Here is a 60,948-nt window from a genome sequence, read left to right on the forward strand (position 1 = left end):
TGGTGATGTCTTTTTTGATTTGTGCATAAATTGGATTTAAGTGAGGTCAAGTTGTCTTTGGAATCACTCTTTCTTTCAGAGTCATCATTGTCCAGTGGCTGGATAGAGTCAAGATGACTAGTAATGGCTTGAGAAATAGTGGATATCTTAATGTATTTGACGTTTAATTTAACTGCTCTACAATACTTGCTTTACTTGTCTTCGTGGCCATTGGAACAAATTGTTCTCATTTGCCCATTCTACCAAGCGAAATCTTTACATGTGTGGGGTATTCACTCCCTAACTCGCTATAGATTTTGAGATCCCTTGCTTACCCTCAACCTGAAACGATTTACCAAGTTGTGGCCACTGTGCATGCTACAGCTTCTTGGAGACACAGGTGAGAGTTAGGTAGAGCAGGTAAACACCAAAGGTGGAAAACAATCCTATAAAGAGCTCAGCAGCCTCATCCCATCGGTACTAGTCTTCCCTGAACACATCCTACATCCCAAAGGAGAATAAGAAAGACATAAAGGAGGAATATCAAGAAAAAGCAATGTCATGGAAATCCAGAGAGGAGAGTGAATCCAGAAGGAGAGGGTTAATAGTGTCAAATGCTGCAAAGAGGTAAAGAAGGACAACCAAAAGGCCATTAGATTTAATAATTTTGGAGAGAGTAGTTTCAGTTGAGTGATAAGATCAGAAACCAGATTGAAGAAAGTTTACAAAAGAATAAGGCAAGGAAGTAGAAGGAGTGAATTGCAGTTAGCTTTTTAAATAATTTGGCTAAGAAAAGGAGAAGGAAAATGGCACAATAGATTGTATGGATTGAGACTTTTTGTTTGTTTTTTAGGATGGAAAAGACTTGGACATGTGTTTAGATGATGAAAGAAACTAGTAGATATGCAGAAATGAATGAGGGCAATCTGCTGTAGATAGTAGCAGAAGATGACTGGCCTTAGTTAGGTTGGCCCACAATGTAATAGAGTGACTGGGTTTTCAATGCTCACTTTCCCATTCACAATAATATTTGTATGATCTTGGGTAAGTCACTTAATATGTGCCTCTGCTTCCTCATATGTAAAATGAAAAGTTTATACTAGAAGACATCCAAGGTCTATTTCAACTCTAAATCTAAGAGTCTGTGATTCTTTTTCATTAGAAACTGGTTTAAAGTAGAAGAGTTGGAGGGGTGCGGTTATGGCAAGGGTTTATGAGGTAATGAAGAGGGAAGAAGAAACACAAAGCAAATGGCATTGATTTTTTTTTTCCCTTAGTAAAATAAGAAGCACAGATTTTATCTAAGAGGATTGGAGATGGGATGCTGAGGGAGGTAAAGGAGAATAGAGATTTGAAAAGGCCATTGTGGAAAGTGATAAAGAGAAACCATCAGGGAGTAACAAAAGGATTGCCTTACTACAGTGAGGGCCCAGTTGAATCATATCAATTTAGATTGGATACAATCATTTTGAGGCCAGCTACATTCATTAACAGGTGAATTGGAAGAACAATAGGATGATAAGAGTAATTTAGGGCAAGGGTTTAGCAAAGATATTCCAGAGTATAGGATGAGTTTGAATGGTTCATTAAGGGGTTATGATTGTGGAGAGAGGAGAATATAGTCAGAGCAGACTTCATGGTTCAGAAAACTACAGAGTAAGGGAAGGACTACAAATCACAGTGACGATGAACAAATTTAAGAGAAATAAGGCATAAAGAAAGATGTAATGATAAGAGATTGTGATCAGATAAAGGAATTTCCAGGGTTCTTGCTCATGGAATCAGGATGCTTGCAGGTGGCAAAATTAATAGATTGACCATCTCTATATGTAGTTGAGGTGGAGTGGAAGAATAAGTAGGTCACAGGAAGTTAGCAGATTGAAGAACTGTGGGGTTAGGGTATTTTAGAGGATACTTGTATGATTGAAGAAGTCCCCCCAATAGAAGAGAAGAAGATTGTGTCAGACACCGAACTCCTTGGAAAAAAAAATGGAGACTATCCTGGGGCAAGGAAGGAAGGAAGAGGATGTCAATAGATAATAGCCACCAGGATCTAATTAGGTTAACAAATTCTGATAGAATTTTGTATAAGATAAAATAGATTTAAGTGAGGAAGAAAAAGAAGAAAGGGAAGATGAAAAGGATTAATGTCAGTGAGACTGGCAGACAGGTGAAAATGTCATTTTCTCCACTAACCTATCTTATCTATTCAAAGCATTGGCTATATGAACATTTTGACCTCAGAAATCCTTTAAACTGTTGGCTAATAAGAGCTGGAGTTAGTATCTGAGGGAGGTGGGAGGGTGGGGCAGTACCCATGTAGATGAAATCAGAGACCCTTGCAAAAGCAACTTGTATAACCACACTGAAGAATATTTCATTTATGTAAGTTTTGATTTAGTTGGCAGTGTACTTTGGCTCTTTGTTTCAACACAGATGCTTAGAGTACTTTAGCTCCAAAACATTTAAATGGACTTTAAATTGGGTGGCACACATTCCTGAATCAAACAATTTAACATTTGATTATGTAGTCTTATGCTGTGTAAGTTTTGTTGCCACTATCAAATTTTAAACTCATTAAGAGCAAAGAGTGTCCATTTTATTTTCCACATCCCCTTAAGAATAGGGCTGAGATCATAAGCAGCATGGTATATTTAAATAAGGAATTCTGACTTGGCTACTAATTATATATATTCTCTCTGGGTCTGATTCTTCATCTTAAAAAGGGGATAGAATACCTGCTCTGCAGTTGTGTAAGGATCAGATTAGATGAGAGGCATCTGAGCATTTTATGGGCAACCTGATGCAATAGATAAGAGTGCTAGGTCTTTTGTTAGGAAGACTCCTCTTCCTGAGTTCAAATTTGACCTCAGACACTTAATAGCTGTTTGACTCTGGTCATTCATTTAACCTCAGTTTCCTCATTTGTAAAATGGACCAAAGAAGAAAACAGCAAAATTCTCCAGTATCTTTGCCAAGAAAATCCCATATGGGGTCACGAAGAATAAGACATAACTAAAAAAATGTAAACGATAACCTTAAAGTGCTTTTCAAAGGAGAAAAATGCTATACAAATATAAAACATTATTCAAGAAAGTGCTCAAGAAATCCTGATTAAAAGCACAAATCAAACACAATTGTATAATGAATAGGATATAGGAACCAACCCTATTTATTTCCCTTTGCCACATTTGTGCCTACAGAAGCTTGATAATTCTCACTTATAGCATCAGACTATGTTCCTATCTCCCAGGATTTTCTCTATAATGTCCCAGAAACATCCTTATCCTGGAATTTCAGCCTATGCCAGGACTTTTAGGAATTCTCACATTGAAAGTACCTTTTGCCCCTGAAGCATGTTTCTTCAAATTGTCTAGTTCTTCCAAAACCTCATTTTTTTTTCTTTAGAAAAAAAGCCCTATCACCTGCCCAACTTCAATCCATTCTTTGGCAAACACATGGTAGCTTTGAAAAGAGGCATTTAATAGAAAGAAGAATTAGAGAGGGTAAGTAAAAAGAAGGAGGTCATGGTGATCCCACATGGGAAGATGAACTGTTTATTTTCAAATAGTATAACATGTAGAATCATAAATTCCTTGTACTTATCTACAAGTCTGGTGCTTAGAGCTATTATATGTTGCCAAAAGTTATCAAACTTCCAGCAGTATTCTTCTTCAAATGGGGAGCTTTCTCTCTCTCCAACACACTAATTCTGCTAATTAGGAAAAGGAGAAAAGGTTTAATTATACTTTTTTTAAAAAGCCTGACCCTTTGCATCATCATTTCTGCTAAGAAAGAGGATGCAAGGCATTTGGCAAGATTACAGAATTTAATTCTGAAATTCTAAAGATATTCCCTTCCCAGTAGAATAGTGTGAGTTGTTAAAAATCAAAATTGTTTAGTTGGGCAGGACAGGGTAGTTCTACAATTAGTTGTCTTTTTACAATAACACACATAAGTAGACAATTCAGAAAATACTCTCTAATGATAATGGATATGTGGCATTACATTAGATAGGAAGCTCTTTGAGGGCAGGGACTATTTTTTGCCTCTTTTTGTATTCCCATCACATAATAAATGCCTGGCACATAAGTATTTAATAAATGTTTACTCATTGACATGGCATATCATTTTAAAAGATTTCAAGACATGGTCATTAGGAACAAAGGCTTGAAAAGCAACCAAGCAGCTTTTCAAAATGTTATGCCACAGTTTTCTTTAACTGTCCTGACTCAGTTTCCCTATACAAGTTTCCCTTGTCCCAGTTTCCTTAACTGTTCTGTCTCAATCTCTTATAAATTAGCAAGATAAAAGAGTAGATTCTCTTTTATGGATTTACAATATTCCTTAAAATATTCCAAGATAACCCACGATATCTTTATTTCTTTGTCTCCGGATTTTTTAGGGTTTTATGGCTTCCCCTCCCTGATAAAAACTTTCCCTCCCTTCCTCTTCTTTGTCTCCAAAAAGGTATTTAAGAAGTTGGAATTCTTCCATTCATTGCTGGAGTATGGCGGCTGGTAGTTGTATGCTGTACTCCTCCAGAGCTGGGACCAACATCAATTCCTTGGTCCCAGTATATCTTTATCTCTGTCTGACTGGATAATTCCAAATGAGAGTGTTGTCCAGTCAATCTTACTCTCCCATTAATAAAATATTAAAACTCTCTAATCTCTCTCCTGCCTCAGTTTCTCCGGCATTACAAAAATAGACATATGTTTTTTTCACAGGGAGCTGTTACTTGATTAACATGATTAACATGACCAGGTCCTTTTGATGTGTTTAAGTTTCAGCACATTAAATGATGAGATTGATATTCAGGCACCAAATGATGAGATTTAGGAGAGCAACTGGCACAAATGTTGGGATTTGGCACTAAATGTCAGAGTTCACGGGAAAAAATATTACAATGGCCTTTCTCTTTGGCAAAGGTGGGTTTATTTATGACAAGAGGTTACAGACAAAATGAAGAGGTAAAATAAGTACTAGGAGTTAAAATATAAAATAGATTTGGGAGAGCATACAGATAGCAAGGAAAGGAGTTTTAACAATTAAAAAGGGAAAAAAACAAGTTACCTAGTGCAACTCATAACAGGAAAAAGGTGGAAGTATGTCCTTGACTGGCAAACTAAATCCCAAAAGGGATTTAGCACCCTAAAAGAGTTAGTTAGCTATAAGAAGAAGAAAAACAGCATGAAGCATGATGGGAGGATAAGAGGAAAGACTCAGTGGTAGGCTAACCAGAAGAGATTCAGCAAAGATGGCATGGGCCATGGACACATTTATAGGGGAATTTTAACCTTGGTGGTTTTACAAAACTCGACTTTTTGATTAGATATTGTAAAGTGGGGTACCTATGACCTCCACAAGGGGTAGGCTGTAAGGTTGAGCTGATCCCCATCAGGGTCCTTTCTTTCTTGCCTAAAGAAGCAATCTTATCAGTACTTCAGGCTTTCTCTGCCAATGCCATCTAATGACCCAATACCTCATCTCTTTCAATAACTAGAAATTACATCTTTTAGGCTACAAGGGTCTAATTTTGCATAGACTTCAATAATAACTTAACCATAAAAGTTTCCTATAATTTAAAATTCAGAAGAAGTTTAATGTAGTCAGTGGACAAAGGGCTGGGCTTGGGGGTAGGAAAATATAGATTCAAATTCAACCTCTGGGTACTCCTGAGCAAGTTGTTTAATTCTTATGTATGAGGTGATTTCACAAGATCTTTATCAAGCCTTATGATTCTAAATATCACATCAAATACCTTTGGTTTTCATAACACAGAAACCCCTGTTAAATTCTGGGCAATTAATTCTTACTAACTTCACGTAGGTTATTGGTTCATTTCTTTCCCCTAGACAAACAAGTCCAAAAGTTGTAGATAGACAGGTCTGGAAAGGCCTAGGGAATCCAACTAAGAGAGGGAGAAAGTGTTTGAGGAAAGTTTGTTTTTCTGAAATTTTGAAGTTCAGAGCCAAACATAAACTTGTCTTCAATGGGGTCTAAGGGCATGATTTCCCTGTTTTGAGCACCCAGGATAAGGAACTATCTCTGTAATTTAGGTGAGAAAGTTGCTTGGGCACTTCGGAACCTATAACCAGAATCACATTGTCAAAAGACATTAGAGGCAGAACTTCAACCCATGACATCTTTACTCCAAGGTTAAGTCTCTACCATGCTCTCTTTCAGTAAAGAGTTAACTATAGAGGTTTTTAATTTAAATAATGTCATGTATGTTGTATATAAGAAAGAAAAACAACTAGCAAATTAATTGTTCTTCCTATTCATATTTAACATATCTTAATCATTTGTTTTCCTTAAAACTGTTTACCCTGGATTAAGTCCATTAGTGGTAGTAAATAGAAGCAAATAAGAATTTATTTTATAGTTTTTATTTTGTGAGAAAGACTCAGGTTTAGTCAATATTTTCATGATTTGATAAATGGAAATAAAGCAAATAAATTATTGCTTATCACAATAGAAAAACAATTCAGGTAATTGAACTTTTTTTTTTTTGATGCAGACATATACCTGATGTATGAGATATACTACTGGAGTAGCAGAAAAATTAAACCTGTTTGTCACAGATAAATTCTTGATGAACATTTAATATAGCACCAGAGCAATTTGTATTCAGATAAGTAATTAAATTGTAAAGCCATCCCCAAAGAGGGGAGGGAAGGCACTACCATATGAAATATAAATTGATATAAAGCAAAAGAAAAAAATCAATATCATCACCTCAGAAAAGGACCTTTATGAACAATCATGGACTTTCAAAGCTTCACATTTTCAGGACTTCTCCAACCAGGCAATTAGACCTCAAATCTGTTGCCTCCCTATCTGAGAATAAATTTTTCCAGGCAAGCTACCCTAGGCTTTGTTCTATTCCAAACTTCCAGGGTTCCACTTGTAATGCTGGAGAAACTGAGACAGGAGAGAGATTAGAGAGATTTTAATATTTTATTAATGGGAGAGTAAGATTGACTGGACAGGACTCTCGTCTCAGATTATCCAGTCAGACAGAGATAAGTATACTGGGACCAAGGAATCCATATTGGTCCCAGGGCTGGAGGACCCAAAGAATCCAGCGTCCAGCATACAGCTGCCAGCCGCCATTCTCCAGCAATGAATGAAGGAACAACAACTTCTTAAATACCTTTTTGGAGACAAAGAAGAGAAAGGGAGGGAAAGTTTTTTTATCAGGGAGGGGAAGCCATAAAACCTAAAAATTCCAGAGACAAAGAAGTAAAGATATCATGGGTTGGTCTTGGAATATTCTAAAGGAATATTGTAAATCCATAAAAGAGTCAGGAGATCTACTCTTTTATCTTGCTAATTTATAACCCAAGAGCGAACAATCCTTAGTTTTACTGGGTCAGAGACAGAACAGTTAAGGTAACTGAAACAGGGAAACTGAGTCAGGACAGTTAAAGAAAACTGTGGCATAACACACTAAACTTCCATGATATCTTTACCCTCTCCTGTTTTCTGTTTCTCAGCTCCCCTTTGCAAGTTGTCTTCAGCTTTTAGAATATAAACTCCAGGAGGGCAGGGGCTGTCTTACTTGCTTTTATTTGTATTCAGTGCAGGAACATTAGAAACAAAGTTTCCAGTGATGGGGATGCGATTCATTTGTTCTGATTTTATGTGAAAAAAAAAAAAAACTGCAGGAAATGATTCTTCTAATTTGGAGTCAGAAAACATATTGCTGTGGGGCAAACTCATCCCCAAAGAAACATGTGCTGAGAAGGCATGAAAGAAAGGGTTACTTCAAACAGTCACAATCTATAACACTAGCTACAATGCTTTAAAATCATGTAGCCTTAATTATTTGAAATTCTGAGCTAATGACTAGAACAGAAGCAGTTTCCTTACAGACCATTTTTAAAACTACCAAACAGACTGGTCTAATTAATCATGCCCTTGATATTTATTTTGAAACAAACTGCATGTTTATTTATTGGTCTCAGCAAGACAAGAGACACCAACTTCTATGGAATTCTGCAGAATTCTTGCAATACAATTCACATCCACAACTTTTGAACTCAATTTTTTTTTCTTACTTTCCTCTTCCCCCATTTACCTTGAGAATTTTGAACTTTTTTTTTAATGACATCCTGTTAGGAACAACAACATGCAGGGAATATGTACTTGATGCTGGGAGAGAGGAGGTGAAAATGTAATAATAATAAAAAATTCCCAAACACAGAAGAAAACGAAGAACGTCAATTAAATGTCTAATGGACACGGCAACATGAGAAAGCACTGCGCGTAAAGGGCCCAAATTCTCTCTGACAGATGGCACACAGTGCATGCTGCTAGTGGGTTAATGCTCAGGGGCTTGTTTCCTCTCAAATACTGAAACAATAAAAATGCTTATTGATTTTAAAGAGCCAGTAATTAAGTATGACATCCGGACTGATAGAGGCTTACCAAAGCAGAACAGCCAAAATCTGCAGGGTCCTAAAATGCAAAGATATTTAACTGATTCAAATGTCATTTATAGGGAGTAGTACAAGCAGAGAGTATTCCAACTCCAAAGAGTTGGCTTGAAGCTTTAGCTAGTAATAGCTCTGTGTGTCATCTACAGAGCAAAAACCTGTGATCTTGGAGACAAACAATTGAAATCTTCTTTATGTTCACTTGCCTTGGGCAAGCAAGAAGAAATATCTGTCAAGATCCAGGTCTCCCTGTTAAGGCCAGAGTTGAGAAATGCACTCCAAATGCCTTCAAGTCAACATTAGCTATGACAGAAGCAAGACTATTATTTAACAGCAGTTTCAAATGTCAAAAACAAACTGTACCTGGCATTTTGACAAGAGACTCTCGAAAGAGAACCACTTTTTCAGCACTTGTATAACGTGGGAGAGAACTATACAATTAATATCCCTGAGGTCTCATAATAGGCTTCCCAGACCACAAGATAGTTTTCTTCAAAAACACATATAACACAGAGGCTACTAGAGAGGATGAGTAATTTAATTCAACTACTATGTTGTTTTGAGAGAGCGCCATACTAGGCACTAAGGGAGGTACAAAGATGAATAAGACTTGGGCCCATTCTTCATGATGTTCCCAATCTAGTTGGGGGAGGGGGGGGTAAAGATGCATTTTTATGTTTCACTATACTGCAAAGTAGAAAATAATTTAATTTTATTCACCAACATTATGTGACTATCACTTAAAGTAGGGGGCAGAGGAAATGTTCAATATCTGGTCCTCAGCCCTCTTGTCCTTTCCTGTCCTTGCTCCTTTGCTATGTCATCTATTTTTAAGTCCAGATCTTTCTATGCAGCTTGTTTCGAAAGAAAACTGGACTTGGAATCATTAGGAACTTAGTTTCAAGTCCTGGCTCTCTTTTTTAGTAATATAACCTTGGTAAAGTCAATTGACAATTCTGAGTTTTAGGTTCTTCATCCAAAAACAAAAAACAAAAAACAGGAATGATGATTCAGATTTGCATTTGTCTACCTGGCAATGAGGCTGTGAGGAAAGTTGGTCAGCTGGTCAACAAGTATTTGTTAAGTGTTTACTATGTTCCCTGCACTGTATCAAGTGCTGACGATATAAAGAAAGGTTAAAAAAAAAAAAAAAAAAAAAAAAAGGTCTTGCTCTCAAGAATCACACATTCTAATAGAAGAAACAACATACAAGTAAGTAAATAGAAAACACATGTGGTAAAATTGGAAGGTAATCTCAGAGAGGGATGAACTAGCAGTGGGAAAAACAGGGAAAGCCTCCTGCTAAAGACAGAATGGGAAGCTTGAGGGAAGAAAAAGCTTTTTAAATTTAAGATAACATATAAATGTTACCTTCTGTTTTTATGCAAATGATTCCCAAATATGTATTTCCTGGTCTGTGATTTTATGACCAGTCTGTCCCTATCCCCTTATTTCTACATGCCTACTAGATATCTCTATCTGAAGGTCCTCCAGAATCTCAAATTCAACATGCTTAAAACTCTCTCCTCCTGCAGGCTATATTTCTCCTTATGGTCACCCTCACCCTCTTCTTCATCCATAAATCTTGTAATCTTAAAGTTATCTTTGACATTTTTTCTTTCTCACTTCTCACATAAAAATACTTGCGAAACTACTATTGTTTTAACCTCTAAAGTTGCTTTCAAATCTAACCCATCCTCTCAACAGACCCAACTTCCCTAATCTCACCCTTACCAAATCTATTACCTTGACCTTATAATTACCTTATAATAATTCTTCTATTCCTGTCTGTTATCTCTCCAATTCATCCTCCTGATTACTGTTTAAGTAACACCCTGATGAATTTCAGTAGAAATTAAATAAATAAATATTCTGTGGGGATTGCTTAACAAATAAAGAATAAACTCCTGATGATACCATTCAAGACCCTTCCAATGCAGTTCCAACTGCTATTATGTTGTGCTATAACTATTAATATAATGCTTTATTCCAAAGCTTTGTAAAAAAAAAAAAAAAAAGGCGGGGGGAGGAGATGTGGTAGTAAATAACAACTTATTGGGAAAAAATACACATATTTAAGTTTGATCTTTATGGTTATTTTCCCAACATTTTCTTAAGTTTGGACAATCAACAAAACAATAAAGCAAGTCCTGATTTGTGACTTTAACCAATTCTTGAGATATAAAAAAGCAATGCAAAATGCTCACACTGAAAATTAACAATTAGCTCTCATAAGCTATTATTGGTATTATTATCATTACATACAATGAGGGACAATGAGGATTTGAAGATACTACTGAAGTTACAAACTTGGATTGGTAGAAGGATAGAGATACTCTATAGAGAACTAGGAAAGTCCAGAAAAAGGGTAGATTTGGAGGGAAAGATGAGTTCTTTTTTTAGATATATTGACTTTGACTTTTCTATACAATACCTAGCTTAAGATACCTGGGGATAGATAGTGATACCAACTAGAGAGAGACAAGAGCTAGATATTTAGGGCTGGAAATCATCTACATAATAACTACCTTAAGAAGACAAGAAGTAGATGAAGAATCAGCTATGGCAGCAGTGAAGGAGGCTAGAGAGGAAGAAGAATATAAATATAATAATATATTACAATACACATAAAAGAGGAAAGGAGGTTTAAAATGATAAATAAGTGAAGAGAAAATGAGATTGACATGGAATGGCGAATGAGTATTGGACTTAAAACCAGAAAAATCTCAATTTGGATCCTTACTTAGATACTCACTGCTGTTTAACTTTAGGCAAATTATTTAAAATCTTTGTGTCTTTTTTTCCTCATATATAAAATGAGATTAGACTAGATGGCTCTAAGGCCCTTTCCAGCTCTCAATCTATGATACTACATGGATTTTGTGAGGAAAATTTGCCCCCAAAGATGAATAATCCCACACAAAACTTTTTTTTTCTTTGATTCCCTATACATGCTGACTGCTCCAGCTATAGGAGTATTTACTACCTAAGTCTGTTGTCTTGGTGCATTTATTCAAGTTGTTCCTTATGTAATGTGATTTTGCTTTCTGAGGCAGATTCCAAAGCCAGAAGACCAAGGACTCATTTGAACAGAAGCCTCAAGGTTAGGGGACCTCAAAATCACATTACATCATTCCCTTTACCAGGAAAATCCTTCATCTGAACCCTTTACTTTCTTCAAGATCTTGTCCAAGTGGCCCACATTCTGTTCAGTCTTCCACAACACCCCAACCTACAATATCCTCTCCTTCCAAACTCTTATAGCACTTATTGTTTGCACAACTCATTTGGAACTTATATATTGCCTTATACTGTGATCTTTTTATAGATACAGCATGTCAATTCAACAAACTTTTGTTCAGCATCTACTCGGAACAGAATAATGTGATAGCCCCCTTTCCAGAAAATAACCTCTACCAAGGCAGATAACATGTCTAGGTACTACTTATACTCCCTATAGCACAGAAAAAGTTCTGCTCTCCTCTCTTCCTACCTTAGCTGCCTACTCATTTTGAAACTTTCCTCAATGATACCACTACACACCTCTCAGATTGGCTAAGATGACAGGAAAAGATTATGATGAACGTTGGAGGGGATATGGGAAAACTGGGACATTGATGCATTGTTGGTGGAATTGTGAATAGATCCAATCATTCTGGAAAGCAATTTGGAACTATGCTCAAAAAGTTATCAAACTGTACATACCCTTTGATCCAACAGTATTACTACTGGGCTTATATCCGAAAGAGATTTTAAAGAAGGGAAAGGGACCAGTATGTGCCAAAATGTTTGTGGCAGCCCTCTTTGTAGTGGCCAAAAACTGGAAATTGAAGGGATGCCCATTAATTGAAGAATGGTTGAGTAAATTGTGGTATATGAATGTTATGGAATATTATTTTCTATAAAAAATGACCAGCAGGATGAATACAGAGAGGTTTGGGGAGATTTACATGAACTGATGCTAAGGAAAATGAGCAGAATCAGGCGATCATTATACACAGCAACAAGACTATAAGATGATCAATTCTGATGGACATGGCTCTCTTCAACAATGAGAGGATCCAAATAAATTCCACTTGCTCTGGAATGAATAGAACCAGATACACCCAGAGAAGGAACACTGGGAAATGAGTGTGGACCACAACTTAACATTTCCGTTCTTTTTTGGAAAGAAGTCTAAATGGCAAACAGAGGAATTTATATTTGACCCTAGGAATAAGGAACTTTTTTAATGGAGAGGAAGAAGCGGAAGGGTCAGAACTGTGTTTTAGGAATTGCCAAATTCTGAAATAAATCAAAGCTATAAGTTGAGGAATAAAATGTCCTTAATTGAGATAACAAAATGCTGACCTGCCATCTCACCCCCTCTCCCAGGGATGTCCAGTGTATTTCCCAACCAAAGAAATCCATGAAAAACTTTTTATACTTTTAGGAGAAAGTGAGGTAAAAGGTGAGGTAGCAAGTTCTGGTCATGAGATCTCAGTGGCCTTGGTAACTGGAACAAGGAAAGACATTTCATGCTGGTTGTTTTCCCCTTCATGCCATGAATCCCAATAGAAAATGAAAAGAATATCAGGAACTGAAATCCAGCTGAGTTGGGATCCCCACAGGGGATGGATGGTGGGGGAGGGATGGGAAGGTTGAGGGGCAGGGAGAAATATAGTGGGTATTCAACTTAAGAGTAACTATCATAAGAGCAGGAATGTAAGGATATTACTGAAATTCTGATTTAACAAGGATAATTTTAGGGAGTAGCAGTACATATTACATTTGGTATTAACAATTTTCTGTCATAATACTCAAATTCTTTTACTCTGAAATTCTTCATTCTAACCATAATTCTATCCTGTGTATCTTTCCCATTCCCTTACTTTGGCCTTGAGTTCAGGACCTCAGGTGAATAATCCTCACCTATTATTCTCCAAGTTCATCTCCACTTTTCAGATTTCTTTACACAGTTCTGAAATCATTGTCAACTATTTCAGCCATTCATTCATCTTTGAATCCCTTCCCCTTAACATTTCATCATTTCTACTGGGCCAGTTTTGAAACTGGGGTGATTCTCATTATTTTTTGCAATCCTATTGAAGAAAGTCACAAAATGTATTGAGTAAGTCTGTTATAATTTCATTTTAACCTCAGGTTTAGTTGCTGCTTTTATTCATCTCTTTTAAATTCTATATCACATACCATGCTTCTTTCTGTTTCCTATAATCGCTTGTGGTTAGAGTTCTAAGCTTGGGAGTTAGAAGACCTGAATTCAAATTCTGCCTCAAACACTTACAAGCTATCATGATCAAGTCACTTAATCTCTCTCATCTTCAGTTACTTTATGTGTAAAACAAAAGGTTTGAACTAAATGCCTCTAAGATCCTTTCCAGCTATAAATCTATGATTCTATGAGCTTATGTTCTTTCCTCTTCCTCCTCCAAGTGTAGCATACATATACTCTTAAATGAACTTACTTACTACTTTCTTTCGTCACCTCAAAAATGTCTGTCTTCATCTATAGTTTTACCCAAGTGGCCTGCTCACCAAGATTTTTTTCTCTACCTGTGTACCTTTGATCATTGACACTGGCTTACAATCATCAATTTTCATATTTTCTTTCTAAAGGTTCAGATATGACTTCCTCCAAAAATGTTATCTAGCATTGAGAGGATGTCAAAAATATGCTGATATGTGTTCACAAACCCTAACAAAACAACCAGTACAAATTTCATGGTGATGTCAAGGGGAAAAGCAGAATGAAATGATGCATGTAATAAAATACTATTTTATACAGCAATTTTAAAATAATATTCCCTTAGTCATTCAAAAAATTATAATTAAAATTGTTTAGAGTAACTCTGCCAAGTTTCATTCCATTTAATTTCTATCATCTGCTGTCTCTCATGGAGCAAAGTCACAGTTGCTTCAACTATGAAAGCTTATTTTACCCCAAAATATAATTTTTTTTAAAAATTCAATGGATATTCTGCTCTTTTCAGTTCTTGTTAGAATAATTATATTGTTTCATATTCTTCAAGAGATTAAATATAATTCAGGCTAAGAACAAAAACATATCTTCAAATCCAATATGATTAACACACTACTATTTCCATAGTTTTCAGGTCATTTGTATCTGTCAGTTCATTTGTGAAATTAATCCAAACATGAAATTTCCACATCAAATTATCCTGAAATATAAAACAGAATCTTTAAAGTTGTAATATTTAGATCTGAAGAGAGATTATTTAGTCTAAGCTTTTCATTTTACAAATAAGGAAACTGAGGCCCTGAAAGGTTATATACTTTTCCTAAGGTAAGACGGGTACTAAGTGTCAGAACCAGGATTTGAATCCAAGTGTTTGGCTTTCAAATACAACCTGCTTTCTTCACTGTACTACACTGCCTCTGACAACTTGACTCTATGCCATGCCCTTATACCGCTATGGGATGATACTAAAAACCTCCCTTTTAGTTGAACTAAAAAAATAATAAAAATATTATTTTTTCAACCTATAACTATTTCCAAATTTTTCCCTTTAGGAAATGTACAAGTCAAAGAAAAAACAAAACAAAACTAACACTTTGGGAAAATGGAATGAATGGTAACCAAACTTTAAAAAAATACTACTTTTCTATTATAGATTATTATTTTTTCCCATTCTGGTATGTTTCAGATATTGATCACAGAGAGATCCCTTTAATTATTCCACTTAAAAGAGATGGTCAAGGAAGTAACTGATTAGTTACTGTTAATATGAACTAATATTGTTATATATTACTAAGAACAAAGAATGATAGTTGGTTCTATTTGAAGGAATAAATGTTAACATTCTCTCAAACATTCTCTCCCTAGTCTCTCTCTCTCTATATATGTGTGTGTATGGTATACACATAAATACTTGTACATACATATATGTACATGTACACACATATGTATGCACATACCCCTTAAATTGTCATGGATTAGGGAGATGTCTGAGGCCATATGAGAACTTTGTGAGTTTGAACCATTTTTTTCCCCCAAGATAGAGATATTTGGATTTAGAATACTAAATTTGTTTTAATTATTTCTGGTGGATGTTTCTAAAATACAAAATTATGTATTAATACTTTTTCAACAGCCTAAACAGCTTCAGTTAGTAAACCCAATCCCCAAAACTCAGTTCAATAAACTGAAGCAATGTAAAATATTTTAAAACCATTTTTGAGATGCTAACTTGTGTTTTTCTAGGAACTATCTAACATTCTTTGGATCTCAAGTGTTTAATTCTCTTTTTTGAAAGTCACACCCTTTTCAAAAAGGATTTAAAGGTTTCTTGATATCTTCTTTGTCTCATTTGTTCTAGATTTCTGTATAGCCTTTTGTCACTACTGACCATCTCTTTATCTTCTCCATTGGCTTCCTCATGGTTCTCTTCTAATTTCTCAGGACTACTTTTTCTCTTTCTTTGGTTTCTCTTTGTTCTATCACAAATATAAAGGTGTAGAGGGCTGAAACTCCAAAAAGGTATGCTTGAATCAGACAAGAGAGCACTTAAGACTAATTACCTATTCGATGTGAGACAATGACTCTATTAGCATATATTTGGATAAATGGCTCTTCTCACAGTTGGTGCTTGCTGAATGTTTGTTGTTAATCATAGGCAAGGATTGGAGTGTGGAGGGAGAGAGGCCAGAGGCGCTTGGCAGCAGGATGAAGAGGAGAGAAGATGGTGACTCTGGATTCCAGAATCCAGGATTTTGCTTGGCTGCCTCCTTTACTTCTCCCCCTGAAGACCAAGGACTTTAATTTATCCTGACTCTGGCTAACCCCAAGACCTTCCAGGGAGCTAGTCTGTACTTTACATAAAGGCATATCCTACAGCTATCTTTGCCCCTCTTCTATGTTCTTTGGTGCAAATCTATTCCCACTAATTTAACAATTATCTTTATACCAAAAACAAATCTGCACAACCTGCCATAACGTTTTCCTCTGTATTTCAGATCAAATAACTTCTAGACTACTAGACATCTCCACTGGGCTCATCTCAAACTAGACATATCCCAAACCAAACAATTCATCTTTTCACCAACCTGACTGCCTCTCGCAGATTCTGTTAAATCACCTCCATCTTCACAGTCACCAAAATCTTGAATCACCTCTCAGTCACTCCTCTCCCTCATCTTCTCACAACAGACCTATTACCCCTGCTCTTATCTCAGCATTTATTGTTTCCCACTCCCATTAGAACCAACCTAATCTCAGGACCTTCAATTCTAGACTATTACACAAACTTCCTTGCTTACCTAGTCAGTTGTATATAAGATTGCTAATGATTTGTGTGTGTGTAGGGGGGGGGGGGGATTTCCCCTAATGGAGATCCAATTAAAAACAATAACACTAGGGGAGAGCTAGGTGATGCAGTGGATAGAGCACCAGCCCAGAAATCAGAACCCAAGTTCAAATTTGGTCTCAGACACTTAACACTTCCTAGGTATGTGACCCTGGACAAGTCACTTAACCCCAATTGCCTCAGCAAAAAAATAAAATAAAATAACACCACCACTCACTTGCTCAGTTAACTAAGCAATTAAGCATTTATTAAGTTCTTACTATATGACATGCACTGTGTTTGGTGCTAAGGATACAAATACAACCAATGAAACAATCTTTACTTTACTTTAAATCTTTACTTTATGGAAATATAAAGAGAATTTTTAAAATACAGTGAAATGCTAGGTAAGTTGAGAGGAAGAGCACCTAATAATACCCTCTTTTCCCTCCCCCTCCATGTTATCCCTTGATAATTAAAAATGGAAATGTGATTTAATTCAAGATGACTGGTTATCCAATCACATTTTAAAAATATTTTAAATATTTTTTCCAATTACATGTAAAGTGAAATGTCTACATTTCTTTTTTAAAATGTTATGTTCCAGAGTCTCTTCTTCCCTCACCACCTCACTGAGAAGGTAATTTGATATAGATTATACATGGGCATTCATGCAAAACATTTCTGTATTTTAGTGATGTTAAAAAGAACCACCACTACCACAGACAAAAAAAAAAAAAAAAAAAAAAGAAAAACTTTTTTAAAAAAGTATGCCTCAATCTGCATTTAGACTTCATCATCTTTCTTGGAGGTGGATAGCATTTTTTATCATGAATTTTTCGGAATTGTCTTGGATCACTGTATTGCTTGAGAACACCAAAGTCATTCACAGTTGATTGTCATACAATATTGTTTTTACTTTGTACAATGATCTGCTAATTTTACTCTGAATTTGTTCATTTAAGTCTTTCTAGGTTTTTCTGAAGTCATTCTATTTGTCATTTCTTATTGCATAGTAGTATTTCATTAAAATCATATACCACAACTTGTTAAGCCATTCTCCTGTTGATTGGGTTTCCCTTCAAATTCTTTGTCATCACAAAAAAGATGCTATATTTTTACACAAAGGTCCTTTTCCTTTTGGTGGAGGTGAGGAGATGGCGAATGGGAGGGGGCGAAGCAATCTCTTTGGGATACAGACCTGATAGTGGTATTTCTGGGTCAATGGGTATGCAGTTATGTAGCCCTTTGGATATAGTTCCAAATTGTTCTCCTGAATAGTTAGATTAGTTCACAACTCCACCAACAGTGTTTTTAGTGTCCCAATTTTCCCACATTTTCCACATCTGTCATATTAGCTAATCTGATAGGAGTGAGGTGATAACTCACAATAGGTTTAATTTATATTTCTCTAATGAATAAGGGATTTAAAACATTTCTCTTGTCTGTAAAGAGCTTTGGTTTTTTCATTTGAAAATTTCCTGTTCATATTTATCAACTAGTTTCATATGACCTTAGCATGTTCTGTAAGTAATTTTCAGTACACTTCCCATCTCATTTATCATGTGCACTTATTATAACCCCTTTCATCAAGATTAGTACTTGAGATTGATGTTATTTTTAGAGGCAATCTAATCCTAACCTCTCGAAAAATGCATTATTCTATAGACAAACTCTTTGAATATAGGGAGTCTAGTCTTCAGGCAACAATGAGCAATCTGTCATTGGTCCATTTTCTTAAAAAATTAAGTTAAAAAAAAGTTTTTTTTTTTTTTTTTATCACTGGGCCCATATTTGATGAAAATTTCTTTCTAGTTTAGCTGAATCTAACAGCTTGAAAAATGTTGCTCTCAGGTGACCAGCTCTTCAAAAAAACAAAGGTCACTTCTATGACATGATAACTCATCAATATAGGCATTTAATGAAGGAATTCTTATATTAAGATAGTCTTAGAAAACTAGAAAAGAGAATGGAATAACAAAAATGCTAAAATACCTTCAAATAGTCTTGATGTTCCCCTAATTTTGCTTGTTAAAAAATAATGCAAGTCTGAAAAAAAGCATCCATTTTGAACATAATTCAGTAGCAATAAAAATCATGGTTGGGAGTGCATTCTGAAAATCATGGCACATACTGTAACAGTTTAAACACTTTCAGATTATTTTTCAATAAAGGCTAAACCCTTCTTCACAAAGAAACATTGTGTGATTGGTGTCATACTGTATTTTTAAAGTTACAATTGTTATTGTACAACAATTTAAAGGATTTGTGAGAAGAGTATGACAAAGTTACACCTTAGCGAGATCAGAAAAGAACAACAGTGAGTAGCTCGGTGGTGATTCTAGTAGAGAGCAATAGATGCCAGCAGAGATTAAGTCCAATAAAAATTCCAGTTCAACAGAGAAAAGAATCCTCTGGATAATGATGTTACCTGAGGACACAGACGGTTCTCTGAGGAAACAAAAGAATATTGGAGGTAACAGAGTTAATCCAGCTGAGAAGCCATCTAGAAATGAGTTCTGGTTTCATGTCCCCTTTCCCACTGGTAGTATCATGAATTCTCACATCCATGTACGTGTAATGCAGATGCAAAGAAGTCTATTTTCTCTTATTTTTGCTGGTATTTGCTTTGAAATCATGTGTCTGGTTGGCCTAATAAAAGAAACCCATTGATGGAGGCTTCTATGAGCCATGGTTTTGAGCAGATGCTAATTCACATGCTTTCAATCTGATGGAACTTCTAGGGAACCCAGGTGTAAGGAGCAGCCCAGTCTTCATATACTTTATTCCACTTTACGAAATTTATCATCCAGTTCTACTAGGTTAACTTGCTTTGCACATTATATACCATCTGCCATCTCTGAACCTTTAATCCAGCTATTCCCTAGACCTGGAAATCTCTCTCTACAGTTCTGCTTCTTAGAATACCTAGCTTCCTTCATGACTCTGCTCAAAGATCATCTTTGTCAGACACCTTCCCCCTGAGGTTACTTTCCACTTACTGTGTATGTCTTGTAGATATGAGTTATTTCTGTAGTGAGGGACTAGCCACTTGAGCCCAATCCTTCTGAGTATGTGCAGGATGCTACTAATGCAATTCTGTGCACTGAAGGGGCTGGGGAGTCTGCTTCCAGGAGAGTGAGGACGACACATAACGAAAGTGCTCTGGAGAGGTTTGGAGCATGTTCTGTGGTCGGTGCTGGGCTGTTAGTCACATGGGTGAACCAGCCTGAATAACTGAAACTGGAGGGGCATTCAAAAGTCACTAGCTGGCCTCATCTCTTTGGTTTGACTTCTGCCAGCCTGGAGAGACAATACTGGAAGGAGAGAGGCCTTGGGTCCTTCCTGTTAGGCAGATTTATAGCCTGTGAAGATAGGTCTCCACTCTTGATTCTGAATTTGTTCTTTCATTTTAAGAAAAAGAGAATGAAGGTTACAACCTTGTGAGTTTCAAAAAGTCCCAAAGTCTAGGCCAGGTTCTGCAGCTAGCTTTAAGACCTCAAAGAATGACCTTCAAGAAACACAGCTCCACAGCCTTAGAGACAAGGGCTTCAGCAGCTTTGTGATATGTGAACAGGAATCTGGTAAGACTAAGGCTATGTAGAAATAATGGGAAGTCTGAGCCTACTCTCCCCAAGTAGGAGATAATATAGGAAAGTGTCCCACAAAAGAGGTGGGGGGAGAGACCATTTATACTTTAGTTCTTACTACCTCTTCTGAGATTTTTTTTTCTAAAAGCAAATAGATCTTAAACAAGAGGAATTGGTGGCTAACAGGGAGGGAAACACAGCTAGAATGAAAGATCAAGCTTATAGACTTAAAAGAAATTCTAAAACCTCAAAGTTATCTCCAAAATCTTGAAGCGGTCAGGAAAAATATTTGAAACATTTCAAGGATTATTTTTACCTCTTTATTTGTAATTCCAAAACTAAAGCTGTGCTCATGGCATTTAGCACCTGATTGAGTGAAAATTAAACAACTGCCCTTGTTTCTATAACATTTTACAATTTACTTTCCTCATAGTAGTCCTTTGAAGTAGACAGGGAATTGGCCACATGTGACTTCTATACTTCTCAAATTTATAGTATTCGATACAGACTTCTTAAAATGCCCTTTGCATACTCTTACCTTTCAGCCAAATTCAATTAGTGGTTCTCCAAATGCTATATCCCATCTCAACCTGTTTTCCCACTTGGAATGCCCTTTCTCATCTCTGCCTCTCACAATCTTCTCTTACCCCTACCCCTACTCTCACTTACTTGTTAATAGTCTCTCCTTCTTCAAAGGGCCTTATATTTATTTCTCTGTGCATCTGCTGTATTCTCCTAGTAAAAGGGAAGCTCAAGGGCAGAAGGGTTTACATTTTGTAATTGGTGCAGAATTGCACCAGAATGCAATTGGTGTCCTGCATATAGCAGGTACTTAAAACAGTATTTTACAGGTGAAGACACAGACTCAGAAGTTAAATGACTTCCTTAATCACATAGACTGTAAGTGGCAGACTTGAAACTCAAACCCAGGTCTTTTGTCCCCCAAATCCAGCGTCCTTACATCATGCCACATTATTGCTTCCTTAAAGTAATTATCAAAAAAATTTTACATGTAGTTTTCTATTATTTGGTGGACTTTTGTTACTATGAAATGAGAGGCAATTAAATATGTAATAGCATGTTTTAAATTAACAAACATGCATATTTATAAAAGTATGAAGTCATTTGCTTTTTGAACAAGGTGCTATACTTGATTCTAAAAATTGATCCTTCTGAAGCAAAAAATTAATCAATTAGTTTGTAATCAATAATACACATATTCTAGTTAGATTTTTGTCAATATAGACTCTCCCAGTGTCACTGCTTAAGAACTGACATGATCCAGGATAGGGACATGTTGATAATTCCACTTAACAGTTGTTTTTACAAACATTTTTGGTCATAATTTAAACCTGAATTTTTTAATTTCACAAGTCAAATCTACACAGAAAATATATTTCCAAATACATCCATAGTAAGACAATGGTGATGATGTGTCACTTACACTCCTCTTTAGTGGATCTCCAGGTTTGTACAATGCAAAAAGGATTGTTTCAAGAGAGTATACTCTTATATCACAGTGCAACAATCATTCCAAGAAACTCTTCAGTTGAAATGGGAAGATTATAAAGGGAATAAAAATGAGCTTCAATCTGCAGCACAAAATTTCTAAGGTATAGTTTTTAAGCTTTCCTTCTAAAAGGAAATAGTTTCACTATGTTGTTCTGCTCCCTCTTTGTCTACCCAATTACATATAATGATAAATCAGTCTATGATGACATTCTTTTTGCCTAAGTTGTATGGAACAATTCTTTACCTAAACGGGGAATCTCGTGAGCAAATCAACTTCAGAGTGGCACATTGTGAATCTACTACTTTCAGATAAAAAAAGAAATTATTTTAGAACAACATCACTTATTGTGTGAGCATTCCTTTAAAGCCTCAACTTTTGGGAAGAACATAAAGCACTTAAAAATATCTCTGAGAAGGCAAGGTCAGAAACAAAGAGATCATAATAGGGCTAAGTTTATATTTCCTGTTTAGAATGAAAACAAACCCTTCACCACAAACTCTTCACTAAATGTTCAACCAGTGAAACACTGAAGGGGAAAAATTGCACACACACAGCCATCAGTTTTGACAAGAGGCCCATCAATAGCTAAGTCTTTTACAGCCACATCATTATCAATCTGATCTGCCATATCTGATGCTTGACAACATTGTCTTCCCAACTGTTGACATACCCTGGAAAAGACTATCTTGTAAATCACAAAGAAAGATGACAGGTTTCATAGATTTCATAAGTGCTGATAGGAAGAAAGGCAGAAAAGTATAGATATTTTTCTCTTGAATATGTTGCAGAAGAAAATGTGCCATTTTCACACTGAAAAGGTTTATGACAACTTCATATTAACATAGTACTTTGCAGGAAGAAAACAAAAATTTATTAAATGTCTACTATGTCTGACACTGTACTAAGTGTTTTGCAAATATTACCTCATTTAATTCTCTCAACAACCCTGGAAAGTAGGTGTTGCTATTATTATCCCCATATTATAGTTGAGGAAACTGAGACAAGTAGCAGTTAAATGTCTTTCCCAGGGTCACAAGGTTAGAGTCTGAGACTAGATTTGAACTCAGACCTTCCTGACTCCAAACACAAGTACTCTATCTACTCTACCACTAAACTATCTATACATAAACAAATTTGATTCCTACAACTATCCTCTGAGACATTAAGTAATGCAAAGATTATCTCTATCTTACAGATGAGAGAACTGAAGCTCAGATAGGTAACAATCTCCCCAAAGTAACGTAGCTATAATAATGAATTCAATTGGATAACAAAATTCTTGCTGTAGTAAAGTGCTGAGTTATTTGAAATTACTCTAGTTCAGAAATGGTGATGATTGGCTATTTTGTAATGAAGTGCCCAAAATTGATATAAATGTATTGAAGTAGGAATACATTTCTACTGCATTTTGGAATCAAGAGGATCTGAATTTGAGTATTAGCTCTGCTTCTTTGTATCTGTAGAACTTTGGACAAGTCAACTTCTCTGGGGCTGTTTACTCACCTGCAAAATGAGGGAGTTGGACTAAATAGTTTTTGAAGTTCCTTCAGCTCTAAATTTCCCACCTCAATTCTATATTGGGATGACAGTTACCAGTTAAAACAACTTGTGAAATTGTATTAAGCACCTAGTATTGTGCTAGGACCATTGGGGAAAAGAAACTGACTACAAAAAAATCAGAGTTGACTACCTCAGTAACAATTTCTTGAAGAAAAAAAAAAGAAAAAAATTTCCTTTTCCATCTATGTAGTGCGATTAAAGAATATCCCAAAAATCTCAGCACCATTTTAAGCCTCAGCTATTAAGGATTAAAACTGTACTAAAATTTTAGAATACTCCATTAAAGGTGTGCTATTTATCGAAAATGAAAGTGATTACTATAGAAAGGTAGGAGTACTAAATTATTCACTGCAGGGAATTGTTTGTAACTAGATCAACAAAATGAAGATACACCATGGAAAGTTTTCTTATAGATAACCATGTTTGCAATGGTATCCCCTTTCAAAGGGTTCTTACCTGAAGTTAGTGTTGGGGTAGGAGAGAGGAAGAAAAACATTTATGCTCTCCTTATTAATGGAGAGTCAACAAATTCATAAGCAGAAGTGTCTCAGTAGGAATCACCATAGCAGGAATCTCCCACCACAGGATTTAAGAGAATAGCTTAGTCTGTTGGAAGTAAAGAGAATGTGAGTCCTTCCCAATTTCCTTTTGTTTCCTTCTCCTCAATGTTACCCTTCCAATCTTTCTGTATTATTTTACCTAGTATTGCTTGCTGGGATGAGGGTAGGTACCGTTATAAGGCAAAAATGTAGAAATCATTTTCTCATGTAGGAATGGCAAATCAAACAAAGGAGAATCAAATGACAATAAAATCTATTCATTCATTTATCCATCACCTAAATGTCTTAAAGCACCTGACAAAGTGCTAGGATGGATGCAAAGATGAAGAATACACAGTCCCTGTCCCTTTACTCCAAACAGAATAATACAACATGAAAACCATTTCTTGAAAATTTATATCTCCTTAAAAAGTAAGAATACTAAGAAAATATAAAAGATAATAAGAATAATATATATTATTGAAACCAATTATTTCTTAGACATTGAATTTTTCTTGTTTGTTAGTTCAACATAAAAAAGAATACTATCATTAAATAAATGTACATTGTCACAAGATTTTACTGCATCATAAAGTTATCTATGCTGTCTTCTTTATTTTCATGTTTACAGTCTTCTTTTCAATATTTCAATATTCAATAAAAATCATACTTATTGTTGGCTTTCTTGACAAGTAGATATATACATTCTGAGTGAAAACATAAAATCCATAAGAAAATTACAGGGAAATGATTATTAAATGCTCAAGAGACTAATTTATGGGAAATGAGAAAGAACTAATGTTGGCACTTAGCTGAGAATTGACATTGACAAAGTAATCATCTACAGTGAATTGAAGATTATAAAAAAGCAAAAGGCTTTGGAATTAGAAATATGATTAAAAAAAAACACTTAGAATGAAATATTTAAAAGTTGTTGGGGTAGCTTTACCAACTTGAAGTGATAGTTTTGAAAGTCTAAAAAGTTAACCACCTGTCTGATGAAGAAAATGTGATAGAGATTTAATTTCAGATGCTAATTTCTCAATTAGGCCTATAGGATATATACTGTATATGACAGGTACTTCATAAATACTTAAAAGAATCTTCCAAGACTAATATATAATGATTAAGTGTGTCTATACAAGATCGTAACACCAAATTTTCATTACATTTGTTTTCAGACAATTTGCAAAAAATTTTCTAAAAGCATGATGTCTTTGCAAATAATACTCTCTATTAATAGACTAATTTCCCCTTAATTATTTCTTTTTACAAGTTAAAACTCTTTAGGTTATTTGGCCCATCAGGCTGATTCACAGTATGATCACTTATTATTTACTGAGACAAAAAAGGACAAAAATGATAATCATATATTTAATATGTATCTTGCTTTTAAAAGCAACTTTTAAAGTTAAGTACAGAGATCTTTTAACTTATTAGTAAAGTTTTCATAGTGCTTACAAAATTGTATCTAAAATATTTTCTTATTTATTCTAACTTAATAACAGCTTTTTGAAGACAATAATAATTTATAGCAGCCTACACATGCTACTGTAGCAAAGGCTGGGTCCACACGTTTAGTATGAATTTTTTTAGGATTTCATAATTCCCAGTCTTAAAATGTGAAAGCAGACTAAAATTTGGCATAAAAGGTCTTAGTTTGGTAACAAGTTCATTAAACTAAAGTTTATTTTTAAAAAGCTACTTAATATCATAGGAGAATATGGGTGTATGTGTATTTACATACACATACACACGCACTCTCTATATACACACACATATATTTTGAAATATTTTCCATATAGCAAAAATTATTATTGATTTCAAATATGAAATTTGGAAATAAATTCACTAAGAATATGCTTACAATTATTCTTAAATGATTATAATCTTAAAAAGCAGATAAAATGCAAAGAACTTTTAAAGAAGACCTTTAATATGCATAAAACTCTCAATACATATTTAACCAATAGATTGGAACTCTTTACTATTGAGTACGTTAATACATAAAAAAAATTACATGCCCCCAATTGCATAAAATGAGGCTGTAAATACAAGGATTCCAACGACAAGTCAACCAAGCCAAAGCGGTTTGTTAACATTATCAGAACCCCCAAAATAGCATTAGAACCTTCATTTCTACAGATATGGGAGTTGTTTCATGTGCAAAAGAATTAAGAGGTGCTAAATTTCTTGTGACTATTAAAAAAGCCACTTTAAACATTGCGTAGTTGCAGAAAGCCTTTCACCCCTCCCCCCCCAAAAAAAAAACAACATTCATTCCAGTTTTGCTCTTGCATGGCCCTTATTTTTTTTTTAACTATTCATCCTCTCCTAAAATCAGACTGGAAAATAATAATGCTGATGATCTCTCACGGGCTTCAAATATAATACAAGTAATATATGTCTAAATAGTAAAATTTGTCTAAATTCTTTGGATTCTCCCCAGACTTGCAGGTAGATATGTATTTCAAAACATTTCACAAAAAGTTCATTTTTATCACAAAAGACAAAAAATTCAAATACTCTAGGCTTTTGTTTACACATTAAGATGGAATCCCAAACACAAAGTCGGGTACCCATAACTCACACTGATGTTCATAGAAATATAAAAGGCGAGAAAATAAAAAATAAAAGAGAAAATATCAGCTGATCAATTGAATTCTTGGCCTTCCTCTTTACATTATGCCATTTCAATAATTTTAATATGTTCATAATATACTCATATTCTGCATGACAGTAATATAATGTTTTGGCACATTAACATTGTGATAAAATATATGTTAAAAAATTTAAAACTCATCTATTAACCAATATTCTTGTTTGTGGTGCATCATTTTTTTACAGTTACTTAAATCAAATACACAAAGGTTTGTAACTGATTTATAGAAGTAGCAATCACAGATTGCAGAAATATATACCACTGAAGGGAAAAACTGCATCTTAGCAATTTTACAGTCCAATGTTTTCTTGGTGTCTCTATAATTTACATGCTTCTTTAAATCTTGGGTTTTTTCTGTACAAAAACATATTTTTGCTTTCTTCATTCTTGATGAGATTTTTCTGCAGTGACTTTACATTCATACTGCAAAAAATTAAAAAATTAACAAATAAAGCTTTCTTTTATAAAACAGCTTTCAAATAACTATAAGGCTAAAATGCTTTGCAGAATTATTAGAAAATGACAAAAGAATACGGAGAAAGAAACATCTACAACTAATTAGAGAGCTTAAAACCTTAAAAGGGCAGGAGGAAAGTATAACTTGTTCACATAAATAAGTATGACTTAAGATCAGAATTGCTAGTATGAAACAAAAAGGGTACATAGGTCTTTTTTTTAATGATCATAAAGTAAAGAATGCCAAATAAGAGCAAGTGAATTTAAGGAGTAGAGTGCTTACTTATTTTGAATATACAATTTTTTGCAGGTTTGAAGAAAATAGCATTACTAGGCCATAGCTCATGAGGAAACCAAACAATGGTATGTAAAGAAAATACCCTTAAAAATTTAAGCACAGGTTTTGCACAACTGATTGGCGATAAGAGAAAGTACTAAAGATAACAATTAGATGACAATTACTAAAGACAGTGAATTAATCTAATTTGCTCAAAAGTAAATGGAGATGGTCTCAGCATAGTATCTTTGTAAAAATCCCTAATATCCTAAAAACCTAACAAAATGGCAGAAAAATATGCAAAATTTACCAATGAGATTTTTTTTTTTTAAACTCAGTAACAATCTGAGTGTGCCATTACCTGGAATACTGTATGCTACAAACACAAAAGTAAACTATAAATACATGAAAATAATGTATTGGTCACATAAATCTTTTTCAGTTTCTCACTTAATGATATTTATCTTTCTTATATCATTTCAATCCAAATTTTTCATTTCAATGTATTCCTAAAGTAACAGAACTTTAAAATTTTTATCTTTACAAAATTTAAAGATTTCTTTAAATATGTGACCCTGAAGAAAAATATGTCACATACAAAAATACTACACCAATAAGCTTTAACTTACCATAGCTAGTTGTCGACCAATGTTTCCCATTGTTATGCCACCAGCAAAAAATATACATGGTAACCAAGAACGAACATAAAGAAAATCTGGAGATGTATATCTAGAATGAAAGAAATAATTTTTAGTGACATTCAGAAAAAGGAAAACAACTATAACCAGAAAAAAATTTGACTTGGCAAGAAAATGATCATGGAAACACTAAACTGGATGTACTCAATTTCCAAATATGTTTAAATTAAAAATCTATTCTTCTTTTCATTCATTATAAATCTCTACCAAAAATACAAATACTTACTGATAAACCCCATTATAGACAAGTAGTTGTGTGACCAAGGTTGCCAAGAAAGCAATTCCTACTCCAAGGCCAAAACCACTTCGTGATCTATCAAAAGTCCACCACAGACCAATGGACAGTGCAGCTAGAGTGAGAGACAACTGTATATTGTTGTCAAAATCTACTTTCTGGGATTACTGTTAAGGATTCATTTTTAAATCTCCAAACAAAGCAAAACAATGCATTTTTTATAAACCAACAGAAACCCTGTATTGGATGCTACTGGTAAGAAAGGAATATTAACTCCGTTTACTCTCAAATATATTGTTTTTCAGTTCAACAGAGAATACTTTAGTGCATAAGAACAATCAGTAACATTAGCATCACTAATTATTTATTAAGGAAAAAGAAGACATGGACAATTTAATAAACAAAATATGGAATCCTTTAATACCTTCCAAAAGTAAATAGTGTATCCCTTCTTCAATTATAAGATCTGATCTAATTATAAGATATATTATTAGAAGAAAAAATCATGTATCTGAAAACTTCTTAACATGGGTCAAAAATTAATATACAGCTTTAAGATTTTTTTTTGTTTTTTAAATTTTTTTGCTTTTTAAAAAACGTCCTCATGAGATTATTTCTGAAACTGGTTTAGAATTACTTGAGAATCATACGAGAATTTGAAAATAGAAGAGTTGACAGCTATTTAACAGGGTACCACATTTTCTATGTGATTTACTGACAGACACATTTTATAATAATGCAGTTCGGAAACAAGAGTACCAAGGACACAGTATGCCTTTCTATTATGTCAACTGTTCTAGTTTTAATTTGTTGTGGATAAAGCCTTGAAATGGGCATTATCTTGCAACCTGTCACGTTATTTTGGTGTCTGAGACTTTTTGGTATAGGACAGTTTGTTCAAGTGATATTTTATTTCAAGCACCTACTTAAGCATCTATTCACAAATGTGTGGCTCTTTTCTTCCCCAAATCTCTTTTTACAAAATAGAGCTTTGCAAATTCAATTTTCTCATTTCTTTGCTAAAGGATTATACTAAAGGTATTAATTTCAGATGTCATTAAAAGGGCATTATCTAGGTCCCACAAGGCCACACTGTGGCTCTTCAGACATATGAAGCTCTCTGGGATTGGGGGGGATGTGGGGGGAAGTGGGGGAGGAAGTGTCCAGTGTTTCTCTTGAGACCATCTAGTTCTGCCTTTGCTGCAAAGAAAGACAAGCACAGTAGACAGCATTAAAAATATCCCACAAGGAGCTCTCTTTTTCCTTTCTACATATCCTCTTGCTTCTCTTCTCCTCCCAGCAACCAGCATTTCTTCTACCTCACTTAGCCTGAAGTGTTCAGAAACAAAGAATTAGTCAGATACAACTCTCCAAGGTTACTAAGTGTGGTCATTCATTGTCTAGGTTTAGATTGTACTATAACCTGGTTTATAGCTGTACTTGTTGGAAAAGCTTTTTTTATCCTTCAGTTGGCAATAAACTTAACAGTCCAAAATAAACCTCTGATTTCTAGGAAGCAGTAAACACACTGCTACAGTATGAAATCTGGCACTAGATGGATCCATTTTAGACTCATTCAAGGAGTTTGGTTAGGATATCATTGTAGGTCAATATCACAAAAAGACTTGGAAAAAAAAAATAGAAAGATATGTCTCAGTGTGTCTCAAAATGCAATATCCCTTTAGAAAGTTCAAGTGATTCAATACCACATTCCCTCATCATAAACAATGGCAGTAGACTTTAGGATAAAGGTAATAAGGAAGATAAAGGAAAGAAATTTAAAAATAAAAGGAAAAGTATTAGAAAGAAGGGAGCCTCTGATAATTTTTTCACTAAAAAAAGGGAAGTGAAAAATTAGTTTAAAATAAAGTGGGATTATTAAGATTCAAAAGAGGCCTTTTTTTAAAAATCACTAAAAATGAAGAGATTGGAACTAAATGATATCATTGGAACATAAGCTTCTTTAAGGCTGAGATTATTTCCCTTTTTGTTTTTATATCACTAGTAGAGTGCTCTACACACAGTACTAAATTGCTAACTCTAAGGTCTCTTCAGGATAGCAAGGAAGTGCAATGGATAAATACTGGCTCTAATATTAGGAAGGCCTCAGTTAAAATATTATCTCAAGACACTTATTAGCTGTGTGATCCTTGGCAAGTCACTTGACCCTGTGTGCCTCAGTTTCCTTATCGATAAAAATAAACTGGAAAAGGAAGTGGCAAATCACTCCAGTATCTTTGCCAAGAAACCCCCACATGGGGTCATGGAAAGTTGGACACAACTGAAATTACTGAACAACAATAACAAAGTTTTAGAGCTCTAAAATTCTACTTTCTAAGTTCCTCCTAAGCCTATATGATTTATTTTCTACATGACCACAAAATTCAAAGGATTTAATAAAATAATAAATAAAATTTAATAAAATAAAAAATAAAATTTAATAAATAAAAAATATTACTTAATTAAATCTTCAAAATAAAAAGAATTATCAATGTAGAAATCAGAATAATGGTCCACAATGTTCTCTCAAAGATTTTCAATCATTCATATGTTTCTATGGGATATATTTGCATAGCCAAGACATTTATTAGACCCCAAATAATAACATTTCTTTTTAACAAAAAAAAAAAATTCTCATTTCTACCTCCCCTTTATACTTTCATAGTTGATCTCTTATATAAATTGTAAAAAAATCACAATACAAACCACTTTTCTCCATATTCCCAGACCAATGTCCCTGTGATTGCTATTCTCAAACTCTACAACTTACAATGTCTGAAATGTAAATAGATAAAAGGCATTTTTTAATACCTCTACTAGGATGAAATCAAGAACAACACATTGAGGTAGAATCTTAGGAGAAGGAAAAAGTATTTAAGAGGTTGTTTAGTTTGTTGGTCTCTGGGGTAGGAAAGAGAGAACCAGGAAAACACAGGCTCACAGAATTACAGCAGGAAGGGCCTCCAGAGGTTGTATTTTCCAACCCCATCATTTTAATGATAAGAAAAACTAAAGAGGCCTAACTTGTGAGTTGTACAAGAGTCACCCGGTAATTAAGTTATAGAGGAAGTATTTGAACTCAGGTCCAGTAAATTCAAATGTAGGCCAAAATGATTCCTACAGCTCTGAAACTCCAAGTAGGTTCTAGAGGCCAACAAGAGCTCAGATAAGGAGGATGAGTCACATGATAAAACTGGGGTGGAAGTGAGGAATGGGGAAAATATATAAGGGAAAAATAATAGAATTATCAATATTAAATAAGAATAATAAAGAAAATGAAAAATGGCTCATGAGGGGGACTAGCTAGCTCAGGATTACCCCCTTCTACATTACAATAATTAATGAAAATATTCTGCTTCCAGTACTGGGATGGAAGTCAACTTGTAATTCAAAGTATGAGTGACAGGCCTGACATAACCTATTAGCAGTTAATAGGAAAAGGAAAGGCACATAAGAGTACAGTAGCCTTTGCTCATTATCCCCATACTTTTCCTCTTTAATTTCCACTCACCAGAAAAAAGGCTAAAACCAAAAATTGTGACTAACAACAATTATTTTAAAACTCTAAATTTATATTTATATTAGTGATTTTGTATTGAGATGACACCCAAAATTAGTGAAAATTACTAGAGAACTGATCTCAAAGGGCTAAGATGGAATGTATGTTTAAGGATTTTACCTGCTAATTCCTAGCTTCACTGTTTCAACTTATTCTTGTTTGGGGAAGGGGGAATAAATTACTTTTTTGGTGATTAGTTATTTATTAAGATAAACAAGTAACAGTCTACCTTTCAAAAAAACATTATAGCTCCAAGGTAAGTACCCAAACTTCATGCATTTCAGGATAAAATATAAGAGAAATATTATTCTAAAAAGAAAAGAAATTCCTGAGAACATGGTTTCACTTCTGAAATTAAAAACTAGATGGAATAAATTTAATCCAAAGAATTAAAAACTGTGAAGTTTTAAAAGATACATCAGAAAAATACATATTTTAAGGTAATACTTTAACCCACATAACTATATAATTGTTCCTCTATGAGTTTTTAACAATACACTTCAAATTCTCTTTATGAGTAAGTGGGAATATCAAATTTTGACAACAGTTACACTGAAAGGGGCTGTTTAACCTTTGGTTCATAGGAAGCTGCTTTGTTATTATGCATTTCATTATAGTGAAAAGGATACAGCACTGGCATGATTTATACCAACAAAGACTGCTACACATCGCATTACACTGGACCACTCTCTTTTAAATTTATGTGGCTCTCCCAGATGCCTGTCAATGCAGGGGTATAATAACCCAATCACAGCTGTGGAAAAAGGAGAGAGAAAATTAAGCCATCTTCAACGTAGCACTGGGAGATACTTAAGCTAAAAGAGTTACTATAATAAACACAAACACTTTTTCAACAGCTTTTCATCAAATTACTATCAAACACTAAAATTTTAAATTTAACTACAAGAGTTAAATAAAAATAAGGATAATGCCACTGAAGGGAACATTATTAACTACTATAGATCGTTAAATTATATCTGGCAAAACATTAACAATTTTTAAACTATGGTTCACAGTTTAGCCAAATGGACTAGACTCATTTGAGTTTTCTATTATTAAATACTATGATACCAAATAGTTTTAAAATTGTACAATGTACAATGATTCCTCTGAGCAATGAATCTGTAGCATCAAATATTATATATTTGAAGTAAAGCAAAGTGGTATACATTACATTTACATGATGTGCTGATGACATTTCCTGTTTCTAATCACTATATTCAGATTTTTAAAGGACTATCCCACCCAATCTGTTCTGACAGTACTTGTTCCATTTCATCAATAAGGTGACAAAAATATGCATATAAAATTCATTATACACAGAGATTTTTTTTTTTAAAATACATGGCTTTAGAACTGAATCTCTGGCTCAAATTTTAAAGCTTTTTTTAAAATCTAGTAGACATTAACAATATTTACTGATTGATTAAAGTGACTATAAAAAGACAAAATACATAATCATAGTAACATTTCTTAAGTCTGGAAAAGATAATCTGCAACACTAAGTAGACAATGACACAGAAAACATTACAAATGAGCAGACAAACCAAACACAAGGCAATTTGATGCAGAGAAAAGAGCATTAAATCTGGAATGAGAAACCTAGCTGTGCTGCTGCCTAGCCCAGTGAACTTTTAGGCAAGTCCCTCTCTGTGTTAGCTTCCTTAGCTATAAAGTGAGCATAAATGATACAATTCTTTTCCTCAGAAGACCATTGTGAAGAAAGTCTTTTAAGCTTTTAAGTGCCATTGCACTTAAAAATGGAAAATATCACTTGAGACCTGGAACTTACTTGCCCTAATCTCAATACAAAACATTGTCAAACATCAACAGTATGTATCAAATGGTAGCAAATTTATCACATTTCTGAAGGAAAACACCCTAATAGATTTAAATTTTTCAGCAAGTTCTTAGTTTTCATGTACGAAATTCAAGTGGTAACAGATAAGCAGTTTCAATTTACTGATCTTCCCCAAAAGGGTCATTATTATATATTTCCTTTCTAGTAATAAAGACACAACTGTCGGTAAAGAAACATGGTTACAATTTCAATACAACTCATGGTTTGTCATTAAAAGACTGCACCAAAGTCTAAAAGCGAGAAGTTTAAAAGCTCCCATCTTACCTACTTAGATATGTTTCACAGGTAATGCATCTGATCTTAAAGGGTGAAAAAAATGGATCCATTAATAACTAAAATCACCTGCTAGCTGACCAGTGAAGCAGCATTTGGAAACAAGATGGTGTGACTACCGTCCCATCTGGAGATAAGATGTTGCAGCAATGTAAGGTTTGGGAGTTGTTTTTTTTTTTTTTTTTTTTTTTTTTTAAAAAAAAAAAACACAGAGAAGCAATAGCTGCTACTTGACCTAGGTGTCTACGGAGAACATAAAAGATACACATCTAAGCTTCATACCAGTGGGAGAATTTCAACACCTGTTGGCAAATTTTAAAGTTAAAGATTATGTTATTAAAAGTAAATTTAAACTCCTTAGAGACTATTTCAGAAACCCTATATAATAAATCTGACAACAAAACATGGATTGAACCATTCTAAGTAATTCAACTGCAACTGATAGGACACATTGACTATTCTTCTCTCAGGAATTTATGAAATAAACTATTTTGCCTGTCTTCTTTTTGGTTTCTTCTTGTTCCTGAGTGAAATTGACTAAGATCAGGCATTCCAAGTCAATTTTCCTCAGCAGCTGATGCCATAGGTAAAGAATTATTGCATGGAGAGTCCTGACATGTCTGTTGCAAAGGTACAAATAAGTAAAAATGACTATATTTTTATGCACGTGGTGCAAGACTCCCAAGTGAGAGACAACTGAGAAAGAAGAAAAACACAAAAAAGGAATTTAGACTGCCACTCTGCCAACCTTGGGATTTGCCAATAAAAATCAAATCCATTGAGTATGCAAGACTCTCAGTTGTTCACTGAGAGAAGAAGAATTCTAGGAAACTTGTCACTTCTCATTACATGTCTTCTTTCTTTTAAATAAAGGTATGGCAGAGTTAGATAGCAGATATTTACAAAACTGTGAGCTGCCACTATTAAATAGTTTGAGAGCTCAGTAAGAATATACTTCCCTTGCTCCCATGCTATTTTAATTCCTATCTTAATAAGAACTATGTTTTGTTCATTACCATATAAAAATAAAATCAAACTAGTTGTTGTTCTAGCAAATATTTCTCCTATTTGGAAAATATTCTCACTCCATCTGTATGGGATTTGCCAGTATTATTTTGCCAATTTATTAAAATGAAAGTTTTAACATTATTAAACCTGCATTTCTCCATAACCATGTAACGGAATCATGAGAAGCTACAGTTCTTTATTGAGAGAAAATAGTTACTTCAAATACATTAATGTGTTCAAAATCAAGGTTGAAAAACCAAAGCAAATCATAGGGAAAAGGGCCTCATTGAAAAACCTTAGGACTAAAATGTTAGGAAACCTGACTTCAAACTACAACTGATTATACTGCCAAGAACAAATCATTTAGCCAATTTAAACCTCAGTTTTCTCAACTGTAGAATGGGAATAGTTTTTTCTATTATTTACCTCTCAAGATTCTCTTAAGAACTTAGTAAGCCTGAAAGTAATAAGTAAATATGAGGTGTCCTTGGGATAAAAAGACAGGAAATTCAACCTAGTAGGCACAGAAAAACAGGTGAGAGTGAGTTCTCTTTCAGTGGGGTAGGAAATTTGAAATATTGTAGCACCTGTGGCTGTTTCTCTTATAGCTGTATCACCCTCTGAAAACTTTCCTCACTATTGCCTAACAAAGAAGTCAAAGAATACGAACAGAGTTCTCCAAAAAAAAAAAGAGATAACCATATCATAAGAACATTTTATATAACTAAAAATAAGAAAAGCCAATCAAACTAAGCTTAAGGGGCTTCATCACACATCCAGAAGACTAGCAAAAATGATAAAGAATGGAAATAATCATTGTTGAAAGGGAAGGCCATTGTTGGTACAATCATTTTGCAAAGAAATTTAAAATTAGGCAAAAAACAGTGACTAATTCATACTCTCTGATTCATAGATTTTACTACTAAGCATATATTACCAGTCATTCATTGATAAGGAGAAAGCCCACATGTACACCAAATATTTCTAGCAGCACTTTAGAAGCATCTAGTAGTAACACAGTGGATAAAAACAATGATTCTGAAATACAGAGACCCAAGTTCAAATCCAACCTGACACTTCTTAATTATGTTATCTTGGGCAAACCACTTAACCTCTGGCCAGTCAGAATTTCCTTAACAGAACCATCTCCCAGGGTTGTTGAGAGGGCTAAATGAGATATCCGGGAAAGGCCAAGTACTGTGCTTGGTAAACTGAAGATGCTTAATAAATGTTTGTTTTCTTCTTTTTCCTTTCTTTTTTATTTTCCTTTATTTTTTCCTTTCCTTCCTTTCTCCAAAGAGGTACAAATAAAGTAGAAGTTCATTGATTAAGAAATGACTAAGTTAATTGTGATATATTAATGTAATACAATGCTGTACTGTAAGAAACATGCAATATGATGAATAAAGAAAAGCAAGGAAAGAATGACTTGAAAAGATGCAAAATAAAGTAAGCAGAGCCAAGAAAAATATTAATGGAAAGAATCATCACCAAGTAACCAAGTGAATTAAAATAACCCTGTGAATACTACAAAATTATAGAGAATAAATATGACCTTAAAGAGATGTGAAAAGACATCTATCTACCTCCATTCCTTTACAGAGATAAAAGTTCCATGGATATGGAACTCCATCTAGATTTTCAGACTTTTTGAATGTGTTGACCCAATGTGCTGATTTTTTCCCCTCTTTTTTCTTTGTTTTTTCCCACTTTTAAAAATCAAAGATGTCAATAAAAATTTATTTTTGAAAAGATTTTCTTCATCATTCTGTTTTCCATATCTTTTCTTCCACTACCGTCTTCAATAATGATTTTCAGCAAATGAGTCAATTTAATTCAACAAACCTTCATTAAACACTTACCATGTGCATATTATACTAGAACTTAGGGTTCAAAGACCAGAGGAAACAGTTTATACTCAAGTAGATTATGTTCCATTGAAAGAAATCATACACATATAGAGAAAGAAAATGTCAAGAACTTGGGAAAAGAGGGCAGGTATTATAAAGAATATGGCACCAAATTAAGCCTTTATAAGACAAAAATAAGGAACACATTCTGGGTATGTAACTTTTGGAAATGTTGGTGATGTCACATCAAGTTTAGGAAACTATCCATAGCCAGTCTGGATAGAATGTACTGTCAGTAAAGAAGTACAAGTCTAATTATGTCCCTATTTAACTCAAAAGCTTCCAGGAACTCCCTACTAACAATTCTAGGTCTAAATCTCATTTTTTCTATAATTTCCAGTTTTTATGTAATAGAGTAGTACATTCATATAACTTATAAGTAAAAATAGATATTCATGAGAGGGGTGCTCAAATGTTTTACTGCTAAGAGTGTATAATCAAAGATATTTAGAAACCCCTATTCATTACAATGGGGAGTCCATAAGGTTTTTAAACAGGGTTGGTTCATGGTCAGATCAGCTAGAAAATAAAGACTCCCCTGATCTATGCTTTTCTTCCTGAGACCTTCGGCCACGAAAACTGACCAATTTGGAATGACTGGCATTAAAAAACAGAAAAAAGGGAGAAAGGAAGGGAAAAGTTATGGTAAACAAACGTATTGTTAGAAATTATAAAGGTTTCAGAGAAATTCAGAAAGTCTTGTATGAATTGATGCAGAGTAAACAGACCTAGAACAACTAATTCAATGACAACACCATTGTAAAGATAATCAATTCTGAAAGACTAGGATTTTTGATCAGTGTTACGACATACCATGAATCCAAAGGACTAAATATATGCAACTCTACTCTATCTCCTCAGAGTGGTAAAGAACTCGGAATACAGAATGAGACCTTTTTTGGACACTGCCAATACAAAAATGTTTTCTGCTTAACTATTTGTGTTTATAATAGGAGCTGTTTTTCTTTTGTTCTCAATGGAGTGGCGAAGACAGGAAAGAAGGCAGACAATTAGTGATTAGAAGAAAATACAGATATCTGTTTCTTCAAAATAATTGTGTGTGTGTGTGCACATATATACTTTTTTTAAAGAAGTTAATTGAAATGTACATTTTCTAACTCTATTCCCTCTTTGTTCCAGATGCTTCCTGGAATTGCAGTACTTTCCCCAGTGTGAAGTTGTCACAGGACACGTATATCAAGTGGTTTGTAAAAAGGGAGACCAACGGGGGAGAGAGAAGGGAGAAAGAAGGATTGCAAAATAATTAAAGGCAATGTTCACACTTTAGGTTTTATTTTCAGAATGTACATGAATGGATATAGAGTAAAGTAATAGCTAATACTGATATCAGCTAACATTTAAGTAGCATTTTAAGGTTGCAAAGTTCTTTACATATATTAACTCATTTGACTATCACAACAAACCTGTGATGGAGAAGCTTTTATATTTTTAATTTTATACAATGGGAAACTGAAGCTTAGAAAGGTTAAGAGACCTGCTAAAGGTCACACAGCTTGTGTCATAAACAATGCTTCCTAACTCCGAATCTAGTACACTTGCTACTATGCCACAATACTACTTTAATAAGCAGAACCTAGGAAAAATTGTATACAATGATAATAATAATGTAAATTGAAGGAACTTTAAAAATTGCTGAATGTTGTGTAATTAAAATGATCAAATTTATCTCCAGAGAAAACTTGAAAAAAATACTGTTTTCCTTTTTTTTTTTTTTTTTTTTTTTTTTACTCTCTATGACAAGGAATTAGATATGTCCCTCTTATATAAGAAGAGAGAAGAAAGTCAGAGTTGGAAATAAGTGATTATAAAAAAAGATTAATTTTGTAATATTTTAGGTTTAAGACAAGTACCTTTGCTACAGGGGGAAAAGGACCAAAGAACCAATGCTATCTCAGGTCATTCCAACATTTCAGTGGAAACTGAATGTTGCATATCTTATCAGACATGATTGATAAGTCAGTTTCTTTGCCTTAGCTGTTTATCTTTGTAAGAAAGGAAGATTCCCTACAGAGATGGGAGGTGGTATTAAGGAATGACAGATGTAAATAAGAAAAAAAAAATTAGCACCAATAATTTTTTTTTTTAAAGTTACACTGGACAAATGTTTCTCTTCCTAGCTTAGAGGCATTGACTGCAATTCACCACTAGTCAAGCTAGGCCCCAGATCTGTATAGAACAGCAGTGAATATTTATTCACTGTTCCCCTTCCAAATCACAGGCAGAAGCAAGCAACTGGCTATTCCTTTAATTTAAACCTTGATCTATCCTGGAAAGAACAAAGCAGCCATGGCTTCCAGTAAACGCTTCTCTGGGCCTTTGTTCTTTCTAGTCACTACTAGAAAACAAAGTAGGTTAGCATTCATTCTGTTCCCTTGGTGAATTAGGGTCAAAAATTTAAAACTCTACGTTGAAGAAACATCTAAATATGAATCAAACACATGGAGATATAAGCAGGCGCTACAAAGACAGTATCACAGTATATCTGTTTATTAGCTACTGAGCCTAAAGGGGGGTGGGGGTGGGGGTAAGATTAGGCAACTGAGATAATGTAGGCTTGTAAATACAAGAGACTTACTGTAACATTGCCTTGGTTCTTCAACAATTATATCCTTTGGAACAGCATTCAAGAGAACTTCAGTTTAGAATAAATTTTGTAACATATCAGAATCTTGCCAGACATTGTTTCTGGAATCTATGCAACAAGTCTGTGACATAATTGATCCCATTTAATAAGAACATATTTCTGATACTTTTAATAATTGGGTTCCCTTGAATGAAATACAAACCTCCATACTGTACTAGAAGATATAATTTTATTTTACATATATGAGAAGAATTTAAAAAGACATTTAAATAGTCTTTATAATCTTTTACTACATTTACAGAGGGGTATGATTCAGTAAGAATATTCAATAATTCAAAAAGATTAAATTAAAAATCTAAAACCTATTCTTAATAAAAACTCAACACCAAACAAGCTGATGTTAAAGAAGCCAGTTAGTAAAGATAGTCATTTAATTTAAAAAAAAAAAAAAAGAATTTACTTTCCTTACTCATTCATTTATTTATTTATTATTTTTATTTATTTTTACCCTAATTCCAACATTATTAGAAACATTATGCCTGATAGACCTGAGAAGGAAAAAAAAAAAACTTGCACACAAATTTCAAATATAATTATGTTTCAAATTTGAATAAAACTTTTCAATTTATTTTTAAAATCTCAATTCTTTGCTTTACTTCAAAAGCAATAGCAAGACCAGATTAGCATATATACAAAGCCAATCAAAAAATTACTTGACATGCATCTTCAAAATAAACTTAACACTCATGAACTAGATGTCACAACATCCATTTTAAAGGAAAAGTGAAACTGAAATTACTCAGGACACAAGGAGAACTGAAAGCAAATCTAGATTGAAAGGGAAATTATTTGTTCAAAGCACATTAATTTTCATTTAATTCCATGATAACGATTACAGATAACTCCTATAACCTACCTGAAGCTGTGCCACAGCATGGTGGTACCCACCATGCTGAAGAGAAGATGCTTGCAATCACATCAGGTGGAAAAAGTGTGACATTTCTCTGAATCTGAAGCAGATTTAATACTAATGCAAGAAATACTCCAATCAAAAACAGAACTACTCCACGAATCATCAAGTTCATACTTCGACTAGTGACAGAAGAAATATACGGCCCACACTTTGGGGGCACAGATGATGCCGTCTCTCTCTCTGCCATAGTTTCATAAGTTCAATAACTTCTAACAATTACAGTAGACAATAGACTTTTCAGAAGAACTTCATCTTGTCCCAAATTAGAATCTACCAAAAATCCTGCCAAAAAAAAAAAAAAAAAAGATAAAGGTGAAAAATTAGCATGGATAATTGTTCAACCTTTTACTTTATTCAAAATTATTTATTGAAGAGATTAAGTTAAAAATAACTGAATTCCAACTCACAAATTGTAATTATTTACTGAAGAAAGTTAATTTTAAAAGATGCAATGTAATGATAATTTTTCAGTTGTTTGAGGGGAACCTGATTCTTCATGATGCCATTTGGGATTTTCTTGACAGAGATACTTTGGGCCAGAGTCTACCATTTCTAATTCTTTTGTTTCTCTTTAGTTATACAAATATTTAGTTATTAGACATTAGCACATAAGAATGAGATTGACAGTTCTTTTTTAATAATACAAACTGATCTGCTCAGATATAACAACCTGCTAAGGGGTAAAAAAAATTTCTATCAAAAGAAAAAGTCTATCTTCAAATTTGATTTTCTTTAGTAGCTAATGTGATATGAACATGAATTTTATAAAGTGCAGGCTTGACCTTAATTACTGACTATACAGGACTTCATGAGCATGGACTCTTAACAAATGAATAAGGTTCTAGGATGTTAGTTTCTCCATTTATAAAAGAATAAATCCTCAGATTGTTTTGATTTCAATTTATTTTTCAAAATATAAATTCAAATGAAAACAAAAGTGTATGTCTAAATACCTAAACAAGGATGTCTAAATCAAATACAGTGTTTTCCCTAATTTTATTGAAGCCTTTATCAACCACTAGAGGTGATTTTTGTGGGGCAGTTGAAGCAGGTGTAACACATTTTAGAGCTGTCTCAATAAAACAAAATCAGCACATTATATAGTAAGCTATAATAAAGGCCTTTTCAACAGTATCAAGTGACACCAATTTTTTTTTTTCCACCAGTTATCTGGAAGGAACCTAATGAACTAACTTTCCAATACAATCCAAAAAACTGTCTGAGAAGCTTCTGTAGTACTAATATCGCTTTTTCCTAAAAGAAAACAATGTAATTACCTTTTAAAGACCAATATCAACATAGCTACTTACAGCATTTTAAAGTTATAATACTGTCTTTCTTGCTTTTAGGAAAAAATACAACGCATGAAATTTACAAAGGCTTTATTAGGCATGCATTGCAAGACAATATCCAGTCCCAAGTTCTGAACAGGAATATTATAAAAGTTTATTTTTAAGTCAGCAGTTTGGAAGTCTAATTGCATTTCCTTATAGAAATATATTTTATATATCACAAATATATATCATAATATCATGATTACAAATATACAAAAACAAGCATATGGTTTTATGTTTATACCACCTAGTTAATCCATATTGTTCTACAGTTCAAAGCAGATCCAAATCAGATCCTAACAAGTGGATTATTAGAGGGTAAAGAATGATGGACTTAGAGGCAGGAGAACTGGATTCTAATCCTGCTCTGAACAAACAAAGTGACCAGAGCAAGTCACTTCAATTTTTGGTCTCTCTCATTCATTCATAAAGTAGGAAATGAATATGTGGCATAAAAAACATTAATGACCCTTACAGCACTAAATAAATGTTAAGATCATAATTTAGAAGACTGATTTCATGGGAAAATGTGCTTCCTTCTAACTGGGAATGTCAGGAATGAATCCATAGCTGCCCCAGCATTGAAATGGGACAGGAGCAGAGCCACTCTCTAGAAGAAGATCCAAGGAAAGTTTCCAAAGATGGAACTGCAGGACTGACTGAACAAGTGATAAAATATGTGTTTATGACATGTAAAATATGCATTAAGGTATGGTTTCTATGGAGCAGAATTCAATAATTTTATCATGCTCCAAATGAATTAGTTACCAAAAGCCCCAGAATATAACAATTTTAACTATATATTCCCACTGTATGGACCCCAAAATGATATATTAATGTAAAAGTAATTGTACTGAATAAATACTATGCTCCTAAAATGAAATCTTTTGAAAAGGAAAAAAGACACTAAAAACAACATTAATTATACACTACATTCAAGTTTTATACTCTCCAGATTTAAGGAGGAAAAATACAACCTATGTTCAAACTAATATAGTTGATGGATATATATATGCATGTAGTTCTATATATGTGTATGTGTTCTACCTTTTAGAGTAAAGTGACATTCTAAAGCTTGAAAAAAAAAAAAAAAAACTGAAGACATACCTTATATTTGGACTTTGGTTGGTACCTTCTACCTTTCTGTGGCTAACAAAGTTTTTTGTTCTCTGATCTAAAGGGCTAAGAGAACTGAGAAACAAAGTGATCTAATATCTTATTGATTTTCTGTGTCCAGATTTCTAAAAATGAAAACAAATGTTTTAAGTTAAGCAGTTCTTAAGAAAACAGCATAAATGCCAAATTTTTAAGGTAATTTCAAGCATGATAGCAACAGAATACTGTAAAAAAGAGTGCTGGTCAGAGCGCAAGGGTCTAAATTACAAGCTTCATTACTATGACCTTGGGCAACTACTTAGCCTATCCAATCCTCAATTTCCTCATCTAAAACAAAGGAATTGGCCTAAACAAGGTTCAGTTCAGCTTCAAATCTATCATCCTGTAGTGACCAGTTAGGTGTTAACTTCTTTTTGTATCATGGAAGCCCTTGGGCAGAATGATGAAAACTACGTATCCCTACTCAGACTATTGTATTTAAATGCAAAAAGTAAACACCATATATTGGAATATAGTTATCACAAGTTTAAGAATCCCACATTAAGAATTCTTTTAGTCTTTTCATCTCTTATCAACTTCCTAAATTGTTTACTTACACTATTTTACTGCTGTTTACATAAATCTTACCTGCTGCATTGATATAATTCTACTTTTTCCTATATAATCTTTATAACTGGCAGAATCCATTTGTTTCATGTAAAGATTTGAAAAAAGGTCGGAGAAACAACAGAAGACCAGCTCTCTGAGTAGCAAAATAAAAGTTCCAAAAAATTAATTACGTCAAAATAAATTTTAAAATGTAAGGGAAATTTTAGGGATTTAATCCCAACCTTCTCATTTTAGAGATAAGGAAACTGAAGTCCACAGGCCAGTTTGTAGAAAATGGAAGAAATCTACTAGCTCGCCAAAAAATGTACCATAAAGTCAGGCCAGGAGTCTCAAAAACAAACTATGTGGTTCACGTGAGTAAAAAAGTTTAGGTAGATCAAATGCTAATCCATAAATAGTAGTTTTACTAATACAACAACAAAGAATTCAAAGTATATGTGTAGTCCTTGATTGTGGATTAAGAGTATGATTTCACATATAAATATACAATATATTGAATAATAAAATATGGTTCATAGAATCACAGAAATTTTGGAGGGTCTTCAGTGACCAATTAGTCTTACCCCATGATTTTATATATGAGAAAACTAAGATTTGGAGGTTAAGGAATCTGCCAAATGTCACACAGGTAGTTATTTCCAAAGTAGCCACATAAACAGTAATTACTTTTGGAATCCATTGTATTGTACATCTAGAATTTTCTTCCCATAAGTGAGAAAACTGAGGACCAAGAAAATGAAATAACATCCCCAAGATTTTAAAAACAAAAGAATCACAGGCATAATTTGAATTCAGAATCTCTGGCTCCCGATTCAGTATTCTTTGCAAGGTGCCAGGCTGCTTCCCACAGGTCATTAGCAAATCACTTAAATAAGATTAAAAGTTAAGTCTTTTCCACTTTACAACAAACAGATAAGGCTTCTAAGGGCATAAAAAAAAAAATAGATATAGGATAGAATAGATTAATTGATAGGTAGATAGCTTCAAGATTAAGCTTTGCTATGAACCACCTTTCCTTTCAGAAAAACTTTTCTTATATAGTTCACCAAGGTGGGGTGGGGGTGGGGAGGAACAAAACTGAACTAAAATCCAGGAGATGTAGGGTTCTATCATTATCTTAACTACATTAGCTTGACCAACTTACAAGACCTAAACTTTTTGAATTGTAAAAATGAGGAGTCTAGATGATAACTAAAAGGTTTTTTTTTTTTTTCAGTAATGACTGTTTTGTAGTAAGTAACAACTCTATTAAGAGAACACTTGTATTATTGCTAAAAATGTCTTCAAGTAATCAACCATATAATTTAAGATGTAATCTACATCCTATGAATAGGAAGTCTCTTAAGACTTTAGAAAAATTGGATACTGCCAAATGGCAACTTTTAAGATATATATTTTCAAAAATCAGATTCATCTTAACAATTGTAATACAGTTAATACAAATTCAATTCAAGGTTGAACTACAAATTCAAATCACAGTACTCTCCATTTCCAAACCATTACTGAAGAACCAATAAAATGTGTATTTCCTAAAATAGCCTGTATTCAGGATTTTCTGATAGAGAAGCTATAGTAATAATGAAGTCAAATTACTACCTCGCTCCTCTTTCATATGATTAATCACTGCCATGCTTTCTTAATTAGGACTGTATTCCTAAAATAGTAGTAACATTATCATTAGACTAATTCAGCAAGTCTAGTAAACCAAGCAGGTTAACTCTTCCTAAATTAAAACAAATTCAATTCAGAAGGTAGCTAAACAGGGTTAAATATTTTAACCTAAACACACCAAGGAAAAAAGATATGCAACATAAAACTAGAACAATAACATACTGTTGTCCACTTCACATTAAAACCCATTAACAGGCTCTCAGGTGCAAAAGTACATATTAGAATACAATTAAAATACTAGTAACTAAAAGACTTTCCCACTCCATTACTGTTTTTAAAGCCAAATGCCATTAACATTTGAATTTTTTTTTCAGATACCACTTAAGTATTTCTTTAAAAAAAAAAAAAACATTTTACCCTTTTATGTTCAATGAAGACATCTATAAAAACTACAGCTATCATATTTTGGAAATCTTCCTCCTTCGAAATAGACATGAGTCATGATCCAGACACTTTACTCTAGAAGTGCTCTATAAACAACTTTGACAGAAAATGCAACTGAAAAAAATAAAATGTCCAAGCAAAGAAGAGGAGGAAATGAATTAATACCTGATTTTCTCCTTCTCTAACCCTTACCAGTCTCCTTTTCTCCACTCTTTTTTGCCCTGTGGTTTATTGGTCAAACTGAAAAGCCTAAAATAATCATCTAATTACTCCTTGACCTATTTCTCTCTTTCTCTCTCTCAAAAAAAAAAAAGTACATTGTCCTTTGCAATTCTGAATTCATCTTTTTCCTAAACCAATCTCAGTACTTCAGGAATCTACAGGAATCCCTATTCTACCCTTCCCTTTTTCAGCAATGTAGAAGAAAAACACCTTAGAAACAATTTTAAAAAGTAACTACCTTGACCATTTTAGGGCTTCTAAAGTTTCTTTGGAAAATGTACTGTTTCGCAGGACTAAGTTTCAACACTTCCTGGACAGTTACACCAATATAGTATCTACCAAAGCATGTCAATTCCCATGGATCATAAACCCCCTTCCTCTCAGTTATCAACATACAACTTAAAGGACCCAAGCGAGAGTTACCTCAGACTTAACCAGAGAGTTATCTCTGTGCACCCCAAGTTACTCACCCACATCCCATCGTATTCTGGTTTTACACATACACACACACACACACCACACACACACCACACACCACACACCACACACACACACACACACACACACACACACTTCCTCATCCATCTACCGAGTCCGCAGTATCCCAAGCCTAAGCCAAGACGGAGGCTACCTGTGCGCATCCATCTCCGCAGCCTGACAACCAAGTGCACACAGACCTAAGCCAGCATCCTGGGCTCGCCGCCTCTCAGATCCCACTCCGCCCTCCCCTTCACCTCCGCCCGGTCACTTGCAAGCCCCACCTTTCTCCTTCTGGGTAGGACCCCGAACCCAGCACCATCTCGCCCCCACCTCTCCAGGCCCCTGAGATCCGGCCTCATCCCCAGCCGCCACGGTGCAGGGCTCCCCGCCAAAGTCAAGCCTCTGGAATCACCCGGGCCTCCCACGAGCCGACACATCGCCGGGGGGGGGGTCCCGTGGCAAGGGCCGCCTCTCTCCTCAGGCCATTCTCTCCAGTGGTGCTGCTGCCGAAGCCTCCCCCCGCCTCTCCCCGCCCCCAATAACTCACCCCATCTTCCGCCATCTTCCACGGCCGGGGCCCCCACAACCATCACCATTACCAGCCGACACTCCCCCCCCCCCCCACTCCAGGTTCCCCTGAACTCCTCCCTCTTTTTCTCTCTCGTATGCCTGCGCAGTCGCACAAGCTTCGGGAAAGGCGGCTTCCGGCAGGCGCGCGTTCTGACTTCAGAGCTGGAGGCTTGTAAGTCCTGGCACTGCAACTTCCGGTCCCCGCAGAGGTGGCGCTGGCGGGGCTCATGGGGTTGGTTCTGTCTGGGTTCTCGTGACTGTCCGGACTATGGGATGAGAAAGTGGCCCGCTAGTCGTGGGCGGACGTGAGGGAGACGTGCACATGCATAACTACACATCGGTCGGATTGCTGTGAGCTTGGTCCCCGCTCTGATCCCTGTTATGGAAGTGGAAGGCTTGGTTACCCAGACAGAGTCCCCGGCCGCAGCCATCACCTTCCGGGTTGTCCCAGGGCGGGAGTGGGAAATGGTGGAATCCTTTCCCACTTTCGTTGTAGGTGCGGAAATTTAGACCCAGAGAGAGGGATGACTAGCCCAAGGTCATGCGGCTGTAGCCCGGCCTGTGATGCCCAAGTTTAGCTCTCTTAGCAATTGTTAAATACCTACTGTTTGTTAATGGGGTAACTAGATGGTGCAATGTGCCCCCTATTTATCTCAATTGCTTTACGTCTAAAAATGGGGACACACTGAATAAGAAAATGTCAAATCATTCCATTATTTGCCAAGAAACTCCCTTGGACAAAGTCCTTGGGATCACATAATAGCACATAATAGGACACGACTGAACCACAAATGTTAAGTATTCTAGGTGCAAGTAGAGTGAACTGCACTCACCCCAGAGGTGGCTCTGAGATTTTAGAGCTTCTGCTGGGGGCCATTTGTTGGGAGAAAAAGTCTGTCAAATGAAATAACATGCAAATTTCTTTGCAAATCTTGAACTCTCCTTACATAACTGCTAGCTTTTTTTTTTTTTTAAAGACCATTCCTTTTGAAAGTTGGGAAATTTGTTCATTTTCTGCCGTTTTTGAACCATAGAAGTTAACAGGAAGGAATCAAATCGAAATCGAAATACATCAAATCATTAGAATATTAGAGTTTGAAGCTGCCCATGGTTTCAATTAATGTTATATGTAAGTGAGAAATGAAATGATTTGCCAAAGGTCATGCAACCTGTCAGTGACACATCCTTGAAAAACCTGGTTTCCTGATTCCCAGCCCACTTTCTATGCTACCTCACTTTATTTTGTCTTTAGCCCTATGTTTGGAAATACTCTCCAGTTGTTTTGTGTGTTTTGTCTTCTTAAACAAGGACTAACACCTTCTTGGGGGCAGGAATTAGATGACTCTGGAGGGGAAGGTGAGGCAAGTGACTTTGCATAGCCCTCCCTCACTTAAATCCAGCCCACTTGCGTATCCATGGTACCATCTCCCTGATCTCATTCTCCCCTTCCAGAAGGAAGGTCAAACAACAACAATATTCTATATCTTCCACAATTCTCCACACAATATATAGAATGGAAGGTAAATAGAACATTGGAATTGTATTTAACTGACCTGGGTTGGAATTTTAACTTTGCTATTTATGTCATGAGCTAGTCTTCAGTCTCTTTTTAGTCATCGATAAAGAGGAAGCAATTAAACTAGATATCAGAAAGAGCTTCCAGCTTTAAATCTATGATGCTATGACTATCACCTGATTAGAAACATAGAATGCCAGCTTTTGCAGAATCTGATTTTTAAATTTTATTTTATAATAACAGTACTTAAGTCCATTGATATTCAGAAGTTCAAGCTGTAAAGTGAGTTTTATTTAACTTGTGTGAATGACTAAAGAGTATCCTGAGAAACTCAACCTCAAAATAAATAAATAAAAATACAAGAGAAATTTATTTTACAGAACTTACAGATTATCTAGCAAATTGGCACATTGTCTTTTTATTGTGATTTACTTTTAGAATGTACTTAAAGGATGTAATCTATACTGGGCCCAGAAGAGTTAAGTTTACACTAGAAATTTGTATAATTTCTGATAAGTTAATTGGGAAGAGTAGGAGGAGACAAAAGGAGCAGAAGTAACTAATTTTCATATTTTTAGTTTTAAACAAGACAATCTTTCCTGAAAGATAAGGGTAAGACTAAATCAGACATCAGTACTCAACAAACTGGTTTAACAGATATTGTTGGCTCTTGTTTTCTCTATTTTTTTAGTATTATGTAACTATATCCTTCATATTATATGGTCTTAGTGAATGAGAATTCCTAATGTATTAAGCCAGATAAAATACTACTAAGAAAAAATATTCAAAAATAGTCTTATTAAGAATACATAAATAATATGCATACGAAGACAACTGTTTTTTTCTCTCCTTCCCAATTCCCATTGCCTTAGCAGAGGCTTTCATATGTCTTAACAGGGCTTTCAGGAAATCTTAATGAAAATCAGTAGGCAATATAACTTCTCCATGTTCCTGAAGCCCTGTGTTTCATTTATTACATTCTATGGTGATTGGATATGGAAATAAGAAAATCTCAAGTCAATTACTGAAATTAACTTTATTATTTGGAAAATAGTACCATTCTAAGTAATCTGTGACATATTTTAGGAGAGCCAGCCCTGGATTATGTTAGGAAGACTAGATTTTAATCCTGGCTCTGTCACTGAAAAACTGTGTAACCCCAGGGAAAAGTCATTTAACTTCATTGGGCCTCGGTTTTCTCATCTATAAAATGAAGAAATTGAATTATAGGATAATTATTTCTCCCTTGAAATTTAGCAGATCCAAAATAAGCCCTTCCCCGAACCTTCTCTTTCCTATTGTTGGTAAAGATGCCATCATACTCCCTAAATACATAATCTGTTGCCAAATATTGCCAAATCTACTTTACCAGCATCTCTTAAATACTTCCACTTCATTCACAAAAGCACAATTCTAGTTCTGATACTTATCACCTCTGACATGCACTACCATAATAAGCTTCTAACCCAACTCCCTGCATCTTCTCTCCCTTTCCAATCATCTATTCATCTGCCAAGGTGATTTTTCTAAATTGAAGGCTTGATGATGTCAACTTCTCCATTCCCACCTCCTCTCACCATGAATTCTAGTGTCACCATATTATTTCCAGAATTAAATATAAATTCCTTTGTTTGACTTTTAAAGTTCTTCATAGTCAAATTTATTTAAAAAAAAAAAAGAGCCATGCTCCAGTTGATAAATGATCAAAAGATATGATCTGTGCTCAGAGGACTGTAAATTCATGCACATCCTTTGTCCTAACAACACCACTACTAGGCATGAATACCAAAAGAGATTAGGAAAAACAAAAAAAGAAAAATGACCTAGAAGTAATATATATATTTTCATAGCTGCTCTCAGGGCAAAAAAAAAAAAAAGTAAATTGAGGGGATCCCTATCAGTTGGGGAATGGCTCAATAAACTTGTTATTGTGATGGGATATTCTCGTTCTCTGGGAAATGATGAACAGGATGCTGGGGGGGGAGGGAGGGGGGCGCAACTTGGAAAGTCCTCCATGAACACAGTGAAATTTAGTGTATACAAAGTAATAGCAATGTCTGGAATAACCAGCTGTAAATGACTTTGCTATTCTCAGTAATACAATCATCCATGACTACTCTGAAGGACTTAAAATGAAAAATACTATCCATATCCAGAAAAGAAACTGATTGTGTCTAAACAGATTGAAGCCTTCTTTCTCTGTCACTCTCCTTACCCCCCCCCCCTCTTTCTTTTTTAACTTAATTTTTCTTGAGGGTTTTTATTTCCATTAGTCAGGGAGATCTATATTTTCTTTCACAATTTGATTTTTATGGAAATGTCTTGCATACTTCACATGTGGTTTCTTAATTGTGGGTTGGGATAAGGGAGAGAACCTAGAATTCAAAACTCTTAAAGAATGTAAAAAAAAAATTGTTTTGAATGAATAAATAAAAAAAGTTCTTCATGACTTTTCTCCCAACTTTCAATCTTCTTGTACTTCTGTATATTTACTATATTTCAGCAACAATGAATTTGCAGTTGCAATAAAACAAAACAACACACTTCTCTTCTCCTTGACTTGGTACTTTCTGTCTTTTACATCTAGAATTCTTTGCCCCCTGCCCTCTGCCTCTTAATTTCCTTGTTCAAGATTCAGTTAAAATCATATTCATTCAAAGAGGTCTTTGCACATCTCCCTAACCACCTCACCCCATGTCCTAATGCCTTCTCCTCTCAGATTGCCTTCCAACTTTGATTTTATTTTTTTAAATCAGCAAAAGTCTACCTTCTTAACCCACTGAACTTGGGAATTAAAAGGTTCCCATTACAAATATGTATAGTTAATCAAAACAAACTTCATATTGGCCATCTAAAAAATATTGTCTCATTCTGCAATGAGTCTTTCATCTCTCAATCAAGAGGTTGGTCACATGTTTCTTCATCAGTCCTGTGGAATCATGGTTAGTCATTATAATAAGGTTCCAAATTCTTAAATTGTTATTTGCCTTTACCATATTGTTATGTAAATGGCTCTGTTCACTTCATTTGGTATCAGATATACAAGTATTTCCAGGTTTCACTATAATCATCCCCTTCATCATCAGTTACAATAGTATTTCATCACACACACACACACACACACACACACACACACATATATATTTGTTCATCCATTTCCCTAGATTTATGGGTCCTACCTCAAAAGAATTTCAGCTGTAATATATAAAATATATTATACATCTAAAGATGTATAAAAAAGTAAAATATTACTTAGAACATGATCCCTTTCTCAATGTACTCTTCTTGTTCCCTTCCTTGCTTCTCCCCTTTCCCTCCTGTTTCTTGTTGAATGAAATGTATTTGTCTACCCAACTATATATGTCAATGCGTATTCTTCCTTTCTTTAAACAGTTCAGTTAAGAATGAGGTTAAAGTGTCAGCTGCCCCCCCCTCCCCCCATGTCCTTTTCACTTGGTAGATGTCTACTTGTATACCTTAATTATATAAGAGCACTTTTCCTAACCTTTCTTTTCCTTCCCTGTCCTCCAAGGATATCTCTTTCCCTCTATCTTTCTGTTTTTCTTTTAAGATCAAGACAAAATAAAACCACTCCTGGAACATGTTTGTTTAGACTGCCTCAATGACTCATAATGATGATAATACTCAGAGAGACACAAAATCATCTTCCTCTATTAAAATGTAAGCAGTTTATACTAGTTTAGTTTATCATCAATGTTCATTTATAGTCACCATTTTATGTTTCTATACAGTTCCTTCTGGGTTTTGTTTTTGTTTGTATTTTTGTTTTTGTTTTTATCAGGAATTCTTGGAAGTCCTCTTTTTTTCATTAAAAATCTATCCCTTCCCCCATAATATTATACTTAATCTTATAGTATATATTAATTATTATACTTAATTATACTCAAGTTATTTTTGACCCTGACATAGTTTCCACTATAAAGTACTGGAAAACTAGGAATATATTCTTTGCCTTCTAGAAGATTATATTCCTAGTTTTCCAGTACTTTATAGTGGAAACTATGTCATATTTGATCATGTGTGATTGTTTGGCTCATTAGTACTTGAATTCTGGCTGCTTGAAGTATTTTTTCTTTGATTATAAAGTTCTGGCTATAATGTTCCAGAAGTTTTCATTTGGTGGTTTCTTTCAGGAAGTGACTGGTGTGTTCTTTCTATTTCTATTTTGCCCTCCCGGTTCTAAGAGATCTGCAAAGTTTTCTTTCTTTCTTTTCTTCTTTTTTTTTTCCCCCTGAGGCAATTGGGATTAAGTGATTTACCCAGCTCACAGGAAGTATTACGTGTCTGAGGCTAGATTTGAGATCATCTTCTTATTTCAGGGCCCGTATTCTCTCTATTGCACATTTAGCTGCTCCTCTGGAAAGTTTTCTTACATGATTTTTTGAAACATGATTCTAGGCTTTTTTTTTTTTTTTTTTTTTTTTTTTAACACATATCATTCAGATACTTCAATTCTTAAATTTTTCCTTCTCAATCTGTTATTTGGGGCAATTGTTTTTGCTATGAGAAACTTTACATATCTTCTATTTTTTCAGCCTTTTGACTTTGTTTTAATATTTCTCATGGAATCATGGAATCATTGGCTTTGATTTAGTCCATTCTGATTTCAGGACATGTGTTACTTGGATAGGATTTTTTCCTTTTGTGCCAAGCTGTTAATTCCCTTTCCAATTCTTTCTTCTATATCTCATATTTTCTCCCATTTTTTTCCTTTGGCAATTTCATTTGTAAAATGAACAAATAAAAACCTCTTATCTCTTCCTGATGTTTAACTGGTAGTTGTTAGGGAGTTATTCTCTTCTGAATTTACCTTGAGTATCCCTGCTACCATAACAGCTTATTATGCGGGGTGGGAGGGAAGGGCAGGGTTTTTTGTTTGTTTGCTTGATTATTCTTTCAAATCCCCTTCTTCACTTTAAACCTGAGATTCCACTCTTCTCAGGGAATCTGAGCCAAATAGGTGTTGCTTACTTTTAAATTCCTGTTTTCTCAGCATAACCTCCCAGAAATGTCATCCCCATGTTCAGGTCCCCTTCTCAGCCTACCTTAGATCTGTGACTCAGAACTGGGTAATGGACAACATAACTGTAGTCAACACCTCCCAAGCTATGCTCCAGTATGGATATGAGACCTCTGATACTCAGCCTCTGCATTGCAGTGGTTTTGTCCTCCTGCCCCAACCCAGTCCTCCAATATCAATAGATTTTTCTATTTTGCTATACTGATTTGGACAAAGAACTCATTGTAACTTTTTCTGGCTTTACTCTTTAGGATTCATTCTATTCATTTTGGAGGAGTTGTGGACAGGAGTTCAGCTGTATTGGTTTTGTTGTTTTTCTTTTTTTCCTGTTTTTTTTTTTTTTTTTTTTTTTTGCAAAGGACCTTGACTCCATCACCCCCTTTTATCGTTTAGTTACCCATTTGTTTACATGTTTTCTCCCCAGTTAGCATGTATGCTCCTTAAGGGTACATAACTGAATTTTTGCCTGTCTTTATATTCCCAGCACTTACACAGTCCCTGGTACATAGTTTTGTGATAAATATGATTAATAAATATTTGTTGACTTCTAAAGTCTTTTTCACCTCTAAAAATTTCTGTGGCTCTATCAGTGCCTACCAGAGGAAGAAAAGACAATGAAGTGTTTGCTTTCTTATAATCATTATATTTTAACAATCACTCCCAACAGAAGGAACAAATGAATCAAAATAAATTCTTTTACTTAATTAATATAAACACTGACTGCAGTTTATTTGCCCAGTTCAGGTGAGACATTGTTAGACTTGAACTAATGATAGCTCAGGGCCTCATGGCTAAACCTGATCCCTGAACTGGGGAATCTTACTTAAGAAAATAAAATACTATTAATTCCATAGAAAAGCACAGGTAAAAAGTCACATAAAGGGACCTTCTAGGAATTTATATGACCAGAAAAGGAGGTGATATGATCATGTAGCAAGAGTGAAAATTACTATCTGGACAGCCCAAATCTTTGAATGAATGAAAACATAAAACTACAGTAATTTTATGTGTTGTTATAAAGAAAATCTGGTATAAGAGAACCATATAATACCCCAAAGCCTATTGAAATGACTTGCATTATCCATTATTTTAGATTATTACAAATAAATTTACAAATTTACAAATTACTAAATTACAAATAAAAAATAGGACCTTGTAGTAGGTCCTACAAGATTGATAAGACTTTGGATATGTGCCTGGTAATGTCTAAAAAACAGTATTAATACATTTTGAGTTGCTATAACAATTTGCAAAGATCATTTGCTAAGTTATAAAGTGATAGTGATCTCTATCCTTGGAAGGGATACTTAAAATGAAATAAAAATGAAGTATTTGTATCCCTACATATTTTCATTAATATAGGTAATTAAAAGATGAAAATATATGTACATATATACACATAAACATAAAAACATTCATTTCTAGATAAAGGTGAAGAAAAAGGAATGAAGTTGTGCACCCACAGAGCCATCCTTAACAATATCCATCTTAGAAATTAAGAACCAGAAATCTCTTTAGCTGATTTCTTTAATTATTACAATAATGGTTCCTGACATTTTAATTTCATGGTTTTAAGAAACAGAGCAACAGTATATATTCAGGGAAGAAAGCAACTGGATCACAGGCCAAGAACAGAAAACCATTTTTATATAAAATGCCATACCAAGTATTTGCTTTTTCAAGAGCATTCAACCCACCTTAGACTTAAATAAATTAATTTTCTAAAAACACTAGCAAATTAGCATTCAACTTAAAGTCAGGAGACTTTGTTTAAATCTCAATTTTGACACTGTATAACATTAGGGAAGTCACTTTAACCTTGCAGAGGCTTTTTGGTTTTTTAGTGCAAAATGGAGATAATAGTGCTTGAACATTACCTTATAAGATTGTTATTAAAAAACACCTAAATACTTAAAGTACCACATCAGTATGAATTATGTTAGAAGTTTAAAAGAAAGAGTATTAAACCATGACCTCATATAAGTTCTTAACATCAAATTAATGTCTTTTTGCACTACAGGAAATAGAATCCAGTAATATTAGGAGGAGGCCTAATGACTTTAGTTATATTGTTTGGAAATGATGTCCTTGAAATTTGAGGCATCCTCTACACATTATTTTAGCACTTATCCCCAGCTTCAAAGTTTAGTTCAAGTTTCATGTAAAAAATTTTATGGGTAGCAGAGAGTGTATAGCTAAAGATAGTTCACAACAGAAGCAATTATTTTAATTGGGACTACCTCAATCACTACAAGACCATAGATAATCTATCTCTTTCTTCTGGCTGTCTGGCCAAGGTTCTAATGCCAAAATTTTATCAGAATAATGGGGATAGGGAAGGAACAGCTTCCTTTCTCTCACTACTCCTTTAGGAGTTAAATCAAGGGTACTAGTGACAATCTCTTACAAAGATTTTTTTCACCTAAAAGAAAAAAACCAGAGCCATTTTTGTGATACTATCTGTTGGTTTTGTATTGATGTGTTTATGTATGTGTCATAACTAAACTATAGGCTTCTGGAGGCAAAGTATAGATTTTGGCTAGCTTTCTTTCACATATTAGACACTCAACTAATTGTTTACGACCAGAAAATTTTCTTTCCTTTGGATATTGGATCTTGGTTCTCAAAAACTGAGTAAAATGGGAAAGGGTGAAACACCATTTTATGTCCAAATGATGCCAACATTAAGTAAAGCAGAGTGGATTTAGTGGCAAAAGAATATGAAGTTAAGGGTCTAGTTTAAATTCCAGTTTTGCTTCTCACTGCTTGTGTGGCTTCACTTGTTAAGGTTTCAAGTCCTTATATAAAACAAAGGGGTATTGGACTAGTGGATCCATGAACTAGGATTCATTGAATCAAGTAGCATTTTTCTGTTCCTGGTTTATCTCCCCTATGAGAGTATAAGCCATATATTTATAAAATATTCTATTTTATGTTATAATTTTATATATGTATTATCTTCTCTACTACTTCATAATACTCTCCTAGGTATAAAGAAATTGACTTCTTTATCTGTGGAGCTAAATGCTTGTTCAATGGTCCAGAATTTGTTGAATTTTGGTTAGCAATAATAGAGGCTTACTGTGGACCAAAGTAGGCTGTCATATATCATCAATAAAGATTTACAGATGAAGTGGTTTAAAGAAGCTAGATCTTTCCAGAGATAATCATCAAATAGCTTATGTTCTCAGTTGTTCTGTCAATACTAAGAGATCCTAAAGTACTGAGAAACTGCTCTGTGGAAGGCATGGGAGGGCATGAAAAGAGTCAGGCAGATTGAGAGAGCAAGAACAGATTGAAATCTGGACCACTGGAGGACCACTATTAAATTGATAATTCCAGAGTCAGCAAAGCATTAAGAAGCAAGATTGTAAAATCTTTGCAGATTAAAGGAATAGCATGTAAACCTTTTAGAACATTGAAGGGAAACTTCTATGATCTAAACTCAACAATTGGCACAATCTTCATACATTTGGTTACTATAACTGCCCAGAGTATTCTTTTGAGGATCTTCATTCAATCCACTTGCTCTGCTGGCAACAGTATTTGCCAAAACTTCCAAAGTAATTACAATTACTCAGTGATTTTGTAATAGTGGCTTTTCATCTTGGAACTGAAATGAACCTATGAACTCATTTCTCCTAGGATACCAAATAGTAAGATGTTTAGATAATTTGTCCAGCTGTGACCTTGACCTGATTTTATTTCAAACCTGCATTAATCAAACCACTCAAATCTAAAGTTTCATGACAGATTAAAAGGAATGAACCGAGGAAATCTTACAGAGAAGCACCCAGCAGACACAGATAATGTCAAGCCACTTTTCTCCTTGGGTTTTGTAGCATCTTAGTTGTGGCTCTTTTTTATATATCTTTGTCTCCTTAGAAGACCTTTAGCTATCCTTTTATCCTTTTCTCCCTAACCTGGACTCTCTTTAAGTGATCCCATCAACTTCCATGAATTCAATTACTAACTTTATGAAGATGACCCCTGAATCCATATATTCAGTCCTCACCTCTCTCTCAAGTGCTAATCCTGCATCTATATGCATTAGTATGACTCCAAGCAACTCAAACTGAACACATTTAAAACATAATTCATCGTTTCCTTTTATTGTTGTTGTTGCCATTGTTTAGTTGTTTTAATGCCATTTAGAGATTTCTTGGCAAATATACTAGATTGCTTTGCAATTTCCAATGCAAATGGACTTGTCCTGAGTCACAGAGCTAGTAAATATCTTATACTGAATCTGAACTCACGTCTTCCTGATTCCAGATTGAGTACTTAATCCATTGTACCACTTAGTTCTCCCTTTATTTCCCCCAAAATCCATCCTATTGTCTAACTTAGTTACTTCTAGTAAGAGTACCACTGTAAAGGGCTGAAGCTCTTATGTTGAGGCACTGAGGTTGGTTAGAGCACTTAAGGCTAATTACTGATTGGACAATACTCTATGGGCATGTGCTTGGGGAATGGCCCTTCCCACTATCCTGTGCTGGCTTGATAATTGGTGTATACAGAGTGTTGTAGGAGGGATGAGGGGGTGGAGTAAGACTAGCCAGGGTCATTTTGGCAGTAGACAAGGAAGAAGGAAGGTAGTGGAGATTCTGCTTCCATCCAATTCAATCTTACCTCTAAAGACCAATAATAAAGACCGAGGACTTTTGCTTATCCTGACTCTGGCTGATTCTAAGGTATCCAGGATGCTAATGCAGTCATCACATACCATCACCCTTCCAGTCACCAGATAACCTCAGAACATCCTCAGTTCTTTATTTTTACTCACTACCCATAACCATTCAGCTGTCAAATCTTGTTAATACATCTCTAAAATTTAACTCCTTCTCTATGGGCACACCACAACCACTCTAGTCCAGGTCTTCATCATTAAAGATACTTCCTACTTGGTCTCCCTACATCTACTCTTTTCCCTTCTTTAATCCATCCTCCAAAAAAGATGCCAAATTGAAATTCCTCAAGCACAAGTCTGATCTTATTACTCCCCTACATGTTTCAATGTTTATGTTAAATGACAGATTCTTTTATATGACCTTACACACTTTCAAAATCTGTCTCTAATGTATGTTTCCACTTTGATCATACATTATTTCTTCTTACACACTGCCCAGTGCACTAGCCAAACTGACCTATTTGCTATTAGTGGTATGTAACATATCATCTTTTTTCCTCCATAGCTTTTCATATCTTCTTCATCTCTATTTTTGGGAACCTTTAACTTCTTTTGAGATTGAGCTTAAGGAATACTTTCTTCAAGAAGCATTTCTTAATTCCCCTAGTTGTCAGTATTTCTTATCCAAATCACTGTGTACTTATTTTGTATATGGTCTGTATTTCTATATAGGAGAACGTGCTATTCCTGTGAACAGCTAAACACTTAATAAATTTATTGCCAACATAATGTAAACTCCTTGATTGTAGAAACTATCTTACTTATGTCTTTGCATTTTGAACTCCTAGCACAATGCCTAGCACAGAGTAGATAATTACTAAATGTTTGTTAATTGATTGATGTATAACCTCTACTCAATGAATACCATTAAAATGATTATTAGAAAAATAATGTTACTAAAACTACAGTTTTCATCTCAGTTCATTTACTCAGACTGCCTTTTACCATAGTACTAATTAATACAATATATTGCATCCTAGTCTACCCATAATAAGCTTCTATTATTGCTAACCAACAATCAACAAATTAAATTAAATTCAACAAACATTTAGAACCAAGAAATAGAATAAAATCCCATGCTTTGTTGGGGCAATCAAGATATTGCTTATTTAAAGGCTCATGGCCCTGTTCTTAAATACATGGCATACCTACATCAGACATATAGATCTTATGCACACTTAACAAGCACCTATAATAATCCTCTTGAACCAGATATTGGTTGTAGGAAGTCCTTACTTGGAATTCACATGATACTTGGTATTTCTTTTATGATAATATATTCTACTTTTCAAAATGTGTAAGAATATAATTTCTTCCATGCTAGATGAATTTTTCAATAACAGTGACTACACAGTTTTCATATGCCCTTCCTCCAAAATACCCGGCACAAAACCTTGCCCAATACTAGGTATCCACTAAATATTGGTTGAGTCAGTATAAACAGAGAAAAAACAAAGCAGCTTATGGCCACAGGGCCAAAAAAAAAAAAAAAACCCTCTACTAGTAGTAACTCTATCAAGAGACTTAACTAGAGTGATTGATTGATACTTTGCCTCCAAATCTGCCAGGTGATGCAGGAGATAGAGAACTGGGCCTGGAATCAGGAAGACCGGAGTTCAAATTTGGTTTCAGACACTGATTACTTGTATGACCCCAGGGAAGTCACTTAATTTCTGTCTGCCTCAGTTTCTTCAACTCTATCACAGGATTACTGTGAGGCTCAAATGAGATTATATTCATAAAATGCTTAGCACAGTGCCTGGCATATAATAAGCACTTAATAAATACTTTTTCCCTCCCTCTCTTTTCAAGGAAAAACATTCAGAAAGTTGTGTTTTTTATTTCCCCCACTGGTAGCTCCCAATCCCCCACTAGTGGATTTGCAAAAAAATTATGATTCTGGTTATATTTTTAATGTGAATATCTCAAAGGATCATGGACTTACAATACTTCATTAGAATGTAAGCTCTTTGAGGGAAGGTACCCATTTTTGCCTTCTTTTGTAATCCAAAACTTAATTCAGAATTTGGTTCCTACTTAGCACTAAATAAAGGCTTGTTGACTGATTTATTAGTATCCCTCCTTAGACACAACAAAAATAAATCAAAAAATGAACTTATAGTTCTTTAGAAGAGCATTGATGTTACAAACATAACTTCTACAAAATTAAAAAGTATGTAAGTCATATACTTAATATATCCTTTCTCCACCAATTGGTCACTCATGAATCAGTCTTGATAGAAACTCACAAGGCTTTTATTATCACTTTTTGGTTATATAGCTAAAGAGCAAAAATTGAAAATTGAATTATAACACAGATTTTGCCACTCTGGAAAGAAGGAGAAGGAATAGAATTCTACCTATGGAGGTGATAACCTTGATTTAATTCCCTGTGATTTGATAGTTAATTTCTTAGATCAAAAAATAGAAGAGAACAGAGGATGTAAAAGGAAAGGATAGGAAATCAAATAAATAACTCCTGGAAAGTTTTGTGACAACAGATAATTTAAAATGTAAACTCAAAGTCATTTTGGATGAATAAATAAATGCAAAATACAACTGGAAGAAAAAGTTAATGAAATATAAAACAGGGTCAGGGAATGATTACAGATAATAAACTGTCAGAGAGGCAATGATAACAAAATATAGAAGATAAGACATCTTTTAGTTGTTAAAAGGACATGTAATTTGAAGTTAAAAAAAAAGGTAACAGTTTCTTAAAATAGTTTCTTTATCCCTTCACTATATTGTTATATAATGCCAGAGAAACTGAGGCAAGATAGAGATTAGAGAGTATTTCATAATTTATTAAATGGGAGAGATTTACTGGGACCAAATGGATCCATGGTTTGGTCCCAGGGCTGAATGAA

At 34.5% G+C, this 60,948-nt stretch overlaps 1 protein-coding gene across 1 annotated transcript; it reads right to left on the reverse strand.

The window, feature by feature from the left end:
• Positions 1-24,505: 24,505 nt before the first annotated feature.
• Positions 24,506-46,892, reverse strand: INSIG2 (insulin induced gene 2). Its single transcript, XM_051985760.1, has 6 exons — positions 46,809-46,892; positions 40,389-40,727; positions 32,445-32,569; positions 28,248-28,414; positions 27,953-28,052; positions 24,506-27,013 (listed from the first exon to the last, which is right to left on the reverse strand). The coding sequence occupies exons 2-6, from the start codon at positions 40,630-40,632 to the stop codon at positions 26,972-26,974; spliced, it is 678 nt and encodes a 225-aa protein (XP_051841720.1). The 5' UTR covers positions 40,633-40,727; positions 46,809-46,892; the 3' UTR covers positions 24,506-26,971.
• Positions 46,893-60,948: the final 14,056 nt, after the last annotated feature.

This window comes from Antechinus flavipes, chromosome 3, assembly GCF_016432865.1.
Source record: "Antechinus flavipes isolate AdamAnt ecotype Samford, QLD, Australia chromosome 3, AdamAnt_v2, whole genome shotgun sequence".
Classification (NCBI taxonomy): Eukaryota; Metazoa; Chordata; class Mammalia; order Dasyuromorphia; family Dasyuridae; genus Antechinus; species Antechinus flavipes.

Bases quoted from the DNA above. Each gene is read 5' to 3' on its own strand.
- INSIG2 (XM_051985760.1), bottom strand. From the start codon at position 40,632: ATGGCAGAGAGAGAGACGGCATCATCTGTGCCCCCAAAGTGTGGGCCG. The intron at 32,570-40,388 runs GTAGGTTATAGG...CTTTTTCCACAG, and splicing joins ATGCTGTGGCACAGCTTCAG to CTGTGATTGGGTTATTATAC. The intron at 28,053-28,247 runs GTAAGTATTTGT...CTTTCATTCTAG, and splicing joins GTCTATAATGGGGTTTATCA to ATATACATCTCCAGATTTTC.